The following is a 72089-nucleotide window of genomic DNA, read 5'->3' as shown; positions in this document are numbered from 1 at the left end:
AAGTCAGAGGGGTTTGTTTTGAGGCGAACCGAGTGGAGGGGGGTTGGTTTCACCCCTGTACCCTTTTGGACACGATTTTAGTAACTGAGGGGTGGGGTTCGTCGCAGAAGCCTTAAATAAGTAAGCACCATTGGCTAACCTTTCGAAAGGGTTGTTTCCCCTCACCCCACTTCAAAGGCAAATCAAGACTTTTATCTTTGCAAGTAATGAGTCTAGAAGAGAACTACTAGATGTTTGAGCCAAAGTCTGTTCCAAAGCTCAGAACTGGCCAGAACAAACTCCACCACTGCTACTCTTGAAAGAACCAGATCGTTTTTGCAACGCCGGGAATTTGCTGACATTTTTGGTTCAAGTCAAGCAAGACATTGTCAAAAGAAAGAAAGAAAGAAAGAAAGAAAGAAAGAAACAAAGAAAGAAAGAAAGATGTCATTGTAGCCTTTTTCTCCTACATGTGCAGGATCCACTAACTCATAGATTAGTAAGAACCCTCATAACATTTATTCTGAATCATTGAGCAAGCAGCCTTTTAAGGGGTGTCAGGATAGGAGCATCAGATTTGAGCGGTGAGCCTCCGTAGTGTTGCAAAGGAACTTGGGGTGCCTTTCTTGGCACATGTAGCACAACTCCTAGGTGAGGCAACATGCCATAAAAAGGTAAAAGGTAAAGGACCCCTGGATGGTTAAGTCCAGTCGAAGGCGACTATGGGGTTGTGGCAGCACTCATCTCACTTTCAGGCCGAGGGAGCCTGCGCTTGCCCACAGACAGCTTTCCGGGTCTTGTGGCCAGCATGACTAAACCGCTTCTGGTGCAACAGGACACCGTGACTGTTATGTATTGAAGTTCTCACCCTAGGCCACTAGGGGTGTGTGTATATAGTTCATGCTGCTGCAGTTCTCACTCAGGTCCTCACATGCAAATGAGGGATTGAAAGTGACATTCAGGGATTGGGTAACTACAGAAAGTTGTTACTGTTGCTTGTAAAGGTAAAGGTAAAGGTACCCCTGACCATCAGGTCCAGTTGTGTCCGACTCTGGGGTTGCGGCGCTCATCTCGCTCTATAGGCCGAGGGAGCCGGCGTTTGTTCGCAGACAGCTTCCGGGTCATGTGGCCAGCATGACAAAGCCGCTTCTGGCGAACCAGAGCAGCACACGGAAATGCCGTTTACCTTCCCGCCGGAGCGGGTACCTATTTATCTACTTGCACTTTGATGTGCTTTCGAACTGCTAGGTGGGCAGGAGCTGGGACCGAGCAACGGGAGCTCACCCCGTGGCAGGGATTCGAACCTCCGACCTTCTGATCAGCAAGCCCTAGACTCTGTGGCTTAACCCACAGCGCCACCTGGGTCCCTTTACTGTTGCTTGTAGCTGAGTTCTATATAAGCAGGCTTCTTAGCCCTTCAGTTCAGTTCTGTTCCAGTTTGAGAATAAACAGAGCTGCTTGGAGAATCACTGTGTCGTCTGCTATGTCCACCCACTATTTAATAGTGACAGAAACCAGAGTGCACAGAAACGCAGTTTACCTTCCCGCCGCAGCAGTACCTGTTTAGCTACTTTCACTGGCGTGCTTTCGAACTGCTAGGTTGGCAGGAGCTGGGACAGAGCAACGGGAGCTCACTCCGTTGTAGGGATTCGAACCGCCGACCTTCCGATCAGCAAGCCCAAGAGGCTCAGTGGTTTAGACCACAATATCTATGTTACACAATGCCACTAGTTTCTGCTGGGACAGTGGTTTCGACCACAGCGCCACCTAAGTCCAACCATGATTAGGTGGTGAACACACGACCCGGGATTCTTGTTTGGGGATATTTCACCCACTGTTGTAAAGTGTATGCAATAGTAACTAGGTGAGTGTAGAGTTCATAATTGTAGAAACAGCATCTGCCTTCCAGGTGGCAAAGAACCCATTGATGGTGCTACTCTTAACATGGTTGCTGATAGTGAGAGGCTCTGGGCCTCAATTGTCTTTTATACTGAAGTAAACAGCTGTAAGTCATTTGTGGAACAGACTCCCTTAGAAGTTGGTGGGCTCTCCTTCCCCGGAGGTTTTTAAGCAGAGGTCGGGTGGCCATTTGTCATGGATGCTTTAGTTGAGATTCCTGCATTGCAGGGGGTTAGAATCGACAACCCTCGGGGTCCCTTCCAACTGTGATCCTATGTTTCTAGAAATCCTGGCAAGGTGGATGCTCTGTGAGTGAGGGTTTCCTGTGTCACAGAAACAGGCCAGTGGGTTGCACTCCCTCCGGAAGGACCAGGTACAACTAGGGGCGACTCCCGGATCCAGCCCCATCCTTAGAGGAACAGGGTATCTTAGAATCATAGAATCATAGAGTTGGAAGAGACCACAAGGGCCATCCAGTCCAACCCCCTGCCAAGCAGGAAACACCATCAACGCATTCCTGACAGATGGCTGTCAAGCCTCTGCTTAAAGACCTCCAAAGAAGGAGACTCCACCACACTCCTTGGTAGCAAATTCCACTGCCGAACAGCTCTCACTGTCAGGAAGTTCTTCCTAATGTTTAGGTGGAATCTTCTTTCTTGTAGTTTGAATCCATTGCGCCATGTCTGCTTCTCTGGAGCAGCAGAAAACAACCTTTCACCCTCCTCTATATGACATCCTTTTATATATTTAAACATGGCTATCATATCACCCCTTAACCTTCTCTTCTCCAGGCTAAACATACCCAGCTCCCTAAGCCGTTCCTCATAAGGCATCGTTTCCAGGCCTTTGACCATTTTGCTTGCCCTCTTCTGGACATGTTCCAGCTTGTCAGTATCCTTCTTGAACTGTGGTGTCCAGAACTGGACACAGTATTCCAGGTGAGGTCTGACCAGAGCAGAATATAGTAGTACTATTACTTCCCTTGATCTAGACGCTATACTCCTATTGATGTATCTGTATGGCTAGGAGCACCTTCTTACTGGCTTCAGCTGCTGCAACCACTTTCACTGGGCAGCAGGTCCAGACACTGGATGACTGCAAGGAATTCATGTGTGGGGCTTCCCCCTGGTTGTTCTGCGACCTGCGGCTAGCGCTGAATGCTGCAGCACAATTGCTGACAGGTGTGAGATCCTGCCTGCTTCTTACGCCTCTGCTCAAAGTTTAGGACTGGTTTCCAGGTTCCCACTGGGCCAAGTTCAAAATGTGACACTTAAGAGGCTGAGGACTTGTTTACTTAGGGGATCAACTTGCCCTACACCTGCCTATTTGATCTCATCAAACTGCAGCACTTTCACTTTCACCAGGCCATATAATGCCAGTTCCAACTTTGCGAGGAGCTGTTCCCTTATCATGGCTGTGGAACTCCCTGCCCTTTGACACCGGGCAAGCCTCGTCGTGGTGCTATTTGAGAGACTTAATTTTAAAAATAAATGTAAGCAGGTTACATATACCTGTTCCTTACACATCGGTAGCGGCTTTAAATTTTTTATGCCCGCTGCTAAGGGCATAGATTATTATAGATTTTTTTCTAAGTAAAACAAAAAATGAAAGGGTTAGGAAGACACCGACAAACAAATGACAGAGAGAATGTTATTGCCAGCCCGAGAAACAATGCTCCCATTTAGAAAACTCCAGTGAATAGGGCAAATGCTACAGTTGCTTTTTTTGAAACAAACCAGACCAGGAGCTGATGTGCAGCTTTCACTCGTCTATAGGTTTGCTGTACAGAGGCAGGATGTGTTTTCTGATGCAGAATACTTCCATGCGTCCAAACGTTTAAGTTTCTAACCCTACAGACAGATGGGTTGAGAATATGGAGGCAGTATCTGGCTACGGCTCGTTCCAGGTTTTGTTTTGTTTTGCATATGTCATGTTCCACTTGCCTTTATTTGTTGTTGTTCAGTCGTTCAGTCGTGTCCGACTCTTCGTGACTCCATGGACCAGAGCCCGCCAGGCATGCCTATCCTTCACTGCCTCCCGCAGTTTGGCCAAACTCATGTTAGTAGCTTCGAGAACACTGTCCAACCATCTCATCCTCTGTCGTCCCCTTCTCCTTGTGCCCTCCATCTTTCCCAACATCAGGGTCTTTTCTAGGGAGTCTTCTCTTCTCATGAGGTGGCCAAAGTACTGGAGCCTCAACTTCAGGATCTGTCCTTCTAGTGAGCACTCAGGGCCGATTTCCTTGAGAATGGATAGGTTTGATCTTCTTGCAGTCCATGGGACTCTCAAGAGTCTCCTCCAGCACCATAATTCAAAAGCATCAATTCTTCGGCGATCAGTCTTCTTTATGGTCCAGCTCTCACTTCCGTACATTACTACTGGGAAAACCATAGCTTTAACTATACGGACCTTTGTCTGTATAGCTTTAACTATACGGACCTTGCCTTTATACCCTACCCTTTCTGCAAGGAGCTCAAAGTGTCATGACTGGTCCTCCACTTCCTCATTCAATCCCAACAAAAACCCTATGAGGCTGAGAGTTGGTGGCTGGCTCAAGGCCACCCAGTGAGTTTCATGGATGAGTAGGGATTTGCAGTGGCGGAGCTTCATGCTCCGGCACCGGGGGCGGGAAGCAGGCGGGGGGCGGGGCTGGCACGCATTCTGGGGGGCGGGGGCGCAGCGCGGATGGGGGGCAGCTGAGATGGAACCCTACCAGGATCATGCTGCCCGGGGTGCCCTGCCCCCTATGCCCCGCCCTTCCTACGCCAGTGGGGATTTGAACCCTGGTCTCTCAGGTCCTAATTCAATCCTAACCACCCTGCCACAGAGGCTCTTTTGGTTTTCCTGCATTTAAGCAACGGGGGGTTGACAAGATGGATTTGCAAGGCTCTTTCCAACTCTAAGACACCATTTAAAGAAACGATAGGAGCAAGAGGCACTAACTACAAACATTTTTCTCTTGGGCTGCACTTGCAGAGGGGAGTAACAAGAGGCAAAGAAACAGAGTCTGTGGTTTCCCAGGCAAAATAAACAGAAGATCTCGCATTTTCAGAACCAAAGTCATGTCCGCTGCCTTTCGATAGGGGGCTCTTGGGTGCTTGACCTTGAAAACCTTTCTGGTTGTCATCATTTCTCCAGGAAATGCAAGTGGGTGGGGAGAGGAAACACATGCTTTTGTTTTGGGAGCATCTTTCCCTTGAAAGTTAGATCTTTCCAGCTCACTTTCCTTGTAACCAGTGGGCCTGCTCTTTGGGGGCGAGTTTCTGTGAAACGCTTTTGTCTCAAAGCACTTTGGTTTGAAAACCAGCCGCTGCTTATTTCCTCTAAGGTCTCTGCCAGGTCTTGATTTTGAACCGGATGCACTGCAAATTACGCACTTTCTCTACCGTGGACCTACTTCCAATGCAGCACGGATGAGTCAGCCTTGCTTCCTTACTTTCAGAGGGATGTGTCTGTCGTCCGGTATATTCGTTTTAGATTGTTTGTTGCTCATTAAGAGGCATGTGCAACTAAACCTGAAATAACAGTTCTTCTTGGGAGGGCTGCATTCAGTTCCCATGAACTGAGGTTCTCCACCCCTGACTTAAAGCCACAGCTCTGTTGCTAAAATAACAAGTAGTTAGTGGAGTCAGTCTGGTGTGATAGTTAGATCTGGACTATTGCCCAGGAGACCAGGTTTCAAATCCCCTCTCAGCCATGAAGCTCACTGGGTGACCTTGGGTCAGTGGCTGTCCCTCAGCCAACCTACCTTGCAGGGTTGTTGGGAGGATAAAATTGGAGCGGTGAACCAGGTACAGCACCTTAAGCTCCTTGGAAAGGTGGTATATAAATGTGATAGATAGATAGATAGATGATAGATAGATAGATAGATAGATAGATAGATAGATAGATAGATAGATGGATAGTTTGGCCCTCATACTGAATTAGTCCATGTGTCTCTCCCGCCAGAGGCTCTCCATATGTACCCTTGGGGGTAAAAGGTAAAGGTAAAGGACCCTGACAATTAAGTCCAGTCGTGAACAACTCTGGGGTTGCAGCACTCATCTCACTTTACTTGCCGAGGGAGCCGGTGTTTGTCTGCAGACAGTTTTTCCGGGTCATGTGGCCAGCATGACTAAGCCGCTTCTGGCGAACCAGAGCAGCGCACGGAAACGCCGTTTACCTTCCAGCTGGAGTGGTACCTATTTATCTACTCGCACTTTGATGTGCTTTCAAACTGCTAGGTTGGCAGGAGCTGGGACCGAGCAACGGGAGCTCACCCCGTCGCGGGGATTCGAACTGCCGACCTTCCGATCGGTAAGCCCTAGGCTCAGTAGTTTAGACCACAGTACCACCCGCGTCCCCTCCCTTGGGGGTAGGGGACCGTTGTCCATCACTGGACTGAATGAAGAAACCCGGATGCACGCTGTGTTGTGGAAACTGTCTGAGACACTTTGGTGCTCAACTGGGATCTTTTCGTTTGATTGCAAAACTACAGCAGCCCGAAGATCTTGGGAGCAAGAATCTAGGCTGTTGCAACCTAAAATAACCCAACAGTTGGCTTGTTTTTCAGCCTAGTCCTTGTGGCGATGACATGGCAACTCTACTCCTGCCCAGGAAATGCCATGGTTATATGAACTAAGCGCATGTGTTACGAACAAGCTTGAATGGGGTGGTGCTAAACACTATGCAATAAAGCACTGCTGCTGAAAAATGGTGCAAATACACTGCATGAAAGAGACTAGTCTGGAGCGCATAAAATGATCCTTGCAGCTTTGCAAAAGCAGAGTTCTGTAAACTTGCAGGTCGCCATTCCTTTCCAAATGGGAAACAGTGAATAGGAAGGTACCAGCCATGGAGATGATTTGGACTGCAGACTTGTGCTAGTAAATCACCGTGATTTCCTAATACAGGCATTCGGACTCTGTGCCCCCTACATTCTGAAATGGTCCTCTTTGAGAAGGCTGGGCCATGTGCTTTTCCTAAATGCATGGACAGGCTCCTGTAGGAGCCTTCAAACTGGTAATAGTGAACAAGAAAACTCCTCCTGCCCTCCCATTACTATTAGGAAACAGCTTCAAACAGCTGTGGAAGTCCGGACGTCTGCACAGCCACTTGTTGCCAAAGCCTATTTTTATTCTTGGCTTGGCCTTTTTCGGATACAGTCGACTCTGCATTTAACTTCCTCTCCAGGATAATGAACCAACCCCATTGCTGAACGGTGGCCCCTAGCCTCATTGAACCTAAACAGTGGCAGCTCCGGATCCGTTCCCCAAGTCAGTAGCTGGGAGTCAATGCCACATCCTTGCCTAAAGGGCATACAACGTAATGCAAAGTGGGGGGGGGGGGTAAGAAGGCATTAGTTTCCATTCTGCTCTGCGTTTCTCATCTGCAGCGCTATTTCCATTCCGCTGCAATCCAACTTCCTCCAAAAACTATGTTAAGTGACTCACTGTGCACTATGGCAAAATTGCCTAACTTGTGTAAATAATGTTGTCATTATATTATTCCACCCCATTCATTTGAATGTAAAGGAAACACATATGTGGGGTATTATTATTATTATTATTATTATTATTATTATTATTATTTATCACCTTTATCTTCCCAGGAGCTCGAGGAGAACAACATGGTTCTCCTTCCCATTTCACAACAATACTGTGAGGTAGGGAAGGCAAAGAGATGGCGACTGGCCCAAGGTCACCCAATGAGCTTCATGGCTGAGTCGGGGGGCGGGATTCAAACCCTGGTTTCCCAGGTCACAGTCCAACACTCTAACCATTCTTAGAATTATAGAGTTGGAAGTCCAACCCCCTGCACTGAAAGCAAGAACAACGGGTACTGGTTGTATTTGCTGGGTTGATTTCTGTTTTGGGTATGGGACGGATAAGCGAACCTGCACGATCTCTCCTCCCATTTCCATTTCCATCAGTATTCTCTGACATCACTAGTGAAGAGCAGCACAGGCTCACAGCACACTCTCTGAACCAGGCTGCTTGCCGCCACCCAGGAAGCTGCAATCAGATCAGTTGTCCATCTAGCTCCATATTGTCTTCTCTGACTGGCAGTGACTTTCCAGGGTTTAAGGGAGGAGCTTTAACCAGCACCAGTGTTTTGTTTTGTTTTTCTGGGGTGGGTGCAGGGTTAATGCATACCCCTAAACATTTTGTGAATGTAAGTTTGGCCTCCTTGAGGGACACCAGTGTGGTGTAGTGGTTAAGAGCGGTAGACTCGTAATCTGGTGAACCGGGTTCGCGTCTCCGCTCTTCCACCTGCAGCTGCTGGGTGACCTTGAGCTAGTCACACTTCTTTGAAGTCTCTCAGCCCCACTCACCTCACAGAGTGTTTGTTGTGGGGAAGGAAGGGAAAGGAGAATGTTAGCCGCTTTGAGACTCCTCCGGGTAGTGATAAAGCGGGATATCAAATCCAAACTCTTCTTCTATAAGAGTAGGAAAATGAGAGTACCCCTAAACATTTTTTTAGAAAGAAAAAAAATCACTGCCCAGCACTATCTGGAGACATCAGGGTCTAATCTTAGGACCTTCTGCAGGCAAGGCAGATGTGAACTATGGATCGGCTGGTTAAAATTGACTCACCCTTCATAAAAAAGGCACATGCAAAAGTTTCTCTCGAGTTCCAGCTCATATGCTGAGCCTAAGCACGTTTACTTGGAAACAGATAGGTTGGGCATCCGTAGCGGTGGCCAGAGGAGAAATGACCGCTGGGAGTAGCGGAGAGAGAAGAAACGCCCTGGCGCATCTTCATCAGCACAACCAAATGCCTTCCTCTGCCCCAGCTGCAACAAAACATGTCTCTCCTGTGTCGGTCTCTGTGAGGTTAGCCTGCGGATGGGACAGCTGGTAATCCTGGAGTCCCGCTCCCACCGTGCCATGAAAAAGGGTCCGCTGGCTGGAATCTGAAGGTTAAGCTTGTGAGTTCGTAGTGTTGATGCCTCGGAGGTTTCTGCGAGCGTCTGTGAGTTCCAAAATGTTCCGGAAAATAAGAAGAACTAAACTAAATGGTGGCCAAAAACTAGACGGCTAAATAAAAGGTTTTAAAGTAAAAACGAAAATGAAATAAATACAACGGAGACTGCAGTCTGGTGAAGAAGCCTTCCGCTACCCTGCGTGGTTGGTTTCAGTTTCTCCTTCTATCTGTGCTTGCCACGCAACGATGTTCTTACTCGGCTTGCCTCGCGCTTTCTCCACGCCACAAACAGGGAGCGGCCGCTATTTATTAAAGGGTCAACCAACGTCATAACAAGCATAACAACCAATTACAGTCCTGTTACCGTGCCAAGTTTAGGCGGGAAGAAGACTAACGACCGTTACCTTATTTAAAGTTAGAGCCTTTTTTACCCGCGGAGGGATCCATGCAGTGAACTGCCCGCCGGATCCCTTTTTTACCCTTCCTTCCAAGGCGGAAGGATATTACCAAGAAAACATAAACAAGCGTAAATAAACATAAATAACCAGGTGCAAGGGCACCTACAAAACATATTCCCACAGGTCTCTACAGCCACAGCAGGTGCTCCAACTCTCCAGTGGTTTGACTTCACCCCCAAAGGTGCAATCCTCCATTGTTGCATTTTTCCATACCCTTTTGGAGAGGTGAGCCAAGCGAACCCTAGGGATATCACTGCTAAGGTTCGTTGAGGTGTAAATTTTTGGCTTTCTTTTTTTCAGCTGCTCATTTCCCCAGTCCCCCTCTGTGCCCTGTCCACTATGCCACACTGACTCTTATCAAATGTCCTGACTTTGGCCCAATTCATAGCGATTTCTGCCTGTATTTAAGTGTGCAAAAGAGGAACTCCCTTCCTGTTATGTTTAGAGACCAGATACATTCTGTGCAGAAGAGGTGATTCTATGTGGATTTTTTTATTTAAAAAAGGACAAAGAAGTATGTGTTTGATTTGCTTATCAGGTTCATTCAGGAACTGCTCTCGCTAAGGAAACCTAAATTAAGCACCCTTCGCATTATGGGCTGTGATGGTCCTCGGTTTGACAAGCCTTGTCTAGCAGGGGTGTGTGTGTGTGTGTGTGTGTGTGTGTGTGTGTTCTGGAAATAATCAGGGTGACTCATCCGTACTTGAAAGCCTTGACTTCTTGCCTGCAACCCAGACACTCCTCTAAAGCTGAGGCAACGTGCTGCAAGGCAGTCCTAACATCTTGCGCACAGTGGTGATTCAAAGCCCCATGACTGCCTTTGGAAGCTTTTGGAGGTGGGAACTGGGGCAGTTCACATGAGCCAAACTGCCTCTTCACCCTCGCTGACCTGCAGTGGGCTCAATTACCGTATTTTCCCGTGTATAAGACGATGTTATTTTATTTTAAAATTACGCTAAAAACCAGTGCTGTCAAGTATCCCGTTTTCCCCGGGATTCTCCCTTATTTCAAGCAGTTTCTCGCTGCTCTCCCTTATTTTTTATTTCCCTTAAATTTCCCGTTTTTAATAGAAGCAGCTCCTCCCCTCCTGGCCAGGGACTGGGTGGGAAGACATCGCCTACTTGGAGAGAAAAGCCTCAGCCCTCAAAGCAAGTGGGAGCCGTTTCCCGTGCTTACAGAGGGGTGTATTCCTCCCCCTGCATCAGCCCCTATCCGTTGCCGCTGAGCCCCTCAGCCAGCCAATAGAGTTAGCTGGTGGGCGGAGCCTGGCTGCCTTTGAGCAGCTGCTGCTTCCTGTCCTGTTTTGATGGGATCAGACAAGAAGACGATGGGGCTCCATCGCGCGGAGCACATGGCTGCCCTCCTCTTTGCTGGCTGCCCTCCTCTTTGCTCCACTCCAAGCCCGAGCCCGCTTGGAGTTTACATTGCTGCTCCGCCCACTTTTGCTTCTGGCTCCGCCCACCACTGACATGTGACTGTCCCCAGGATGGGTGAGACTGCTGATTCCTTATTTTCAAATCCAAAACTTGACAGCTATGCTAAAAACGGAGGGTTGTCTTATACACGGATAGTGGAGAGATTTCTGGCAACCCCCCCCCAAAAAAGCTCCGCAACTATGGGCAACCCCCCACCCCGAAAAAGCTCAACAACTATGGGCAATCTCCCCCATTTTCTCAATTTGGAGTCTTATACATGGGGGCATGTTGTACAAAGGAAAATAAGGTATGTCTTTAAAAGAATGGGGTGGGTCGTGGCAGGCAAACTCTCTGCTTGATGAAGGGAATCCAGAGTTACAGCATCCTCGAGATGATGATGATGATGATGATGATGAAGATGATGATGATGATGAAGATGATGATGAAGATGGTGATGAAGATGACGATGATATTTCTAACCCGCCCATCTGGGCATCTTACAGCATTATATAAAACGTAATAAAATATCAAACACTACAAACTTCACAGTACAGGGCTGCCTTCAGATGTCTTCTAAAAGTTATGTAGTTCTTTTTTCCCCTTTCCAATTTTCTTCCCAGTTTTTTCATATACCATTTACTTTCAAATAAAATCAATTTTTGTACATATATACATGGGATTCCCCGAATCCTTAGACCTCCCCCTGTCCCATCATGGTTTCAATTACAAATCTTTTTCCTACTGCATCTTATAATATTTATCCAGATTTTGTTTTTATCCCGTTTTAACCATAAAATTCATACATTACAAGTGTTATATCAGTCCTGTTAACGTTTCCAGATGTTTACAGTGCTCTTTAAGGTAGTCTATAAACTTTCCCCCCATTCTTTACTGTATTTAAATTTCTTGTCTTCTTGGTTCCTGATTCTCCAGGTCAATTTTGCCATTTCAGCATAGCCCATCATCTTGATTATCCATTCTTCTCTGGTTGGGACCTTATAAAAGTTATGTAGTTCTTTATCTCCTTGACAACTGAAGGGAGGGTGTTGCACAGGACGGGCGCCACTACCAAGAAGGCCCTCTGCCCGATTCCCTGTAACCTCACTTCTCGCAGTGAGAGAACCACCAGAAGGCCCTCGGAGCTGGACCTCAGTGTCCGGGCTGAACGATGGGGGTGGAGATGCTCCTTCGGGTATACCGGGCTGAGGCCATTTAGGGCTTTAAAGGTCAACACCAACACTTTGGATTGTGCTCGAAATGTACTGGGAGTCAATGCAGGTCTTTCAAGACCAGTGTTATGTGGTCCCAGCGACCACTCCCAGTTATCAGTTTAGCTGTCTATATAGATAAAGGACAGATCAGTTTAGCTATATAGATAAAGGACAGATCCTGAAGTTGAGGCTCCAGTACTTTGGCCACCTCATGAGAAGAGAAGACTCCCTGGAAAAGACCCTGATGTTGGGAAAGATGGAGGGCACAAGGAGAAGGGGACGACAGAGGATGAGATGGTTGGACAGTCTTCTTGAAGCGACTGGCATGAGTTTGGCCAAACTGCGGGAGGCAGTGAAAGATAGGCGTGCCTGGCGTGCTCTGGTCCATGGGGTCACGAAGAGTCGGACACGACTGAACGACTGAACAACAACAACAACAATAGATAAATAGATAGATATAGCTGTCCAGCCTCTACAATAAGGTGTGGAAAAACCTTTGGTCCTCCAGATATTCCTGAACTACAACTCCTATCAATGCTTGCAACCATGGGCTATGACCAGGCGTGATGGGAGCTGTTTGTTCAGCAACATTTGGAGGGCCAATGGTCCCCCACATCTGATTTAACTGAAAAGGAAGCTTGGTGCAATTGACTACCTTACCCTGAAAGTTCTGTGCTTGCAATTTAATATTGTAATATGCTAGCACTTCAGGGCAGAACAGCAGAGGAGAGCGTGCCATACACAGAGTGAACAGAAAGTTTGATTTACAGGTGGGTAGCCGTGTTGGTCTGCCATAGTCGAAACAAAATAGAAAATTCTTTCCAGTAGCACCTTAGAGACCAACTGAGTTTGTTCTTGGTATGAGCTTTCGTGTGCATGCACACTTCTTCAGATACACTGAAGCAGAAGTCACCAGATCCTTAAATATAGTGAGGGAGTGGGGAGGGGTATTACTCAGAAGGGTGGTGGGAATGGGGGATCAGCTGATAGGTGTGGAAAACCTGTTGACGGCTGCAATTAGTCTTGCAGGGAAAGGCAAGGGGTGAGATGGCTAAAGATAGCTTTGTTATGTATAATGAGATAAGAATCTAATGTCTTTGTTCAGACCAGGTTTCTCCATGGTTTTAAGTTTGGTGATTAGTTGCAATTCAGCCACTTCTCTTTCCAGTCTATTTCTGAAATTTTCATTGGATGCCCTCATTGGGTTATATACTATTATGAGAGAGGGAGAGAAAAGTCTCTCTCTCTCTCTCTCTCTCTCTCTCTCTCTCTCTCTCTCTCTCTCGCTCTCTCCCCCCCCCCCAGGCTGTCCTGCATATTTTTACTCCAGAAAAAGAGCGTGTATATTCGATTGATTGAGGACATGGGATATAGCATCCCCTTTTTGAGGATCCTGGCAGAGGTTGACACAGTCCATTGTTTTGTGAATGTGGCACAGGAAGCCAATGAAATTGTGGGCTCAGCATTCCCAGAATGCAAGCTGTTAATCAGGCTGAAGGGCTGCATGTGAGAGTTTGTTTTTTTTGCACAGGTGCCCCTAATGCAAAGAGCTACAGCGTAGCTTTCAAAGAGGTGCACAGCCAGCACTCCTGAACCATCTGGTAGATATTAGAAGACCCCCTTCCCCCCCCCCCCTGGTCCTCCTCTGCATCACCCAGCAATGGAAGCAGCTGACACCTCCTCCTGCAAACTCTTTCTGAAACTAGTCAGGAGAACCTGCCGGAAGCGGTTTGGCTTCAAAACTCGAGGTGGGAACTTCTACGTGAGCAACTGCAGGTGAGTCTCTGACTCAAGAGCAGAATAGGGCTCTTGCATGCCATGACAGACCTTGAGGGAGGAGTGTTGTTGTTGTTTTCCTGGCAGTTTTGATTCCATAGTGAAATTATTTCGATTCTAGTAATTGAGGTCACCCTCCTCCCTAGGGATCTGCAGTGGGTGTTTGTTAAAAGGGCAATTGATCTGGTGTGTAGATGTCAGCTCCCCCCCAGGCTATGGTGACAGGCTAGGCTCAAGCTAGATGGTTCGAGAGAGGAAATCCTGCATTGTTGTTTTTTAAAAAGAGCAGTTTTAGGAAGGAGTAGGATTTACTTCATGCTGGTGGCACTAGAGAGGGGTTTAAATTTCTCCGCTGCAGACATTTTTATGATGAAATCAAGACACCTGTCTTCCTTATTAGATCCACACCCCACCTTTCCTCCCAAAGGAGCCCAGGATGACAAACAACAAGTTAATTGTTGCTAATTTATCAAATGCATTCATACCACACCTTTCTCCCAAACTGTGGTTCAAGGCAGCCCTGTATAGGGAAGTTTGTAATGTTTTGTTATGTTTTTATATATATGCTGGAAGCCGCCCAGAGTGGCTGGGGTTTCCAGTCAGATGGGCGGGAGGACAAATAATAAAATTATGATTATTAAGTATTGTATAAACAACATGAATGGGACCCAAACAGCGATGAGAATTCCCTCTTCCATTCATGGTGCTGAAAATTTAAAATGTGGTTGGAAACCCCTTGAATTTGCTTTCACGTGAGCGGAGTCAATCCATGGAGTGAATCTTCAGCGTTTTACATTGTCTCCCTGTGGCAACCGTATCAAGAGAAGCCGTGCTGAGTCATAAAGGGTGGCATGTTCTGTAAACAGTATGGTCCCCATAACAGACTCGTGCTTAACCGAGACATGGCTGAGCAAACATCTCATTCAGCTTGCAATATGCTGTCTAGTTAAACACTTGCCAACCGCAGCATCATTATGAATAAATGGAAAACTCCAGAGTTACTTGTGCATAGAAGCTAACTGTGTTGGGTGTGAACGGTGCAACTTTTTTTTTTTCTTTTTAAAGCAAAATATCCTAATGGGGAAGAGTTTCTGTGTTCATCTATTTTTCTGCAATCTGACTTGCCGCTTTGCAGCTCGTGATAGTTACAGAGCGGAAATCAATTTTGCTGAATGTTTTTGGAGACTTGTTCTTTGCAGGGGGAGGTTTCGCGAAATGGGAATCTCAACTTTTCCCACTGCTGCCATCTCCTAGAAAGGAATTGCACTCAAGGATGGGCAATCTGTGGCCCACCAGATGTGGCTGGACTACATCTCCCATAATCCCTGAATATTGACCAGGCTTGCTGAGGCTGATAGGGGTTGTAGTTCAGGAACACACACACGAGACCCACACATTTCCCATCCTTGCATTAGATGTTTGCCTGCTGCAGTGGCACAGACCAGCACAAGGGCTGTCTGTTTGACAAGGATGCACAGCCAATGAATGAAAACAGCTGAGCCTTGCCCTTTGTTTTTTTTCTGGTGAGTGATCTACATGCAGAGCAACCCAGCGCAGGCATTTGTCTCTGTTCGGTTGACAACCCTCAGAAATTTGCTGTTGCAACAACAACAACAACAACAACAATAATAAATTTTTATTTCTACCCTGCCCTTACCGACCCAAAAACCGGGCTCAAGGCAGCTAACAACAAATGTAAAACAATGATTAAAACAACTTAAAAAACAGCATAAAAACAAACATCAATGGGATCACCAGGGCTAACTGGCCAGGTTAGTCATGCTAGGCCAATAGGGAGACCAGGGAGGAATTTTAAACACCCGAAACCAAGACAATATTATTTTTGAGTGTGCCTTGAGCCACCACCTATGTTGTTGTTCTTATAATTCACAGAGCTTTAGGACTGGGGAAGGAGGAGAGGGCATGTAGCTTGCTTTGGGCGAAAAAGGTCTGTTTGTTCAGCCAGGGAAATGAACGCATGGCACCTTACACTCTTCTGCCATGTGATCCTGCCCCTCCGTCGAGTCCACCAGCAGAGGCCTTGCTTTGTGTCCTGCCATCATCAGAGGCCCAACTGACAGTGAGAGCGAACATGGCCTTTTTGACAGTGGCCCCGAAGCTGTGGAATTTCCTCTCCCTGGAGGCAGATAGCAGCAGGCTGGGAGGTGGCGGCGATCTTTTCTGCTACATCGGCAGAACAGCTCCCTATCGGAGGAGTCCGAAAGTTCAGCCAGCTAGCCCAGCCAGTGAAGAGTAGCAATGGCTACTTTCCTGGGTTGTGGGGGGGGGGGAGCCTATTTATTTTGAGACTGACAGTGGGATGCCGGCCCTGATGGGGGATCTAGATACCATGGAACTGACTGGATGCCGAGGAGTGGTGAGAGGCACCAGCTGGGGAACCCAAAGGAAACCCCATGGGGATGAAGGCTCAGAGCCAGTGGATTGGTGATGAGATGATGATTTGTGGAGCAGATGGGGAAGAGGAGGTGTTGGAAGCTGAAGACAACAGGGTTTAGTGAGCAGGAAGAGGCTGTGGCAGAAAGCAGTCCAGAATCGGAGGCAGATGTGGAGGCTGGAGAGGAGGGGTGGTGGTCAAGAGGAAGAGATCAGGAGGCCTTCTGAAGAAGCCAGGGAGTCTTCCCCTCCTGCTGCAACCAGCTGCCCTATCCACATGGTGTCCCAGAACCCAAAGAGGTATGAAGAGGGCAGAGCAAAGGCAGTCAAGATGAAGGAGTCTCTGGAGGATGAGGAGACTTAGAGAGTGACGGGAAGGCGGGATCCTTCAGTCCTCGCAACTGCCTCATTGGGGCAAGACCCACTGGGAAGAGTGGCTGTGATCACTAGGCCTGTGCTGTTTGGGTTTCTTTGAATAAAGAGTTAATTTCACTGAAATTGGGTGTTTCATTGCTGATCTGCTCCTGACACCACCCCTTTGGTTTGCTTCTTGGGCTGTGTGATGAGGACACTCCCCAATATGGGTGATGGGGGGGGGGCTTGCTCCTAGGTGAGAGATATGGGGAGGGACGTGAGTTAACCAGGCTTCCAAGTGAGGGGCAGGATGTTGGGGACCTGTGTGTTCCGTGAGACCACAAAACACGGTTCACACATGCAATGAGTGGGCACTTGCTGATTTTGCTGTTCTATATCGATCAATTGCTTTCTGTTTATTTCTTTTTTCATTTTGTACCAATATGTTGCTGACTGCTTTAGGGGCATTTCGGAGCAAAAAAAAAGGGGGAATACAAATGTCATTGTCAGACACCGACGCATAGCCCATACATTGCAGCCATTCCGATTTAATCTGTAAAAAATGCTTTGCTTAGCTGGGACTCTGGTGATTCTGGACAGAATTCAACTAAGTTGTTGCGTGAACAGAATGAGCTCTGTTTATGCAGTAGGATTTGATACTTATCCCCTGTGAATTTGCCTAACCTTCCAAGTTGGTGGCCATCCCTCTTGTGAGAGGATTCTTAAAGATTTGCGCTATCAGAACCGATAAAATATTTCCAGGAAAAAAATGATTTCCTGCCTACCGTATAATATATATATATAACATTTGATGGTGGTGTTGCCAGCATCTTGCTGGGAGCATTTACTTCCAAGGAACTCTTCAGGGCCCCACTTAGGCACGATTTGCACGGACAACTCTGTTTAAAATCAGAGCACTTAGTGACCACTGCTTCCGTTCTTGCTACCCTGGGGGGGGGGGAAGCCCTCAGTTGGCCAATAGCAGGATATATAAACAGTTTACACAGTCCCCAAAGTAGGAATACTGAAAGGAAAGTATAATATTCTGTTGTCCAGCAAGGAATTGTATATTTTCATACTCCCCCACCACCCCCCGGGCCATACACTTTAATTTTTTTCCTGGCCCCCACTGCTGGTTTTTTGAAATGCTTTTGGGCAAGATATTATCAGTCCCTTTTTACTTATAGCCGGCCTGGGCAGTGGGAGGTGTGGGTGGGTGGGTGTTAGTTGCCTGCTGCCCTCCCCCATCTTAGCCTCGGTTTTGCCCTTGTAAACTTCAGCTATGGGGACATAACTAGCCTCTGCCTGTCATTGGCAGGTCGCTGCGTGACCCAGGTCCCTTCACTGCCTCTCAGCCAAACCTACCTCGCAGGGTGGTTGTGAGCATAAAGTGGAGAGAGCGGAGAACCAGCTGCACAGCTTGGGTAGCTCAGTTGGTTAGGGCGCGGTGCTGAAAATGCCAGGGTTGCAAGTTCGGTCCCTGAGGGACAGCTGCATATTCCTGCATTTCAGGGGGTTGGTCTAGGTCAGGCATAGGCAACCTTCGGCTCTCCAGATGTTTTGGCCTACAACTCCCATGATCCCTAGCTAACAGGACCAGTGGTCAGGGATGATGGGAATTGTAGTCCAAAACATCTGGAGAGCCGAAGGTTGCCTATGCCTGGTCTAGGTGATCCTCAGGATCCCTTCCAACTCTAAAATTCTATGATTCTACGGTTTTAGACCACGCTGCTGCACTCCTTGGAGCAAAGCGTGGTATTCAGTGCAACAGATGAATAAATTAAAATGCCTGTGCTAAAATCCACCATTCACCTGCCACACATGCGGTATCAAAGGAAGAAGAGGTTAAGCTGGGAATTTTAAAATCCTGGAAAGTTTGATGAGCGCTTTCTATTTTTCTTTTGCCTCGCCCGATCCTTGGGCGCGTTTACTCGTAGGCAGCTCCCACTTGAATGCTACGGTGGGGATCTTCCAATAACCTGAATGATAACAATGTGCAGCCCCGATCCTCCTCGCTTTTGGTTCTACTCGAAAGCTAAATCTTCCCCACAGAAGAACTGCTGCTGGTTTCTCAAAATAAGCGCGCGCAGGCGCTGCCTTTTAATTCGCAATCCAATCTGCACGCCCAGTTGCTGTCGTTGTGCTTTTGTTTTGTTTGCACTTTGCAGTACGATCTCTGCCCGCTGACTCTGGAGTAACTCCCGGTTTAATTCAACGGGACGGGCTAAACTTTTGCAAACAAGCGCGCGCAGGCAGGCATCGCCTTTCAAAGCTTGCAAGCCTCTCTCTGCAACGCTTTAGCTGTTGCTTCTTTTGCAATCTCCCTGCCCGGCTCTGTCCTGGGCAAGAAGAGGAGGATTTCTCCTGGGAGGAATCGGGGCTGCTGTGAAATAGGCAAAGCAAGCGAAATCTGCATTTATGCAGATGCCCGCGGGAAAAAAAAGCCGCGCAAAGGGTCCGCGGAAGAGGCGCCGCGCAGCAACAGGTTGAGCCCTGCAGAGAGATTTCGGCGTGGGCGGAGCTAGAACGATAGGCGTGGCTAGGAATAGGAGGAGGAGGAGCCGCGGGGGAGAAAGAGAGACGTGCGTGTGGCCCAGTCTTCCCTCCAGTGGGCGGGAGGAGGGCGTGGCCACGCCCGAGGCGTTGCATTCAAAGGTGGGCGCGAGCGAGGGGCGTGGCGCTCGCGGAGGGGGGCGTGACCCTCGCCCGGAGTTAGCCTATAAAAGCTCGCGCGGCGCCCCTCGCGCGCGCCGATACCTAGAAAGATCGTGAGGCGGTTGGTCGTTAGTTATTCGCGCTCTCTTTATCTCTCGAAGCCGCCGTTTCCTGAGAGACTCCCGTCGACGTTTTTTCTCTCTTTTTATTCGTTTAAGCTTTTTGGTACTTCTCCCTCCCCTCACTTCCTCGCCTTATTGGGGGGGTCCGGTTTCTGGAGCGGATTTTTTGTGAGGAGGCAAGCCCACCCCCCAACACCCCCTACCCAGGTAAGAGGTGAGGCGGCGGCGGAACGTCGGTTTGCGCGTGCGCGTTTGTGGCGTTAACGGTTTCGATGGCAGGGTCGCGAGTTCGAATCCCACCCTGGGCGTGGCAGTTGATTTACGTTGGGGTTTTTTTTGGGGGGGGGGAAGGTGACGGGATACCCACCTGTCACCATCCTCTGTCGGATTCTGTCTAGCGGATTCAGAGCGAAATGTCCCAACGACAGTTGTTTCAAATTGTAGCAGTAGCCCAAAGGGGCCACAATGAATACCTATGATAATGTACAACAAAATGACTTTTTCTTGGTCATCATTTTTATTAAATTTTCCAATTTTACACTTCCAAAATAGCAAAACTTTGAAACGATCCAATGACTTCCTTTCTTCTCTTTCCATGGGTCATTTTACATGTCACATACATGTACCTGCATATTTTTACCGTAACCATTCAAATCAGTTTTCCACTTCTACATCCATCAAAGACTGGATTTATCTTAATGCTGCCAACGTTTTCAGCAGTGTACAGTTATTTTCCACGTGTTCAATAAATGTTTCCCAGTCTTCTTTAAATGTATGCTAAATGGCTTTCTTTTGACATCAAGTGCTAAGAAAAATCTCAAAATTTCTACTTTTAAGTATTTTTAATTATTTACTTGATTTTTTTTGGGGGGGGAGGGGGTAAGCTCCCCCCCACCCCCTGACTACACCCATGAATCCCACCCCAAGAATTTGACTGTTGTTGTTGTTGTTTGTTGTTGTTAATTATATATTTATTTATACTCTGCCTTTGTCCCCCAACAGAGGCTCCAGGCGGTTTACAGATAACTAAGAACTTTTGCTTCTCAATATTTTCTGGGTGGCCTCTGTTATTTTCTCCTATAGATAGAAAACCTACATAAAGGATTCTATACAGGCTTTTGGATACCCATAAGGGATAAAGGAGCATTTTTTTTCTGATAACAAACTATAAAACATAACGTCAGTCACTTGATTCTATGAACGTTTAATAGCTATAAAGCAGAGAAATTGTCACTTAAAACAATTAAACATTAATAGAAATAAAGCTGTCTGTTTGTGATCTATGAAAAAACATGCGGCCACAACAAAAACAACACACCCAACCTTCAGCCTGGCCCTACTCCGCAGGGTTGTCGTGAGGACAATGCGATGGATAGAAGTGGTGGTGCAGCTTTGTGAGGAAAGGTGGGGTTGTAAGGATGATAAGTGAATCTTTCTCCCCAAGATGGGGAAAGGCGAGGTCCTTGGTTAGCTTTCTCTTTGAGGGTGCCTTATAAGTCCTCCTTTCCCCTCCTGTGATTTCCCCCCTCCCACTTTATGTATTTATGTATTTGCTGCTCTACCTGCATCCCCCAGCCTCCAGCTCCCATCCTACTGCTCAAAAGTTGGTCCTGTTTTCTGCTGTTCTAGATCTTCTCTCTTTTCTCTTTCCTTTCATTCCCTGGCCCAACCATCCCAGTGTGAGGGTGACAGGTTTGATGTCTCTTTCAAGTCTTATTGTCACCTCAAATAATGGGCCATTCATTGTTGCTGGGTTTTTTAAGAAAACAAACAAATAAGTCATAAACAGGTAGGAAAAGTCACATAAGTATCAAATAGATGATTGTCGTCCAGCATTATTACTATTTTTAAAGAAAATACACAACGTTATGGATCATCACTGTGCAAAGGCTTCATAATAAACATTAAAGATTGTCAGCAGGGCTATTTGGATGACCAAGAGAGTCTCTGTAACAGCAAACTGAATTCAGCTTCACAAAATCTTCTCTGATGTTGTCTCAGATAACGGAACTTGCTTCTCTTTGGATGGTGGCAAAAGGGGACCCCTTCCCTGCCTTCAGGTATTTTTGTTTGGAGGAGAATAGATCTGTTCCAGTCTTCTTGTATCATTCTCTTCCACTACCCCCCTCCCCCTTATTCATTTTGAAATGGTTTACTTTAATTGTTCATGACAGAAGAAACATCCTGTTGGATTAGACCAATATTTCATCTTATATTTCATCTTCCTGCAGCACCCTGTATCCAACAAATGGTCATTTAGTTGTCTCCAGAAAGCTCATAATGCGTGGCAGAGAGGCAACAGGCCTCCTTTGTTGTTGTTTTCCCTATATCTGGTATTGAGTTATCCTGCCTTTGCACATGAAGGTTCTGCCTGGTCTTCGTGGTTAATGGATCTTTTTCTGAAAAGGCTATTTAGGTTTGGCAGTTTTCAAGTGTATGAGGGTTAAGAAGGAATTGAACCATCTTTCCCCCGCTTTATTAGCAGAGGGGGAAAGAGAAAAGAAGATGAGGAAAGCTAAGATGATGAAGCATTCATAAATCCCTTGTGTTTAGAGGCAGTATAGACTTTAGTTCAATATTCTGGGCATGGATGAGGTGTACTATTTCTTATTTCTAGGAAGGGAGTAGAATGATCTACTAGAGTGGTCTGAAGAGCAAAACAAGTTTGTCACAACCTATGCAGGGGTTAAACACTGGAGTTTTCCTATGAAAGTTTTTGGGGAAGAGTTGGGTTCAAAGTGGATGGGTGGCATCTTCATGGCTCTATTCCATCCACAAAAATACTGCAGTACCATACATCCATTAATAGATATCCTTCCAGGTGCTTGTTCTTTTCGTGGGTATGATGAAATTTTTAAAAATGCACTCCAGATCTTCAATTTCAGAGGTGTAGCTGTTAGTCTGTTATAGCATACATAAAAACAACATGTGGCATACGTTTTCATGGACCTGAGCTCATTTCCTCAGTTGAAGTTAGCTCTAGTCCACAAAAATGTATGCCACAATACATCTGGTAGTCTTCAAAGTGCCATGGGATTTTTTAAATCACAATTTTTTATAGTTCTAATGCCATTCCCTTATAATTATTAGATTCTTAATTATTTTTATTAAATGAGACTGCTTCCCCCCTGCAACATGGCTACCTCTCTAGGGATTTACAAGTGCATGTGGTTTGTTTGTTTTTAATTGATGTGGTGAGGAAAGTGGTTACTGCCTGAAATAGAGTAACGTATTTGTTGATGAAAGCATACATAGACTCCCAAGTGCTAGAAATGGCTGCTTGTCTGATGAATGTTGGCAAGTTTTCATAAAATGGGATGTTTGGGTGACTGGGACTACCATGCGAAGCACATTAAGTTGGAATCAACAAGTAATTTCAAGTCTAAACATGTTCTTTCCTGAGAATTAGTATAACAACCGAATATATATACAGCCACCCATGAGTTTCCAAGGGTAGCAGCTTGGAAAACAGTGATGCCTGGTCTTATTCCTGGCACTGTGAGCATACAGTGGGATGACTAGGCAGATGTACTTGGTTGTAAAATGGAATGTTGTTTTTTTAGAATGGAATCGTATCAGCTAGTGGTGTGGAGTTGGATACAAAGAGAGGAATTGTTTCCCATTTGAGAAAAGGTAAAGAAAATGTCTTGCACTCTGGAGCTCTCCTTCCAGTGGCACTCCAGTTTTATGGAGATCCTTGGTGTAGGGCTCCTCACATTTGCATGTAAAATAGAGAACAAAGATCTGGCATTCTACTGGTTTGGAAAGGATCTCTACAGGAAAGGAAATTCTAGCAGTTTGCGTTTTAACATCAAATGTTCTTCCTTGCAAAACAGTAGAAACAGCTGGAAACGTCTAGAAGTTAGCCAATTGGGCTGGACTTGGAATAGGGAAACAAGTTGTCACTCTGTAGGGAGGTGGCGGCAGACACTGAAATTAGAACTGGCAAGTTGCAAACATTTATAAGCAGAACTGCAAAAAGTTGCAGCACGCTGTTATTTTTTCAATTTCATTGGCTCCTTTGCTGCTGCTGTAGTTTACTAGTGACTGCTTGCTTTAGGAGTTATGCCCAGATTGTCAAATCAAAGAAAAACACAAAAATGAATGCATAATTATAGCACCCCTTAAACTCTGCCAGTGTTACCCTGTCTTCCTGTTTCCCTTTTCTATTGCTGTGTAAAGAAATGCTCCTGTTTCTACTATGGGGTGGCATTCTTAAGCATTGTGAAATCTTTTTAAATAAAAATTCCAAAATGAGGTCCTCCAGTTGCAGTCAGATGCAAAATGGTGGCCAATAGAGTGTGTGGTTAACATAGAATCAAAGAATACAGTGCTCAGCCCAGGGATCCATTTCCGGCAGCAAAACTGAGCTCACAGTCCTGTCACAGAATTTCTCTTCTGGTTTTCCCCACCTCCCAATCTTGCGTAATCTCAGCAGCTGTTGCTTGGTCCTGTACTAGACTTCAATGAGCAAAAGAAATTAAAGCCTGTACTTTTAAACTGCTTTTGCGACTTGAAAGCTTATTGCGGGTTTTTATATTGGTTAATAATAATAATAATAATAATAATTTATTATTTATACCCCGCCCATCTGGCCGGGTCTCCCCAGCCACTCTGGGCGGCCTCCAACAATCAAAATACAATACAGAGTCACAAATTAAAAACTTCCCTAAACAGGGCTGCCTTTAGGTGTTTTCTGAATGTCAGGTAGTTGTTTATTCCCTTGACTTCTGACGGGAGGGCGTTCCACAGGGCGGGCGCCACTACCGAGAAGGCCCTCTGCCTGGTTCCCTGTAGTTTTGCTTCTCGCAGTGAGGGAACCGCCAGAAGGCCCTCGGCACTGGATCTCAGTGTCCGGGCTGAATGATGGGGGTGGAGACGCTCCTTCAGGTATACAGGACCGAGGCCGTTTAGGGCTTTAAAGGTCAACACCAACACTTTGAATTGTGCTCGGAAACGTACTGGGAGCCAATGCAGATCTCTCAGGACCGGTGTTATGTGGTCCCGGCGGCCACTCCCAGTCACCAGTCTAGCTGCCGCATTCTGGATTAATTGCAGTTTCCGGGTCACCTTCAAAGGTAGCCCCACGTAGAGCGCATTGCAGTAGTCCAAGCGGGAGATAACCAGAGCATGCACCACTCTGACAAGACAGTCTGCGGGCAGGTAGGGTCTCAGCCTGCGTACCAGATGGAGCTGGTAGACAGCCGCCCTGGACACAGAATTAACCTGCGCTTCCATGGACAGCTGTGAGTCCAAAATGACTCCCAGGCTGCGCACCTGGTCCTTCAGGGGCACAGTTACCCCATTCAGGACCAGGGAGTCCCCCACACCCGCCCGCCTCCTGTCCCCCAAAAACAGTACTTCTGTCTTGTCAGGATTCAACCTCAATCTGTTAGCCGCCATCCATCCTCCAACAGCCTCCAGGCACTCACACAGGACCTTCACCGCCTTCACTGGTTCTGATTTAAAAGAGAGGTAGAGCTGGGTGTCATCTGCATATTGATGAACACCCAACCCAAACCCCCTGATGATCTCTCCCAGCGGCTTCATATAGATATTAAAAAGCATGGGGGAGAGGACAGAACCCTGAGGCACCCCACAAGTGAGAGCCCAGGGGTCTGAACACTCATCCCCCACCACCACTTTCTGAACACGGCCCAGGAGGAAAGAGCGGAACCACTGTATAACAGTGCCCCCAGCTCCCAACCCCTCTAGCCGGTCCAGAAGGATGTTATGGTCGATGGTGTCAAAGGCCGCTGAGAGATCCAGCAGAACCAGGAAACAGCTCTCACCTTTGTCCCTAGCCCGCCGGAGATCATCAACCAGCGCGACCAAGGCAGTTTCAGTCCCATGATGAGGCCTGAATCCTGATTGGAAGGGATCCAAATGGTCCGCATCTTCCAGGCGTGCTTGGAGTTGTTCAGCAACCACCCGCTCAATCACCTTGCCCAAGAATGGTAAATTTGAGACTGGGCGATAGTTGGCCATATTGGCCGGGTCTAGAGATGTTTTTTTAAGAAGCGGTTTAATGACCGCCTCTTTCAGCGGGTCTGGAAAGATTCCCTCGCAGAGGGAAGCATTCACCACCGCGCAGAGCCCATCGCCCAGCCCTTCCCGGCTAGCTTTTATAAGCCAGGATGGGCAAGGATCTAGGAGACAGGTGGTCGGTTTCACTCGTCCAAGCAGCCTGTCCACATCCTCGGAGGTAACAGATTGGAATTGATCCCATGAAACATGACTAGACAGGGCTCTAGCACTCTCCCGCCCCGGCCCTGCTCCCACGGTGGAGTCTACCTCCTTCTGAATCTGAGCGACTTTATCTGCAAAAAACTTTGCAAAAGCATTGCAGGAGATCTTGGGGTCCCTACCAGACCCCGGTGATAAAGGTGGTTCTGCTAGGTTGCGAACCACCTGGAAGAGTCTCCTGCTGCTGTTTTCTGCAGATGCAATAGAAACAGCGAAGAAGGTCCTCTTCGCTGTCGCCATTGCCACTTGGTAGGCTCGAAGTTGAGCTCTAACCCGTGTCCGGTCTGATTCAGAATGAGTTTTCCGCCACCGGCGCTCTAGCCGTCTCAGCGACTGTTTCATCGCCCTCAGCTCCGGGGAAAACCACGGAGCTGTCCGGGCTCCATGCAATCGGAGAGGACGCTTCGGAGCCAGACAGTCAATAGCCCTGGTTAACTCCGCATTCCAGCGGGCCACCAGGGAATCAACTGAAAGGCCATCAACATGGGATAATGCATCCCCTACCACTCTCTGGAAACCAATTGGATCCATTAAGTAGCGGGGGCGGACCATCTGAATCGGTCCCACCTCCCTGCAGAGGGGAAGGGTCGCAGAGAAGTCCAGCTGCACCAGGAAGTGATCTGACCATGGCACTTCTTTTGTTTCACTTTTACTTAGTGTCAGATCACCAACATCCATAGAGGTAAACACCAGGTCTAAGGCATGTCCGCGGCTATGAGTTGGACCAGACTTATTCAGGGACAGCCCCATGGAGGCCATGCTTTCCACGAAGTCCCGAGCGGCCCCTTGTAAGGTCGTGTCGGCATGGATGTTAAAATCCCCTAAGACAACCAAACTAGGTGTCTCCAGGAGCATATCCGCCACGACCTGAAGCAGCTCGGGCAGGGAATCCTTGGTGCAGCGGGGAGGTCGGTACACCAAAAGGAATCCTGTACTGCCCCTATTGCCCAACTTCCAGAACATGCACTCAGAAAACTGGGTCTTCCCAATAGGACGCCTGGTGCAAACTAATGACTTCCTAAAAATCACTGCAACCCCCCCTCCCCGCCCAGATGGCCTGGGTTGCTGTGCGTAAGAGAAACCTGGTGGACAAGCAGCGGCAAGGACAGGCCCATCTGCTTCATCCAACCAAGTCTCTGTTACACATGCCAGGTCAAATCCTCCATCCACAATCAAGTCGTGGATGGCCGTGGTTTTGTTAATCATTGACCTGGCATTACACAGCAACACTTTCAGGTCATGTGGGTATCCCCTGCTGATTCCAATATCCATCCGGTCAGGACCAGACCTGGAGGCAGGGATAGTCCTCAAACAACGACTAAACCTGCCTCCTCGGTAATGACATGATCTGGTCTTAGCGTGACTCCTCCTCCTGCCCATGATCACTGAGATCGGGTGTCTTTCCAAGACTACCCCCCCTGTGGAACCTGCCCCAGCCATCCTGTTGGCTGAGGCCCAATCCCAGGCAGCCCTACCCCTATCCCCTTAAAAAACAAATAAAGACCATACACTAAATTAACAAAATAATACAAATAAAAAACAGAGAACAACGCTAAAATTAAACTAAACATTTGCCCCACCCCCAACAAAAAATAATAAAATGATATAAGAGTTTGCATATATGATTCATAGGCAGGTAGCAACCAACTCTTATAAAAATCATCCCATATATTAAGATCTTCTTCTGAGGCCTCACTTCATGTGACACCACCTTTAGATCAAGTGGAAGAACAGAATCTGGCTTCATTCTCAAAAATATCCATTATTATGTTTTGCGGGGCCAGTTAAAAACCTTCATTTTTGCTAAGGTGATATTGATTTGATTAACTGGCTGCTCCTTTTGTATGTTAGTGTTGATATGCATTTATCTTTAACCGTTTTAATAGATCCAGTTACAGGTAGGTAGCCGTGTTGGTCTGCCAAAGTCAAAAAAATAAAAATAAAATAATAATAATAATAATAATATTCTTTCCAGTAGCACATTAGAGACCAACTAAGTTTGTTCTCTTGGTATGAGCTTTCGTGTGCATGCACACCAAGAACAAACTTAGTTGGTCTCTAAGGTGCTACTGGAAGGATTTTTTTAAATTTCATTTTAATAGAATAGTTTTTAATAGTGCCAGCCATCATGGAGATCTTCCTTGGGTAAAACAGCAGGGTACAAATATTTTAAAGGCAGTGCCTTGGGATATCTATGCAGGAGCGGTAACCAATCCTGTCAAGCTGACTTGGGGATCACAGCCTGATTGATCCTTTACGAGGCAAAGGGGGTCTGAAGCAGCCAGTAGTGCGTGTTGGGGGGACTTCTGGGTCCTTACCTTGAAGGACTTGTCTGGTACTGAGGAAGTGCCTTGGGGATCTATCCAGCAGCAGTGCAAGTGCAGCCGTAAGTGCACACTTGAGAACTGAGTAATGGGTGCTGTGGAAAAGTCAATACAGTGCTTGGGAGTACTGCATCCATATGCTTTAGGAGGTTTTTTTTAACTTGATTGGTGGAAAAGCGAATTACTGCTCCCTCTACTGGTAGCTCTTATACTGTATAGTTATATAGGAAGAGTGAATGCTGACGCAAGGTCTTGTATTTAAAGGTGAACAAAAGAAAAAGCTTGTGGGCAATGATTAATTACAGTGAGTAAAGATACTTTGTGTGAGTACAATTCTTCCATAGTCAAATGAAGTGCCTATATTGTATGCATCTTTTCTACCCAGTTGGTGAAAAAACATTACAACTATTTCTAATTTTACTTAACACAGAATGTCTACTATAGCAGATAAACCTAGACTCTTCAGCAGGTAAAATAAATTACAATATCAAAATGGTTTGGGGAAACTGGAACCATTATAAAGACATTGCAGGAGTATAGGGTTGAATCCAGACACAGTGAACTCAACAGAACTTAGTTATGGGTAGCGTAAGTCCCACTGATCTCAGTGGGTCTTCTCAAAGTATGACTTAAGCTACTTCCAGGCATGTTATTTTTCAGGTGTAGACTTTTGCAGTAAGGAAATTGATAGGGAAATGCACTGGTAACTGTGAGGTAACAGTTGCTGTATGTGACATCATGTGACCTCACCACAAACAAACCAGAATGAGTGGTGAATAAACAACAGGTGTTGTATAACCTTACCACAAACTTTGTGCAAACAAATTAGGATAACTGATCAATAAATGCGGCATTTGGGAACAGCCTAGCTCTGGATTCAGCTCAGAGCTTCTAATTATTGAGGATTCGCTGCTGAAGATGTTTGGGCTATATTTTCAACTGAATGTTTGCGGGGGGAAATAAAGGTAAAGGAAAGGTAAAATTATGAGAAGTGTGTCAGAAGAAAAGCTGAAGCAAAATGAGGAAAAACAGCAGAAAATGCAGGGAGAAAGATAAGATATCAGGGAAGGCAATCTGTTTAGTTAAAATGGTTAAAGGGTTTGAGTCAAAGGTGGCAAATTACAAACTAAGCTACAGGATTATGAGAAAGTGAGATGCTGTGAAGGATTTTGGACAAAAATGAAAGTTGCATTACAGTAAAGTTAGGGCTGAGCCACAGTTAAAAAGAGATGATGTAGTGAGATTGAAGACGAGTAAATAATGTCATTTTGTAGTTACAAAAGCAAGTAGAAACTTGAGAGGTCTCCTGAAAGTCAAGATTTTATAGAGCATTTTTAGACAGCTTTTCCCCCCCTGGTGTGCTGTTGAAACTGAAAAAGCATTAGGATTCCACAAGTATTCATAGTGAAAGAAAATGCCTAGATATACCATTGACATTTTTCAGCACTAGTGCAGCAGCCTTTTCTGAAAGATGTCATCCAGATGTTTTGGACTACAGGTCCTATCAGCCCTGACCATCAACTGTGTTGGCCAAGCCTGATGGAGTTGTAGATAAGAACATCTGGAAGGTGCCAGGTTAGGAAAGGCTGCGTCAAGGTGAAAGGTCCTTTTAATGGATTGTTTTTAATTAGCCACCGGGAAGATCTGTCTTGAATAGAAAAGCAAAATATAAATACAGAATTGCTAATTGACAAGGAAATATTTCTTTTGAATGCCATGCTTGTGGCCAGCAGCTGTTAGACACAGAATGTTGTACTAAATGGACCATTGTCTAATCCACAAAGGTAGTTCTTGAGCTATGTCTAATCATAATTTATAGGAAAAAAGAGGGTGTTTTTATTTTGCAAGCTTTTGTGCTTGCAAATCTTATAGCAGCAGCATGTTAGCAGAACAGACAGCTGCAGTGTTTTGCACAATGTTTATAGTTTTACCTAAAACTGATCAGGGGCTGATTAAAGGAGACAAGAAAGAACCTTTTAATGGAACCTGTTAGGGGGCAGTCCTAAAGATCCACCAGGATGAGCAAGTTAGGATGTAGCACCTTTCTGGCTGTGTCCCCAGCTGTGGCTCAGCTGAAGATACACCAAAGCAACTTAGCCAGGGGTGCTGAAGCTGTCTGAACTGAGACTTGTGTAAATCTTCAAAAGCAGACATGGTGAGGACAGGACTTGGCAGGGGGAACCTAAGGTGGATCCTAGTTTTGTTCACATGTCCTGGCAAACTAGTAGAATTTGCACCATCAAAAAGGGTAATGCAAGTCAAACTATATTTTAAAGTCTTCTCCCTCTGCTAGGCTTCGGCTGGCTCAGCTGGCAGTAGCTTTGCTCCTGAATGGAGTTTGAATCTGGTTTAACTTTATATAAATTATTTGGATTATGATAATAAATTTAAGAGTTCCAGAAGCAAATATGAAACCAGTTACAAACTCATTGGGCAGCCCTAGGCGAGTCGTTTCTTCCCAATCTCTGGCCCATAGCTACATACGGATAGAATAGTACTGGCTTAACTGCTATGCTGAGGTGTCATAATGTGGGATTCTGCCACTGTAGATGTCATAAACAGCAATTGTGCAGTGGTCATGATTAGCATAGACTCCAATTCTGGGATATACGTGTTTGAAGTTAGAACCTTTGCTATCAAAGTATAATGCAGTCTAGTTTCTGGTTTCTAGAGAAGAAAAGTGCTTTCTTTCACTGACCTTGGAGATGTGAAAGTAAATATAAAATATTACTGTCTGGCAGCCTTAATCTTAGCATATTTATATACTGCATGTAGTAAGCCAAACTTGCTGATAAGCGTATTGTGGCATTTCTGGGATCCCCCATAAGAGGTGCTTGTCTCGCAGTAGTTACCAAGGTTAGTCTCTCTGCAGCTATGATGAGTGCAGCCAGCTGGCACTACCCTCTGACTTGTATAGAGCAGTGAGATTCTCCATTTATATTCTTACTCAAGTACATCTGTACAAGACACATAGGTGAGATAAATTCATCACAGAATCCTACCAGAACACAACACAATACCGTGCAATTAAAACATTTGCTTATATTTACTTAGGAACATAATGTTCAGAAGTGGTCATATTATTCAGAATTCTTGAATTCTGATTTACTGACCTTTCATAATTGCTATTCCAACTCTTACATATGGTTTCATTATTATTCCCGTTTCATCCTCCCTTTCCCTCTGTTTCCTTTGCAACCACAACTCTGCCATTTTCCAAGCAACATTCCTTACCAGTCATTTGCTCTAACTGCCCAATATTCCATCCCACTCCCCTACTGTCAGTCACTCTTCCACTTGCTCTTCTGTCACAGTTTGTAATAGGATGAATTGTTTGTTGGACTGGCTAAGTTTAGGTATGTTAAATGCTGCTGTGTACATCTAGGTCATGTTTACAAAAGTGGGGTATTGAGAAGAGGAGTGATGGGGCTGGGCTTGTAGTAGATAAAGTAAACTCCTGATGTCGTATTGCTGCTAAGAGGATTTTGATGTTTCAGCAGGCAAATGCAAATCTTCTAAAATGGCTGAATTGGAGAGAAAACATTCAGACTGCCAAATGTATTCCCCTGGATTATTTCAGAATGTTTGTCACACAAGATGATTCCTGAACATTGCAGAGCTGGCCAGCTCCATGCAGATGCACTGACCAGTTGAGAAGCACACTGTTTTGCACAGTTGCCATCATGCTGAATGTGCAAAATGGATCTTGATAACTGCCAGGGTGGGTTCATTGTTTAATAAACAAGTAGGATAACAAGTAGCACTTTCTGGAAAGGTTTGCATAAGCTAAGAAGCGCTTAGGATGTTAACTTTTGGTTTGTTGGAAGTTTGCTTATTCAGGCACAAAATCAATATATAAATCTAAATATATAAATTATGGGCAAGAAGATGAATCAGTAGCCTTGCTTTCTTCAGCTGGATTTCCCCCCAGTTGACTCCAGTTGGACTTGCATGTTTTGGAGGGTGAAATGAGAAGTTACGAAAAGCCACATGACTGCCACCAAAACAGTGTATTTCTGCCACTCATGTCTGGCTTTCTTTCTGCTCCTCCATGACATAATCTAATGAAATGTGTGGTGGGATATGATAGCATGGGTTCCCCTGCTCCACATCACTGGTAGACATGGGGGAAGAAATGTGATTTGTTCCCCCCCCCCCCCCGCAGTTTGGAAGATATTGGATACATGGAGACTGTTGTTTAACATCTAACTGAGTTCATTCCAAACACAGTTTCTTTAAGCCAGCATTTCTACAGCAGTTCTTGCACTAATTTGTGTCTACAGTATTTAAAGCTAAGGTAGGAAGCACAAGGACAGTTGTCCCTTGAAAGCTTTGTTTAGCCTAGGCTCACTTGAATGAAGTGCAATATAAAATCACTTATAGAGGGCATATGATAATGTAAAGACTGAACTGGATTTTTTGGGGGGGGTCGTGGTTAATGCTTTCACGTGTTGGATGTATAGTGTTTGTTGTGCATATTTCTGCCATATGCCTGCAAACTGAGGCTTGTTGGAACCAAGCTGAGCACATTATTTTCCAAGTTACAGGGATTAAATTGAATTTTAATACTTGAACTTCAGTTGCTTGCTTGCAAGTAAGATGGAGGAAACCTAAAAAGCATTCAAATATTTTTGCAATTATTCTTGAAGGGATAGCTCACAGAGCAAAGGCAAACTGAGTTAAATCACCTTAGTTCTTGGATATCTTGAAGGCGTTCATTATAGAAGGTCTAAACTGTTGCCAGATAATCTGTTGGTTGCAGCAAAGCAGCTGATATACAGTGGTACCTTGGGTTATAAATACTTCAGGTTACAGACTCTGCTAACCCATTACAGGTAGGTAGCCATGTTGGTCTGCCGTATTCGATATATATATATATATATATATATATATATATATATATATATATATGTAATTCCTTCCAGTAGCACCTTCTTGGTATAAGCTTTTGTGTGCATGTACACGAAAGCTCATACCAAGAACAAACTTAGTTGGTCTCTAAGGTGCTACTGGAAGGATTTTTTTTTTAAAAAAATTGTTTCTGCTAACCCGGAAGTAGTACCTTGGGTTAAGAACTTTACCTTAGGATGAGAACAGAAATTGCGCAGCGGCAGCAGGAGGCCCCATTAGCTAAAGTGGTACCTCAGGTTAAGAACGGTTTCAGGTTAAGAACGAACCTCCGGAACGAATTAAGTTCATAACCAGAGGTACCACTGTACTTAAAATGATAGATAAGACCATTGAGACCAAATGGTGAATCAGACAAAAGGCCTATCTTGTTTACCCACAACCAGATGCCTAAGGGGAAGCTCAGGGACAGGACATGAGGGCAGTAGCATTATTGTGCTGTTCCCCAGCAACTGGTACTTAGAAACATTCTGTCTCTGATCATAGAGGTAGCATATAGTGGCCATGAATTGCATTTATTGCTAGTCTTATCCTCCATAAATTAGTCTAAGCCTCTTAGAGCTATCAGATTAATTGGTGAAAGTTATAGATGTAGGTAGTGAAAGATGGGTAGATGAATGAACATAGAAATTGATATGGGAACAGGAATGGCATGGGTTTTTTTTTTTTGTTCATTGGAATATTCATCAAGAAAAAGAGACTTTGGGTTTACCTTATGTGATTCTATAGATTTGGCATACTTTTCAATTGTATAGGTCAATTATTTCTTGTCTTTATGGATGCACGTTTGCTTGGTTTTATGTTCTGTTTTCTTTCTTTTCCCTCTGTATTTTTTAAAACAACAGCCAATGATGTACAACCTTGAAATAATTGCAATACTGGAAAAAATAGCTTTATAACTTGTTGGGTAGAACTTTATTTGGAGACATGTTTTTTTTAAAGAGATGAAAGTGATTTGAGATATTTTGTTTCTCACAGTATGCACATCTGTTTATTTCCCATTGTTGCCTCTGCTCAGAGATGGTTTTTATTCTTTCAGAGGTGAAAGTGGATGTGTATACATTTCAAGCAGCAATAATAATCTAGCCTTTCTTTCTTTCATTGGGACTACTACTGTTTGGGAAGGAAATAATACTCAATGGGGTGCTGAAAAGCAGAAAAAGCAACTCTTTGTTGGGTGGGTGAGTGGTTCCTTGCAAGCAACCTAAAGAAATATTTGTAATAATTCTGGCCAGTAACAATGTAAAAAATAGTGAAGGCAAGCACAAACTAAAGCTAAGCAAAGTAAAATAAGATGTCCCCTGATATTAGCAGTAACAAAGTCCCAAAGAACATACTTGAACAATAAACTGAAAGAGGTGGAGGGGGTTGGTTCACAAGAAGTGTGATGAAGTTCAAGGTTCTGGGAGATAGTAAAGGTATTTACTCTGGCAAAGCAAAGTTAGCAATGTGGTTTGTGAGTTTTCAGGTTAGGAAATTCTTGTGCATAGTTGTTGGGGGTTTTTTTTAATACTGAACAGAGAACTTGTTTTTAGACTGGGGTATGATAATTGAAAGATTTAAAAAGAAATTTGCAGGTAGAGGATATTTTTGCTCAAGCATACACCTGTTGGTAGCTTGATTATCACTTTTGTGGTGGTGGTCCCAGATAATTACAGAAAGCTTAACTCTTTTAGCTTAGCTGATTTGCTTATGATTATGGTGGTTTTGTTGATTTAGATTGATCCATACATACACAAATGTGCACAGGCTTTTCATAGTGAGCATGTGCAGTTTCTAATGTGGTCCACAAACCAATTGAATATACACAAGGATAAAAATGTAGATAGTGCGGAAAGGTAGCTTACATATACTGAAATGGTCTGCTTTGAGGAAGAATTGTTCTTGGGAATTTTATAGCAAGAAAAGGGGGGAAGTCATCAGTATTACAAGTCAATCTCCATCGGTGATTGGTAACAGTGACTATTTTAATATGGAAAGCAAATATAAAGCGCTGACTATCCAGATAATCAAATATACAAAGTAAAAAATACAAGAACTCTAGATATTTCACAAAGGTAAATGATTATCAGTAGTACCTATAGTCTGCAAAAATTAGCTGATTCTGAGCTGTTTATGACCCTCCCTTTTTGAAATCGGAGTTAGAAATCAAGTTTTTTGATTTCCTTGTATTAATATTTCTAACATATTTCTAATACACAATTGGAGAAAGATTTTAACATGCCTCACAAAATATTTCTCAAATGTTCTGTTAAAAATATGAGAAGGCAATAAAGCAAAGCCACCCGCCTTTTACTTCGGGGTATAATAAAGGATTAATCCAGTTACAATTTGGAAAGCAGATTAGTGCTTGCAGATGAGAGATGTTGAAGTTCTGATTCTAAGGCTTTACTGTTACATAAACTTGGGAATAAGGTCTGTTGAATTCATTGGTACTTTGTTTTTCACATAAACGAGGGAAAATTTGAGTTGGAATTGACTTTAGTTTGGGTTAGGTTGACAACTTTTCAGTTACCCTATCAATTTTCATATCAAAATAGCATTTTTTTCCTTTGCATATTTTATTTACTTCTCTTTCAAGCCCTCTGATGAAAGACTTTTCCGTGTCAATTGTTGTAACTGTTTACTAGCCTATGGCTTCAACTAATTAGTAGTGGCAATGGATGAAAGCTAACAGTCTGATTAAAGAGACATCGATGCCACACTGTGACTCCTTGAAGAAAAGGTTCTTCACATTTGAGTGCCTTATTAAAAATGCATTGCATGTAGAAAACTAGCATGTTAAAGAGAGAAAGAGTAGTCTTGCCTTCTTCTGTTGCCTCTTGCAGCCCTGGGCTAGAATGTTGAAAAGGGGAAAACACTGACTTACCTAGAGTTCATCACCACTGGATTCATTTTGGTGGTGGAATCAAGGAATGACTTCCCTTAGCATTCAATTTGACTTCTCTGTAAAGATAAGCACCTTCAGGAGAAACATGCTAAATTACTGAGTGAGAAGAATGGGGTGTGTGTGGTCTGTTTCGATAAGTAATGATGACAATGCCAGTAAGGATCAGAAGGGAAGCAGTTTTCTTATTTTGCAAAAAAATAATAATCTGTGTTTGCAATAGCTATGGTCTGTCCAGCTGTCCAGCTTTCAGTGGGAAATGTAATTTGTGTGGTTACATATCAAAATGCACATACCCTTCCCTCAATGTGACTGCACACATTTGGAAAAATATAGATGTTCTGATGTAGTTTTTAATAGAAGTATTTTGAAATTCTGTAAAATGTGCATAAAATATGGATCTTTCGATAAATGGTGGTGTATGAATCAAATTAAATAGATAAACTTCTGTGTGAGGGCAGTGAATCTGGATTAGCAGATTTTTGACACTTTCTAATTTGTTCATCCAGGCATTTTCTGGTTACTAATACCAAGCTTTTAGCACAATTGTCGGGCTGTTGTGGATTTATTTTATTTCACAAAATTTATTTATCGCTTGAGGGAATTTACAGCTGCTTCAGAATGCTGATGTACGTGGATGATGTTATATGTGTTGTGTTTTAAACTACAGTACTGTCTTGACTAAGTCACCATAGACTCTTCTATGTAGGGGTGGTATAGAATTCTTGGAAAAAAAATAAAATGAATTTGGTTTCTGTTTGTCTAGAGCAGTTAGATAATAGCCTCTGTAAAAATTGTAGAATATGGGTATAATAAAGATACAGTTGAGAGACTAGAACAAGTAGAGTAGAAGTAGTAAGGGTTACCCATTGTCCCTTATAACTGCTGGAATATGAAGAACCATGTTCCAAAATATATTTATTAAAAATTGTTTCCTGCTATTCCTCCCAGAGGAACCCAAGGTGGCAAACAGCTAAATGTTAAAATGTTAAAATCAAATAAAAACCCATTTAAAACCATTTGAAATCAGCGTTTTTAATTCACTGTTGCCACAGCCAGTATCTCTCACCCATCAAATATCGCTGAAGCCCACTCTGCAGTAACTGGAAGCAGGGCTTTACTGTGGGTGCCCCTGTTTTGTGGGATATCATTCCTGTCCTACCTTGACAGACACCTGCCCTGCCCAGAAACAATTGAAGACATCAGCCACAGGTTTTCCCAACTGCATAAATAGGTCTTTACCATGAGTGTTTACTTCGTATGGTTTCAGTTTTGTTTTAAATGTATTTGCTGTTTTTGTTCTTTGAGCTGTTTCTGATTATCTTCAGTGTACATTGCCAAGGCAGTTTCTTAGAAGGTGATTGATAGATCAGTGACAGGAATAATATGCTTGGGTTAACAGGATGTTGTTAAATTTCAACTGAAGTTCAGTAATGAAGGGGACAGGCTCACCTCTCAAAGGAGGGCATTCCACAAAAAAGTCATCAATACGTTAAATACTTTTCTATATATCCCCTCTCCAATAGGAGCTGTTAAACAAGATGTGACTTGTAAGATTATAGCTCCTCATTCTAATTTATCTACATTGTGGAAACACAATGCATAACCCAAACATAACCCAAACATAAGCCAGAAAAAGGTTGATTCGATTGGGTCACTTTCAACTGTTGAAACTCTGTTGTACTTAATTACAAAATGAACTCTACTACTAGGTTCACTAAGTATAAGCCACTAAATTGATCAAGGGTTAAAATGTAATTCATAATAGGTCTTAGAAGTCAACTACAGTCGTACCTCGGGTTACGTCCGCTTTGGGTTATGTTTTTTCAGGTTACATGCTCCCGTAACCCGGAAGTGTTTTTGCCGCGTGCGCGGTCCACACATGCGCAGAAGCGTTCTGCGCAGTTTGCACATGCGCAGAAGCAGGCTGCGCATGTGCAAAGCGCGATATCGCCATTCGGGTTACGTACTTTTCGGGTTGCAAACGGCACCCCGGAACCAATTAAGTACGTAACCCGAGGTACCCCTGTATTATGAAATGTTCATAACAAAAACCAGAATGGCATATGTATACTCCTGATCTTTTAGGTTTTAATTGTAATATGCCTATAGATCGTATCTTAGTTGACACAAGTGATAACCAGAGAACCAGCTTGAAAGCAAGAAACTTGGAGAGAGTTTGGGGACTGAAGCTGAGGGTGTGTGTTGGCTGCCTTAAATACCCCAGAGCTCAGGGTCCTACAAATGCTGGGAAGAATTATATTCACAGATGGCAACCTCCGCTCTTGTCTCTGTGCTATATGTTGTTAAGCCATGAGAGGAGGGAGGCTCTACAGATGGAGGTGAGAACTACATCAGTGGTATAGTTGGCTCTTGGAAGACCCAGGCTGTGGAGTTACAATGCGTAGTCATGCTTTTTGAGGTCGCACAGTGACTTTGTTTTCTCCTTCCCAGTCTGGTACGTGATCCATTTGAAGGGGAATTTGCTACACAATTAAGGGTCATTAATTCTAACAAGAGTGACAGTGTTGAGCTTTAATCCTTAACTAGATTGGCCACAATTGCATTAATGAGACTGAGGTTGATGGGAACCTATTATGACTGCATAAGCAGGCTATTCTATTTAGAAGACCTTATGACCTATAAAGTAGCAAAAGGTGGAGAGGGGGCCCCAGTAGAGAACCTTGTTAAAATTCATCTGTAAATTTTCTAGCATGAATAACTACAGATATAAAGCACGTTTTGTATTTTGGCCTCTTGAACAGAGGCATTTTTCTCAAAGTACATATAATGCAAGTTTTCTAATTATGCAGTTACATTTCTCCCAGCACCTCATTCTTCTAGCTGTATCTGTGTGCAGTGGATAGATAAAATACTGTAATACGCTTCCCACTGTGGCATCCATTAGAAGAGACAAGATATAATGATTAATTGACATATCTTAATGGGCAGGGGTCCTACTTTGGAGCTGAAGTTTTCAAATTCATCCTTGAATGACCTCCAACGATTTAAGGAAAAAAACCATCTTGAGCTTCCTATGCATTTGTACTCTTATTGACTCCATGGAAATGTAACATTTCCTTGTCAACTTGCTCACGAGAGCAAAACTTTGCTTTTTGTTCTCAATGCATCAGTGGTAGCTGGTGCCCATTACGATTGGAAGAGCAGAAGGCAGGGAGACCAAAATTGGGTGGAGCCAGAGCCAATAAACTTTGTCTCCAGCTTCCTACCTGCTGAGTTCTACAAGGGCAACACAGAATAAAGAGGATGGTGCTGACAGCCAGATCCACCGCCTGGACTGGTTGCAAGTAAGAAGGCAGCCAGGTGGGGGCTGGCTGAGGTTGGTGAGAACCAGTGCCCATTTCCCCTAATGAACCAGCTTCCACTGCGGTGCATTGTAGAAAGACACACACCTTCCCATGTTCCCAGGCTGTTAAGCCTGATTCACTCAAGTAGTTCAAAGAACACAGAGTAGTTTGTCCATGTGCTCTTAACTCCCTCTAGAGGTTGAATCTTGATAGGGAGCCTTTGATGTTCGACAGAACACAAACTGCCATTTTCCTCATTATAAGCGGCACTTGATTTAATCTAAACCAATTTTTTAAAAATATTTTTATTAAAGATTTTCTTGAGTTACAAAGGTAGTGCAGTGTCTCTCTTGTATTTTTCCATATAACATTTTTACAAATCAGTTTTTGTTGTTGAGACGTTAGGAAGAAAAGAGGAGAGAGGTGGGTGGGGCGGGGAGATAGGTGGGGTGGGGTGACGATGTTTCTTTTTTACTTGATATGAGTAGGGTTTGGTGCCAGTGTTATTTATGTAGGTTCTCTTGTTTGCTTGTGCTCCTTTGGCGGTGAGAGAGGTCGGGGTCGGTGTGAGGTGTGATTGTCTAAACCAATTTTTGCAACTGACTTTCTCTTTGTGGCACATCCTTCACAGTTTCTTTAAATAATCGACAACCAAGGATTTCATTTAATCTATTTTTCTTTTGCAAGTTAACACTCATTGATTGTGTAGAAATATGTAATCCCTTTTCAAAAGAAACCAGAAGCCATATAAAAAGTGTGACTGTTAAAAGCTAGTTCTTAATGCTTCAGTTCTTAATCATACGTTGGAAAATTGCATTCCTGTTTAAAGGACATCCAGGCCTTTGTAGCCGACCCAAAGCTACTGTGTCTAAACTTTGTTGTGTGTTACGCAGGCTGCAGGCTTGTTCCTTTAGCCAGCTCCTGCTGGAAAACTGCAGGAACTTATTATTCAGCTTCCCCACCTGTGGTTTCCTTCATTATTTTATGCACTTTACTTGAAACAAATAGACTGGCATGTTCCTTTCGGTGTACTAATAAAAAAACTAATAGTCCATAGTGTTCCTAATACTTTCTCTTAATCTGGTTTCTGTTAATTCAAGCATTCTGGTTTCAAGATTCAACATAAGATTGATTAATAGTATGAGTATATTCCTGGATATTAAAATACAGAATTTCAGTGTAATCTTGTAACTTTAGATGAAACAAACTGATAAATTTTCATTGCCTCACATAGTCTATGTGCCACATGCCATACTTTTTTTAATATTTGCAGTGTTCTGTGTGTCTTTGCACTTTTCACTCTTGAGAAATTTCATAAAATTGTAGAAATCTATTTTCGTATGTAGTAAATATTAGTTGTAATCAGGACTGTTGTTCTTGACATTTTTAGGTACCAGCTACTGACAATGTCGGCAGACGGCCCTGACGCTCACATTACGGAGGTGAAACCATTAGTGGAGAGAGAAGAGGTAAGCTAAACCTGATGATGATGGACCACTGACTCCCCCATGAATTTGTCCTAAGGCAGAGGCTATCTTTTGAAGCCCTTCTTCAGATGCCCCTGCCTTCTGAGGTTAGGTACATGGCCACCAGAAAAAGGTCCACCATAGCCCACATGCCCCTCAATCTTATTTCTTCTGCCACCAAATAAAGAATGTATTATTTGCCCAAGAATTTTATAACGTAAATTAGGCCCATTTTTAACGTTTGTGTTATCCTGCCTTTTAAAAATTACTTCACTTTCCATTCTTCTGCCACCCTGGGAATAATAGTACCAAAGGACTGGGTTTACATGAGTGAAACAGAATAAAGTATCACTTCACATGACTTAACAGGGCCCCTTTGCTTTAGAAGTGCTAGCAGCTGAATTTTCATGTTGGCACTCTTTCCAGGACCATTGACTAGGAGCCCACCTGTCAGTCCATGTGCTCCACAGGCCACTGCTCTGGGCCGCCAACATCTCCTTGCCAAGGGCACAAGGGACAGGGGTTTGCCAATACAGCTCATTGCAAGGGAGCCTAGGTACCCTACTGGTGATAGTAGTGTTGGTGTTGGGAGAGCACAAGATCACTCTGGATCAGCCAGTTGTCCTTTTCCTGTAAAGCATAATGCTCTAAAGCATCCTTTCCCAACTTGTTGCCCCTAGATTTTGGGCAAAGGAGACCACACACTCCATTTCAAATTTAATGCTAATATGACCTCTGTGATTTGTTTATCCACTGGGAGGAAGGGAGGAGCAAAGCAGAAATTCTATGACTGTGTGCACTAACCATGGCTCATGACTAATGTTACACTGAATACTACTTTTCACTTGGAGTTCCAAGTTTCACAAACCCTAGTTCTAAAAAGTAGAACTTCTGATAAGACAAAATTAAACAGCAGTAGGGAACATGCAGCCTGTGGGTTTAATTAGTCCTGGCACTGGTTCCAGTTTGGCCCACATGGATGTTTTGCACAAACCACGGCCACCTGCCCTTCATCTGACAGTCTATATGACTTCAGGTGTGGGGCCTGTACAGACATGGATGCAAATGAATGATTAGGCACTTAATGTGAACTACCAGTTATTCCTTTGCAAGTTGAGCTTTCTGTCATTGCTGATCAGTGCTGAGAGGAAGCATCCCTGGGATCAGCTGCACACAGGGAGTTCCCCAGTAGGACTTGTTTGCTCCGTGTTGAAACAGTTTGCATTCAAACTGCTTCCAAAATGGAGCTCCCCCCAACACAGAGTAAATGCAGCAAGCTTCTTAAAAGGTATGTTCCAAGCGCCAGTTGGCAGAAGAGTGTGCCTTCAAAGTAGCTTGTCCACTTTCAAACCACTTCCCAAAACAAAGCTCCATTTTGAGAAGCAGATTGAAATAGAAAAAAACCTTTGAAGAAGGCAGGCTTTGAAGTGCACCTTCAAAGGAGGTCACTGTAACTGTTGATCAACTGATCAGCAGTCACAGTGAGCCCTTTTGAATTTGGCAGGTGCCATTTACCTGGCATCTTGATCTCAAGTCCAGTGGCTGATATATGGGCTGTCCACCCACCTGTTAAAGTTGACGCGGGAAGAGTGGGGGAATTAGGGATCCATCCCACCGGCCAGAAACAGTTCCCCATCCCTGATCTTCTGGCATCATCATATAGAATCCTAGAGTTGGAAGAGACCCCAAGGGCCATCCAGTCCAACCCCCTGCCAAGCAGAAAACACCATCAAAGCATTCCTGACAGATGGCTGTCAAGCCGCTGCTTAAAGACCTCCAAAGAAGGAGACTCCACCACACTCCTTGGCAGCAAATTCCACTGCCGAACAGCTCTTACTGTCAGGAAGTTCTTCCTAATGTTTATGTGGAATCTTCTTTCTTGTAGTTTGAATCCATTGCCCCTAATAATGATCTCTGTTCTCTTGAGTGCTGGTCCTTATGCACCATCAACACAGAAGAGAAATGTTATCAGCAGGATTGTGGGGGGTGGGGAAGCCTCAAAGTTTGCAGAATACACACACACACACACACACACACACATATATATATATATATATATATATATATATATTAGTAAAAACATTTGCTGCATGGGGATTCCAACAGAAAGCAGCCCAGTGAGCACTGAGCATGCTCAGTGGTAATGGAATGCTGGATGACTGATGGAAGGGAGGGGGTGGAATACCAAAGAAGGGGAGAATGCATTGGAGTGTCCTGGAAAAGGGGGGTGGAGAGAGCCAGCCAGCCATGAGCAGGAGAATTCCACAATTTGTTTGCATTTTAAAATTGAAATCAAACCACCTGGATTCTTTCCCCCTGACCTTCTTCTGTATGATGGTTTTCTAGGCAATCACACATCTCCTACCTGACTTTGATGTTCAGGTAAGCAGAGCTTCAATTTAGTAAAAACCTATTTCAGAACTCTACGGCATACATATAATCAACTTGTAGATTCTTAACTATACTTTTTATTTATGCCCTGCTTAGCAAAACTAAAAATACTCCATGATTATATTACTAAACCTTCATAAATCTTTTTGAAACCATGTTATACTGTTCTGCTCCTTTTGGAACGGTTTTATGTTTTATAATTGTAATGGTTTTGTTTGTTTTCATAATTGTATCTTTTATTGTTGTAACCTGCTCTGGGTTCTTATGGTGAAGGCCAGACAGAAAATCAAATGAAAATATCAATTTATGGAAAAATGCTATTGCAGCAGCATGAGTAGAGAAATTGCTTCAGGTACCCTAGTAGTTAGTTTTCTAGCATGTTATCTCTGTTTCATCTTATTTTTTTTTCTGCCACACACATTTCTCATACTGGTTTCTAAAAACTTACAAATAGAAACAGCAAAGGGTGGTGGCTTGAGAACCAGTTGGTTGAATTGTTAATTGATTTGTATTAAATGTGTCAATGTTTGTACTGAAGAAAATAAATGTTTGCCTGATCTTTACTCGGTCAGCTTTAGGTTAAAGATTTGCTAGGCTTCAAATTACCCTATAGTTGGGTAAACTACCGATTCCAAGTAGAAACAAATAATACATGATTATACATGTTGTCTAAGCATCAGAGCAGTCATGTATATTTGTACATTACTGATCTGGGAGCACCTGTAGATAGGATATAATGCAATATGATATGAGGCAAGCCCACAGCAAGGAATCACCCAGAGATTCGGAAGCCTCTGAATGCTTGTGTGACACTCACAGGAGTCTATACAGAAGTTATTTCTTGCAGTGTAGTAGTCCAGCCTACAATCTGAGACTTGTGCTTTAAACCTTAGATCTTCTGCTACCACACAACTACAAGTGGTGAAGAGGAGTCAAGCAATCAGTTAAAGTAGCATGGCTCTTGGCCATTCTTTAATGACCAGCAGTTGAACTCTTCATAGTGTTGTGTGTTTAGTAAGCCAAACCTTTCTTGTACTGTAACAAGATGAGTGCGTTCTGTTCTATTGAAATAGCTGTATTGATCTATCCACATGGCGACGGTGCAATGGGGGTGGGAGGAAGAGAAATTCCTGTAGTTAAATACCTAGAAAAAAATTGCACAACATTCCTGAATTTTAAAATCAGCAAGCAAGCAGGGCACATAAATGGGCAACTAATGTCTACCCTGTGTTATGCCCTAAGCATAGAAAAATATTAAAATTGTTAGATAAAGGAACTTGGAAGACTGTGTGCTCATGCCATGCTAATAAAGCTTGTGATGTACTTTTTTCCTGCCCAAACTAGGCTTGTTTGACCAGTTCCATAACAAGGCCTATCTGCATCTAGATGGTAATAGGCTTGCAGGATTGAATTCTATCTGTATGAAAGCATTCCCCCCGTCTTTAAAACAGAAAAAAGAAGCATATTTGGAGGGAAAGGATTCTAGACTAGCCTTCTCACTAATATCTAGTGTTTTCCTGGAAGGATTGTCTTCCATCTTTTTTTGAAGGAAAGACCCCCCCCTCCTCCTCCCGTAGGGAGCATTCAGTTATTCAGTACAGCCTAGAGGTAGATTAAGTTCATTGACAAATAGACTTGAGTTGTGGTAGATTTGTATCAGATACGTAAATATAGAAAGTGGTTATTATCAATGGGATGTCTTTGAAGTGTTAAGATCTACTTTGGTTGGAATGGGGTGGAGTTGCTGCTTGGTTGCAGGAGGAGGGCTGGCTGTAACTTTTGAAACAGTGAATCTACACTTTTTTGGTACCCATGCATTAGTAATGCAAAAGTCCAGTTAACATAACAGTAAATAGGTGAGAATTTTCCTGTACCTTGTGAGAACAGTGTTTGTTCCACAGAATACAGGTATGTAGGTGCTTCTGTTAAATCATACATAGCTACTAAATTAAAAATAGATCCTTCTGTAGCCCTATCCACACCACGACCGTGTGCTATATGAGACAGACCTGACTGTTTTGATTATAGGATTATATCTGAAACTCCCTGGTTGTAACATGGTGTGTTGATTCTTGGCTTTGTGCCACACATGCACAACACTGGCAAGTCTTAAAGGAGCATGCTACAAACTGAGAGGGGGTATGTGGTATCACATTTCAAACAAATATAGGTAATAACTGTTTGCAGGCTAGCTTAGGCATCTTCTTTGAGTCTCTTGCTATTGTTGGTTCTTGTTCTGCTGACTCCTGCTGAATTTAATTGGTTCATGGTTGTGAAGTGTTGCATGCCTAAATTGACAGCTGCCTACTTTGTTGAGCCAGTTTTGACTCAAAAGGTTGACTGTTACAATGTTGTTGTTGTTGTTGTTGTTGTTGTTCAGTCGTTCAGTCGTGTCCGACTCTTCGTGACCCCATGGACCAGAGCACGCCAGGCACGCCTATCCTTCACTGCCTCTCGCAGTTTGGCCAAACTCTTGTTAGTAGCTTCAAGAACACTGTCCAACCATCTCATCCTCTGTCGTCCCCTTCTCCTTGTGCCCTCCATCTTTCCCAACACCAGGGTCTTTTCCAGGGAGTCTTCTCTTCTCATGAGGTGGCCAAAGTACTGGAGCCTCAACTTCAGGATTTGTCCTTCTAGTGAGCACTCAGGGCCGAACTTTGTTTAAAACAAAATGAGGAATGTGCAGAGCCCCCTTGAGAAACACAGCTAGTACAGCTCGCTGCCTACAAGTAGCTTAGTGGCTATCTGATTTCTTGCCAAATAAAAGTAGTTACCCTCCACAAGTGCCACAGCTCTTTGTGTATTCCTGCCGTTAATGTGGTTGTTCATTTGGAATTGACATACAAATGTTTCCTCTAATGAAGACAGTTGCCAAAGTGTAACTGCTCCAGTCCAGTTCAAGCTGTGATGGCACCTCTTGGGTGTGTTTGACTAATGCTCACGTGCAATTGTTTAGTCTAGTGAGCAGGAAACTGCCTCTTTAAAAGCAAGAGATAACCTGACCAGATGGCACATTTGTTTTTATCCTTCTATCGGATTAGTGTACCTTGGTTTCCCCCCCCCCCCCCGCCCCCAAGATAGTGTTTTAATACAAATCGGTCAGTAAAGAGCCTCTTACTACAACACTGACGTTGATTAGGGGATGCTGCCATCTGTTTTCAGTGTGCTACATCTTTATTGAAAAAAAAATCTTCCCTGAAATCAGACAAGCAGGTCAGTTGTGATATGAAGCTTGGAGCTTTGTTGTTCGGAAGAAGGCTTTGATTTGGCTGTACTTTGTGCTTGTCATGAATTCTTTTTGCAAATGTGCTCCTGCATGGGAAAGTTTTCAATCCAATTAACAATCTGGGGACATGGTCTTAAAATAAACTGGAATTATGGTATTTGTGAGGAGGCAGGAGTTACAATCTATAGCTATGGGAGCCGCGTATTCTACAACAGAAATAAAAAAGTAGTGTGTCCGTGACTGCAGCTAAAACAAACAAAAAGCCACTTTACACCATAATAATGTTTGTTGTACTATTTAATGCATTAATTTAGTTGGTTTATAGAGGACTTCATTTTTCTCTTTCTTTTTACAAATCCCAACAAGAATTCTGTATAAGAAGCACAATACAAATTCCATATTCAAAACCAATGTTTGTAACAATATTTTACATACTTTAAACTAAGTACCATAAAACAAATTGTATACAGACATCAAGAAACATAAAATGCAACATAATTACAGTCCCAACATAAAGATCTCATAAATAGTTCAAGAAATCCATACAGTCACTTAACTCATTCCACCTGCACAAAACCAAAGCACACAGTCCCCATTTATTCACGTCAATAAAACACTCAAAACAGTCAACTAACCATTAACCACATACAGAAAAATAGATCCACTAAATAAAAACAATCCAATAGCAGCAGAAAAAAGCAAACACTTTACCATCTCTCACCTGGAACTATAATAAGAGACATCCTCACACCTAGGGAGATTGAGTCCTTTCCAACCAGCAGGCAACTCACCTTGTGGGGAGTCAGTTAAAGCAGCAGCACACCTGATGCTCATCACCTCATAGGAGCTTTTGAGTCTCAGAAGAATAATCAGTCTGCATTAAAGAACAATGCCCAAGATCAAACGAGTCAAAACGGGTGAGTGTGCCTTCATGGTGGCCCCAAAGAAGAAAGCCCCTACCCTGTATGAAAGGGAGGTGTATACATCCACATCCTTTGAGAAATTCACTGGAGCACAAATTGGTTTTGGCTCTGTGACACATGTCTGTTTTTAAAAAGATGTATTGCTTCCTTTTTCACTTCACTCTTGCATCACAGCAGACATCATTGTAGCATATACTGCTAATGACTATGGATTGCATTACATGATATGGCTCTCCTGCAGAGGACGCTTGAGCATTTCTTCAGGGCTGCTCTTCCACGTTGCTCTTGCATAGCAGCTTTGTGTGATTCTCTGCACACCACTGCATTACTTGATGGTGTTATAAAAATGAGATTGTGAATGATGCAGCTCATTGTAAGTTGTTCTTAACTTTGGACCTTCATTAAAAGGCTCCCACATGCACCTAAAGGGCCATTGCATGCATCTTTCCTGCCCAATAGTTGTAGTATTTGTACATGTCTCAGTGGAGTAGGGTAGCAGTCACCGCTTCCCTGTGCCTCAGCTGAGCAAGCCACCATGCCGTGCAGGCTCCTGTGAGCTGGGGGATGACGGCACTTTGTTAAGTAGCAGGGCTTGTTTAGCTGATGCGCTGGGAAGCGGCGACTGCTGCTGCGCTACCTCACAAATCAGCTATTATAATGGCAGTGAGGCTGAGCAGCTCAACAAAGCCCAGCTGCCACTTTGGTTCACGAAGAGATCATCCGTGGAGCCCAATCAGGTCCTCTTTGGGCTGTGGGATGAGTCTCCTCATGAGCCACTAGGACTTTCCAGGGTGCTCCCCATTTTATGTGATTTCACATATGCACGTGAGGGACCCGGATCGGAACCCCTGTGTATGTAGGGAGTCACCGGTATATAAAATATCTCAAAGTGGTAACAGTAGTGATACATTTCCCCCGAACAATCCAGTTTACACCTGGGGTTTTAGAGTGTTGCAGCAGTTTGTGATCTTCAGTAATTCCAGAGATTAATTAAAAAAAAAACCTTCCAAGTGGAATTTGCATCAGATCATTCTACCATAAGAACTGTATTTATGAGAAGCAGGTCCTTCACACTGATTTCACCACAAGGGTCAGATAGTGTTCTATACTGCTCTCTCCTCCCATATGACCCAAGTGATTTTCAGCTTACTTTTTGACACTTCTAAACACTTACTCATTTACACTCTTGACTGCGTGCTCTTCCTTGTACCCTCGGAGCACTAAACCAGTGTGAGTTTTAAGACCTTAATCTTCCCCCGTGCCCCACCTTGGCCTTTCATGAAACTGGGTGACATTGACAGAACAGAAGGCTTTCCTAAGTAGGATCTTTCAGCTGGGTCAAAAATAATCTGGCACATTGTGCTCACCCAGTGGCAAGGCTCTCCATGCAGATGGATTTCCTCTTCGAGATACTGTATGGCATTAGCACGACTCTACTGCTACACATAAACCAAGGGCTATTCCAGACAGTAAAACCCAGTATTGCCTTGCCCCTTCCCTGCCCCCACTGTGGATGTCTGACCTGTATGGTATGGGCACTTGCGGTTAAACCGGTCTTAAATCCTACTTAAGAATGACGTCCTTCTGAACTAGTTTGTGTTGGTTTTTCTGATGGGGCATTATGGGAGTTGTGGGCTTAGGCAGAGCAACAGCTTGGCTATATAACCCAGCTTACCATAGGGTCCAAGTAAAACCTGATCCTTATTTCTCTCTGGACTCCTTGAGATTAATATCAAACTGCACTGTCTAAAAATGGTGCTGGATGTGGAAGATACTGCCTATTTATTACATAATGCTGTAAGTACTTCCAGTGGGAAAAAGTAAAGTAAAAACTAAAATGTATAGTTCTTCTTTAAAGACAGATATGGTTGTTCAGTATGTGCATACTGTAGTGCTTTATATGTGATAAAACTTTGGAGTAAAATGAACCATCCTTTTATGGTCTGTTAGTTTCTTGATGTTATGGAATCCTAGATGCAGAGAGGTGCACTCTTGAGTTATGTGACCTTGAGTGAGCTTTCTGGTCCTAAGGTTTATATGCAGCAAGGAAAAGATGCTTGGTAAACAAATTGTATCCTACATTTTGTAATGTCAGCCTTTCAGAATTCTAAATTGTGGGAGGTTTTGATTGTCAAACAATTGCATAATGGGCACTTTTCTGTCTACATATAAGAGCATGTTGTGGAGTGGAAGGTATTTGTATATGTCTGTTTTAAATTTTCATAGCAAGTAAAATTACTAAGTTGCTGTAATTTGTAGGGTGAGGTCAGACTTACTTCTAGCAGTTCTTATACTAATACCAGACAGTAATTGTAGCAAATAGATTACTAGAGAGTAGCAGTAGATTTGCCAGGGGTGATTATTCTTGTATGAAGATATCTGTCCAATATGTATATACAGTTTTACCACAGGAGGGTATCAGTCAACAGTGTAGGTAGCAGCTTTCTAAGTGTGTACATAATAATTTCAGACAACCGTTTTAAAAACTATTATTGGTTGCAGGACTGGCAGTGGACAAGAATACTTCTTGTTTATTTTTTTTTTGTAGATCCTACAACAAGTCATATGTATCCTAAAGCAAATACAGCTAATGGGCAAATATTTTTATTTTTATTTTCAACCTTTCTACCAGGTCCAGTTTGCTTCAGCAAGATTGCTATATCATATCATATCATATCATATCATATCATATGCCTTTAGAGCCATAACCTTGGTAGAACAAGCAATATAATTGCTGAATATTTTTAGCATAACCAAGTCCTGATAGTGTTCCACTGTGATTATGTTCACAGGGTTCATTTCCCTAGTTTAATTTAGATTGTAGAATTAAGTACTCAAATCACGGTATCAGTTTTGAGTTGCTAGCACACAGTATTCTTTTTAGCATGTGTGTAGCGAACTGCGGGCAATTGATGTGTAAACAATTCCTGTGAAGGAATTGTGCACCGTTTGAAAGTGCAGGTTGGTAGCCAATCAGCAGAAAGTGAAGCATTTACTACTGGAAATTCTGGTAGTAGTAAATAGATCCATTCAACACCAGTCAAAAGTGGTGCTAGGTGATGGTTAAATAAGGTACCCTTTTGTTGCTGCCTACTAATGGTCCCTCTCTCCCCTACAGGAACAAGATATTGAGACAGTACATGGCTCTGTCCATGTTACCATGTGTGGGACTCCTCGAGGAAATAGGCCTGCCATTCTAACATACCATGACATTGGACTCAATCGTAAGTGTGATAATGTGTCGGCAAGGTGGGGCACGCCTTCGCTGCTCTCATAGCAAGTGTGCACAAACAGCTGCTTCTCTTGTGACAAAGTGCATTAATTCTAGCTTATTTCCTCTTATCCATACTGATCCATGGGACTGCATAATAATTAAACACTCTTTTAAACAGGTCCAACTTCTACATGCACCAAAGCATTTCCTGGACATACTGCAGTGGGTGGCAGTTTGTAGGTGACACGTCCACGAAAATCCAGACATATGTCAGCAGTGCTGTGTTTCCTACTGTATATTTGTTTAATATGGTCCTTAGCACTTTGTTTAGGACCATATATAATAAATATAAATGAGGCATGAACTGAAATAGACAGTGGTAAAACCTTTATGAAAACCGTCTCTTAGAACTTGTGCTATACAAACACATAGAACTACCGGTAGAGCAGTGGCCCATGGGTAACATTGATTTGAAAGGCCTCTTTTTAATTGGTGCCTATCAAGCAAGCTTACTTCTCTCTCTCTTTTTTAAAAAAAGAATAACTTGTCTAAGTGAACTCCTTGTTTTGAGATTTGGGGGATGGAGGTCTCAAGTTGCAAGGTGTGGAGGACTGACAACTGCTGTTCTCTCATTGATGTTTCTACCTTCTCTTCTTGCTCTGCGCTTCTTCCTTGCAGACAAAACTTGCTTCAACCCCCTCTTCAATTTTGAAGACATGCAAGAAATCACACAACATTTTGCAGTCTGCCATGTGGATGCGCCTGGACAGCAAGATGGGGCAGCCTCTTTTCCACCTGGGTAAGTTCTGCAAACTTACTGAACAGTAATATGAAATCCAGTCTAAAAGAGAAAAGGAAACAAAATTCAATCTTCCGTTTAAAGCCCACTAAAAGAAACCCTCTAACACAGTAACAAAAAAATACTGGAGTTGGCCCCAGCTGGACATTTCCAGAGAAGGGAATTTTATCACCGGGGCTTCACTACAGAGATGGCTTTGTCCCCAGTAGCCACATGCTTAAACTCTGAATATGGGAGGTACCCTGAGCAGACCCTTGGAGGGTGATTTTAAAGAGCAGACAGATTTCATAAATCATTCTTAGGGATAAACTTTAGGTGACATGAATACTTTATTGAATATTGACAGAATGAACAAATAAGACTGTAGGTATGTTTGGAGGGTGAGGGGGGGAAGGGCACAGAGGAAGTAAAAACTGTTGGTAGTGGAGATACATCTTTGTCTATAATTGCTCCTTATGGTGCCGAAAGTATATGGTCTTGCATCCCTTCTTGTTGCAAATGCCAGCCTTTTCTTTCTTTTCTTCCTGGAGTAACATGCTTCATGGTGAGAGTTGCCATATGAAATAACTTGGGAGTTTTGAACCAGTCCAGAATAACATGCTTTTCAGGGCTGCTTCACATATTGCGGTAGCAAGCAAACATATTCCATTCCAGCTCCCTGCCACTGCTGAAATGTATCTGCCTGGAAACATAACTTGCTGTGTGCATGCTGCAGTTTTATGAGTGAATAATGTTCTGTCCACAAAGTTCTTGCATGTGTGCTTCCCATCTGCTGTGCTTGGCCACGTGTCTATATATGTAATGTCACAAAGGCTAACCCCAGCTCTTCTAGAATGAGGGAATGGAACTATTGCTGTAGAGTCAACCTCAGTTCCAAAACATGGAAATAATTTTAATATATTATTAATATTAATGTATGAATTGAGCTAGTTAAACCTGATATTTTGCTTCTGAAGAACATTCGTCTTGCAGATTATAGCCCCAGTGGAGGTAAACTGGTATAGTTTGTTCTCTAGCACCAAACTTTTGTTGAAGGAGTTCCGGTGCTTTGTTCTTACATTGCCTGTTTAGAAGTAGAAATCCTATCCTTCAACTGAGCCTGGACTAAATTGTGTCTTCAATCATCACTGTTGCAGATACATGTACCCTTCAATGGATCAATTGGCTGAAATGCTTCCTGGAATTCTGAAACAGTTTGGGTAAGTAGCATCACTCGGGGTTTTAAGTGCAGATTGAGAGAAGCAAATTTCCCATTGCATGACAGTATTCCAAGGCTGCCTGAGTTTACCACTTGGTGGACTCTGTCATGCTTATTTCTACCTTGTTGAGTTCTGCGGAGCTTATTTGAAGTGAAGTGGCTCTGGAATCAATTGTCTGTCGAACTTTTCTGTAGTCTGGCTCTACAGGGAACCCACATCACTGTGGCTACAGCAGAAGTGCCAACTTGGCCCCATGACCGTGAGTGCCAGTGTCCATGGGTGCCATGCAATGTGTAAGGCCCTGGCACTGAAATTTGTGGGTGCCCAGCCCCATGAGTAAATAAGAGTTCACTTTGCTTACCTACTGCTTTTTTCCACTGACATTGTTTGGCACACTGCCACTGTGAAATGTTTTGCTTCTCCTTTACTCTTGGATTCTATCTGGTCTAGTCAAGAGACACTACAGATTCTGAGGCTTGCCTTGTGGACATTTTTAGTAATCTAGTAGTTAAATTGAATTATGCATTGTTGGAAACTCTGCTGACTTGGTTTTGGCATAGCTTATTATCACTTAAATAGTGAAAAACAAATGGTCATATCTCTGTGGTTAGTCACCAAGACAAATGCTAAGCAAACCAAATATAACTTTCCATACTGCTAATTGCCCTCATGTGAAACTGGTTATGTCTTGTAGGACAGAATTGTGAAGCACAGGCAATGGATTAACCTAATCTGAATTACTTACGCTAACACGTGTAGGCAACTTCTTTCCAACCCTGTGTATATTTATGTGCACCATGCCTATTTGGGTGCTTGGCATAAGGGTTATACAGTATTGAAGTTGTATTCTGATAAGATACAAGTTCCTTAGTCCCAGAGATGGAGAGATGGCCTGTTCTGGGCAGGGTTGCACTCTCCCAGAATGGGCTTGTCTGTAGCTTGGGGGATACTCTTGGATCCAACTTTGCTGCTGGAGGGTCCGTATGCTAGAAGTGCCTTTTCTGAGCTATGGCTGGTGCACCAGCTACATCCCCTTTTGCACAGAGATGACTTGGCCACTGCAGTCTTGTGCTCTGGTAGCTTCCACATTGGATTATTTCTTGGAAATGTCAAGTGCAGCAGCAATTCATTGACCTGGGTTCCATTTAGGACTTGCACAACCTCTGTTTTAACCCAGCTGCACTGGTTGCTGGGCCAGTTCAAGGTGCTCACATAGGCCCCACCTCCTTCCCTATGGGTCACCTTAGAGGTTCAGAGGGTGGCAGCACAAGAGAGCACATTGTGTGGCAGCTCTTAAACTCTGGAATTACCTCCCCATAGGGGTGTATCTGGGCACCTTCATTATGTAGCTTATGTTGGATGTTGAAGACGCAACTCTTCTTGGGACCGTTGATACACAATATGTACAGTGGTACCTCAGGTTACAGATGCTTCAGGTTACAGACTCTGCTAACCCAGAAACAGTACCTTGGGTTAAGAACTTTGCTTCAGGATGAGAACAGAAATTGGGCAGTGGCGGCAGCAGGAGGCCCCATTAACTAAAGTGGTGCTTCAGGTTAAGAACGGTTTCAGGTTAAGAACGGACCTCCGGAACAAATTAAGTACGTAACCAGAGGCACCACTGTATTAGGAGCCACTTATTCTCCTGAATGTAATCTGTTTTGTCTGGTTTTAATATTGTGTATTCAATTGTTGAAACCCTACCTGGGACCTCATGGCAAACTCTCGAGTAAGAATAGTAATTAGTAACAGTAATACTGTGGCTGATATGCTGCATGAGGACAGGCCAGTGCTGCCTTGTTTTAACATGTCTGAACAGACATGGAGCTGCTATTCAGTGTAGCTTAATGTAAAATAGGTATGTTTGGAAATAGGGGTGGGGGAGTTTATTGCTGTTAGAAATCAGACCCTTTTTTAAAAGCAGCCTTTAAAACATTATTCATAACTTCTTTATGTAGGTTGAAAAGTGTGATTGGAATGGGAACTGGAGCTGGTGCCTACATCTTAACCAGATTTGCTGTAAGTTGTTTACTTGTTTCTATGGCAGGTAGGGGTTTAAAATCTCGATGCTATTGCCTGCCAATTACCAGAGTCTATGCAATATGCTTTCAATGGTTTTACAGCTTCTGTCATGCTGAATGAAAACTGGCTAGTGCATGGCTTGGTTTTTTTTTTAAAAAAATCAAGCTTCCTTGCATTTTTTGGTATATTAACATCTGGGTAACAAAAGCACAGGCAACAAATACTTTACTTTCTTCATTATTTATCCAAACCACAAGCTAAACTACTGTTCAAATTTTGCACATGGCCCCACTGAAAATATTGCTCTGATACCTGCTAGTCCAGGATTAATTGGCAGATGATCTGTCTTAGTTTGCTCCTAGATACTTACATTAAATCTAGTTCTCTCCACTTGAACACACTGACTGAAAACAGGTTAAATTACCTTTACAAAGACAAATTTCACTTTTCACAGGCCTTCAGATTGAAGAGGGCTCTGTGTTCCCCCACAAATTGTTTTAAGTTGATTTCCTAAAAGCAAAATCTTCCCTGTTTATTGCTACTTCAGTGCATCTGCATGTTTGTTCACATGACTCTTCAATTTGCAGCTTAATCATCCTGATATGGTGGAAGGACTCGTTCTTATTAATGTCAACCCATGTGCTGAAGGATGGATGGACTGGGCAGCAACTAAGGTAAGATACTGCATCTTTTAAATTTAATTTTAAAACATGTTAATTCTTTTTTTTTATAAAATACCAAATGCTTGTCATTGGAAAGATTTTGCACCAGCACCCAAGCATACCCCTGAGCCCAATACAAATATGTAATCTCCCCTTCATTGACTGATTGGAAAAATCCATGTTGATTGGCATCCTTTTCGAGGTCGCTTTGATACAACTGTACATTAGTTCCAGATTGTACATTGCATGATGGAGTTAGTATCGACACTCCACCCCTGCCCCTTAGCTAGTGATGAAATTTACTTCGAACACCAGGATTTTTATACATTGAATTGCATCAACAAATGGTTAAACTGGTGTGATTTGTGTTGTAGATTCTGAGCAAATCATTTTTTTCTTAAAGTTGATTGATCCTTCCAACTCATGGCAATATGGGAGGCATAGTGACCCACAAAACACATAAGACTTAAAAACCTTAAAATACTATAGGTCTAATAAATGAATGGTTAACACAGTACTCAAAGTAATGATTTCTCTTGCATGGTATGAATTGGATATGTAATTTAACTATGACATGTTTTTGTGTGTGATGAGGTTGACTGTCAGCCACTGGAATATGCAAGACCACTATGTAATACAGTGTGAACTATCCTAATGTGTATTTTTCTGAATTCTGTAGATTTCTGGATGGGCTCATGCACTGCCAGATATGGTCATCTCACATCTTTTTAGTAAGGTAAGTGTGTTTTATAACATTCAAATTTTGAAGACTCCTCCTGTTGCCTTTCTCATGTAGGGAAAAGTTACTGGCAACTGACATGCTGCAGCATATTGACAGTATTTTGAATTCTGATACTTAAGGACATGGGCATGTATATCTGTTTACATTTTAGTAGGCTTTATTATGCTAATCCCTTGGGCAGAATTCCTCGCCCCTCACTTCATGAAGACTTCTGCTTTCAAATGGTGACAGGCTTTAACTTGGGCACTTTGCTCCTTGTGGGTTCTGATGTTGAAATTTAAGAGCGCTACATTAAACCTGGAAGATTTAGACACCAGGCAGTTTGTGTAACTGAAATGTGGCAATACTGGCAGGAGTTCAACTGCTATTTTAGTGTTATTGTTCTAAAACGTCTATTGAAAAATAGCCCACTGTAGCATGTTGCTGTTTATCTTTCAGAGACAGAGCTCCATGTTGCATACTTTACTGTCAAGTATTTTACTGTCTGGAGGGGATGGGGGTTATGGATGAATAGGGAGCACTTGGAGAAGAACATACTAGCTGTTATAAAAAGCTGGTATTGATCTCACCAAATATAATGAGAGCTTTTCTTGAATTTAGGAAGAGATTCACAACCATCAGGATTTGATGCATACTTACCGCCAACACATCATCAATGATATGAATCAAAACAATCTGCATCTCTTTGTCAACTCATACAACAGGTAATCTGCTTTTGGGGATCATCTGGATTACCTGGGATAACAATCTGCACCCATTTGAGTCCAATCAGCCACAGAATGCCTTGAAGTCTTCTAGAATTGGCGATTAAGAACGTTGGGCCCTCCAGATTTTGTTAAAGTGGCTATAGCTCAGTAGCAGAGGTTCCAGATTCAATCCCACCATCTCCAGGTTAGCCTGGGAGAGACCCCTTTCTGAAACTCTGGAGAGCCACTGCCAGTCAGCATAGACAATGCTGAGCTAAATGGACCAATAGTCTGATTGTGTATAAGGCAGCTTCCTATGTCCCTGGATCAGTGGCATGCTAATGGGGTCAGATTGGAATCATAGGTCAGCAATGTCTGGAGGGTCAAAGATCGTTTTTGAAGACCGCTGCTAGCACAACCTTCATTCTAAACATGAGCTTTGTCTGAATTACTTGCTGTGGCGGTATCCGACATACTTACAGGTGAAACTCAAAAAAATAGAATATTGTGGAAAAGTCCATTTATGTACGCAATTGTTTTCATTAGCTACTGGAGTTTAATATATGAGATAGACTCATGACGTGCAAAGCGAGATATGTCAAGCCTTTGTTTGTTATAATTGTTATGATTATGGCGTACAGCTGATGAGAACCCCAAAGTTGAAATTGTTAATTTGGGGTTCTCATCAGCTGTACGCCATAATCATCACAATTATAACAAATAAAGGCTTGACATATCTCGCTTTGCATGTCATGAGTCTATCTCATATATTAGTTTCACCTTTTAAGTTGAATTACTGAAAGAAATGAACCTTTCCACGATATTCTAATTTTTCGAGTTTCACCTGTAGGTCTCTTTGAAGAACTGAAGGCTCAAATAGAGCCCAACTCTGACAAGCATCCATGGACCACATGCCTTAGGGACTCCATGTGGCCCTCAAATTGCATGTTATCAACTCTGAATTATGATGGCTTCTCCTTGCCTTTTTATAGGAACAGTGCTTAGAAGTTAAATGAAAGCCTTCTGCTTACTTGTCTCTTGCTCATTTTTTTTTCCAGCCGAAGAGATCTAGACATTGAGCGGCCTATACCTGGAACAACTGTTGTAACTCTACAGTAAGGATTTTTCATATTCCATTTTAATTCTGTTAGTTGTAGTCATCTGGTTGTGACTAATCTCTGAAATGAATCTGTATCGATAAAACTGGTGTGTCAAACTGATTGTATAATTCTCATGGTTGCCATTTTTTTGCCACTAAATTGATAGCAAGAATTTCAGTGGCAGAATCAAAAGGCACAATGCCCTAGACATGCCAGACGTAATTGTAGTATCATCTGCAAAGGGCTCTTTATGACTGTGTCTTGTCCTCCTTTTCATACCCAATCAAGCTCCTCCTTCCCCAGCTATTTCTTCTATACCCTTTCAAGTATTAATCTGAACAAACATAAGGAAGGGAATATGTTAATGGTGACACCACTTTGCACTTTAATCTCATTTTTGAAGAGTGTGCCGTGGGCATGTCTTAATCTCTTACCTTGTTGATGTCTCAACAAACTGAAGCTTACGGGACTTAACCGCTTAGAGATGTATGTGGTTTATTCCTGGGCTGTCCCAGTTACTTAGGTACGCAGCAGTGAGCCGTGACTTGAGAAACAAGTGTCATGATATGGCAAGTTGTGCAAAACTTTTATCGTGAAAGCTTAGCTGTAAATGGGTAAGAAACTAAAAATTTGCTTAAGGCTTGAGAAGCAAAATAGAATCTTAGCTACTGTGGTTTAGTGACAGCTACCAGTAAGGGTAACATCAGATGCCCACAAGCCTCCTTGTTGGAATGTAGATCAGGCATAGACAAACTCGGCCCTCCAGCTAACAGGACCAGTGGTCAGGGATGATGGGAGTTGTAGTCCCAAAACATCTGGAGGGGCGAGTTTGGCTTTGCCTGGTGTAGACAGTTTCATCGCGGCTGCCTTACTGTTTTCTGCTTTGATATACATCTCGCTAAGGGATGTTTGTCTAGTTATTTTTCACCCTTCTCATAGTTCCATGTCCTCTCTTCCCGCTCGTTGTTACTTTGGGGCTGAGGTTTCTTTCTTTGTTTGGGTTATGTATTTTTGCTATTGTGAAGTATTTTGGTACTGCAGGAAATTGGATCCAGAGTGTTGGAGATTATTTGTTTGAGCTATATGCTGGCTCCAGCTTCAGATAGTTCTGTGCATTCCTCTTAGTGACAAAACAAAATAAAATAAAAAAAATCTTTCCAGTAGCACCTTAGAGACCAACTAAGTTTGTTCTTGGTATGAGCTTTCAGAAGTGTGCATGCACACGAAAGCTCATACCAAGAACAAACTTAGTTGGTCTCTAAGGTGCTACTGGAAAGAATTTCTTATTTTGTTTTGTTTTGACTATGGCAGACCAACACAGCTACCCACCTGTAACTGGAACTCTTGGTGACAGTTAACTCACCAACATATATCTTGAGATTCTGTGGTTTATACAGAAGCTGCCTGATTCTTCAGTAATTTGTTACAAGTAATTTTGTTTTAGAAATCTTGTATATTGAGAGTGAATTATATAGCAATGGCTGCAATTTCAGTTATTTCCTTTCAGGTGCCCTTCACTGTTGGTGGTTGGAGACAGCTCTCCTGCAGTTGATGCTGTGGTACGTACAGATTAGCTTTAGAAGTGTGTCACAATAATCCATTGCTGGGAATCCATTACATTGATCGCACTGTACTACTACCAATCAATTTTTGAATTATTCAATCTTTTATCTCTCCTAATGTTCAAAGTGATTTATAGTGCTGTTCTCAGCAAATCTGTAAGGTGGCCCATACTTCCAATTTGCAGATGGGACAATAAAGTCTGGAAAATGACAGCTTATCCAGGGTTCCTTTAAGCACGCATGCACGCGCATGCACACACACACACGGAAAGGTTAAACCCCAAGCACCGTAGTCCCAAATGGTGTTGGTGTGTCCCTGCTCCTTATACAGTGGTGCCCCGCTAGACGAAAATAATTCGTTCTGCGAAAATTTTCGTCTAGCGGGTTTTTCGTCTTGCGGAGCGGCAATGACAGCCGCGCTCCGCAAAACGGAAAAAAAAAGACGAAAATTTTTCGTCTTGCGAGGCAGCCCCATAGACTTTTTCGTCTTGCGGGGCAGCCTTCCGCTAGACGAATGCCTTCGTCTAGCAAGTTTTTCGTCTTGCGAGGCATTCGTCTAGCGGGGCACCACTGTAGTTCTGGTTTTAATACAACTACCAGTGCTACAACTAGCATCACATGTAGCTTGGTCCTTAATTCTATGGTTTGCAGGCTTAACCACATTGTGGATGCTCCCTTCTATCTGCAATATTACTGCTTTGAGGTTGTGGGATGCCTTTGAGGGTCTTTGCTTCCTGAGACATGTTGAAGTCAGAGCCATAAGTGCTGTGTTGCAGACGTTTTTGCTGCTAAGCTTAAAAGTAAAGCTCACTCTTTCCCTCTCCCTTTTCCAAACAGGTTGACTGCAATGCTAAACTTGACCCAACAAAGACCACACTCTTAAAGGTAATAAACATAAGCACTTTTCTGCAGAATCAGAGGAGTTTGTGTTTTCTAGAGTATTTGAGCACAGTGACTGCTGCTTGTAGGCAAGTGTCTTGCTTAGACAGGGGATGTTGTAGATAACAGCTGTAAAAAAAAAAAAATCACTGTCTCTAGGGGAGAAAGTTGCAGCAGCATTAAGGCTCCACCCCCTTGCTCTACTATAGACAGAATGGCTGGGTATATTTTTGTACATGCATCAGGACTGTAAGCATTGTTAGACATCATAAGATGATAATGCTGCCAGTACTACATTCAGAAACTCATTCCATAATGTGTTGTAATGCTGCCAGTAGTTACCGGTAGTTTCAGGAGGTCATACAAAGAACTCCAGCAGTTCATCTCCTCCCATTGTTGCCCCCTGGCTGGTGAGAAGATATATCTGTACCATGCCAAAGATGGTGAAAATAGCTTAAGTCCTTGGCCTCTGATGGAGTTTTCCCAGTGTTTGACAGTTTGGTCATTTGAATGTCCTGTATAGTACAGTGGTGCCTCGCAAGACGAAATTAATTCGTTCTGTTAGTTCTGTCGCATTCGTCTAGCAAGGTACCACTGTATAGCACTGTTGTTGTGTAATTCAAACCATTTAATCAACAGCAGGGGTGGGGAGCCTGTGGCCCTCCAGAAGTTGTTGGTCTTGAAACTCCCATCAGTTGCAACCCGCATGACCAATGGGTCAGGTGATAGGAGTTGTAGTTGAACATCTGAGAGATCAGATATTAGATACCCCTGTTTTAAAGCCTTTCTGCTTCTAAAGACTGCCCAGTGCCCAGTGTCTATATCAGTATTGTCAAATCAAAAAGTCTGAACTGGGAAGAAGAAGAAGAGTTTGGATTTGATATCCCGCTTTTCACTACCCGAAGGAGTCTCAAAGCGGCTAACATTCTCCTTTCCCTTCCTCCCCCACAACAAACACTCTGTGGGGTGAGTGGGGCTGAGAGACTTCAGAGAAGTGTGACTAGCCCAAGGTCACCCAGCAGCTGCATGTGGAGGAGTGGAGACACGAACCCGGTTCCCCAGATAACGAGTCTACCGCTCTTAACCACTACACCACACTGGCTCTCTGGGAGATTGGTAACCCTAGCTGCCTCTTTCATCATATGTAATATCATTAGTTTTTGTTGTTCTGTCGTTCAGTCGTGTCCGACTCTTCGTGACCCCATGGACCAGAGCACGCCAGGCACGCCTATCCTTCACTGCCTCTCGCAGTTTGGCCAAACTCATGTTAGTAGCTTCGAGAACACTGTCCAACCATCTTATCCTCTGTCATCCCCTTCTCCTTGTGCCCTCCGTCTTTCCCAACATCAGGGTCTTTTCTAGGGAGTCTTCTCTTCTCATGAGGTGGCCAAACTACTGGAGCCTCAACTTCAGGATCTATCCTTCTAGTGAGCACTCAGGGCTGATTTCTTTAAGAATGGATAGGTTTGATCTTCTTGCAGTCCATGGGACTCTCAAGAGTCTCCTCCAGCACCATAATTCAAAAGCATCAATTCTTCGGTGATCAGCCTTCTTTATGGTCCAGCTCTCACTTCCGTACATCATTAGTTTACCCGAAGATATTGATTTTTATTTGCAAGCAAATCAGCTTTTACCCGCATTGGCGTTTCCTTTTTGGACCTGTGGCAAGGAACTGAGAAATGGTGGTCTCCACTAGATGCTTCCATCCTCTTTTTATGAGAATGAATAAGTGTGCTGAATTTCAGTTACTCCAGGATTGGACACGTTGTAAATTTAGTCTGTCTCCAGGTTATGTCTGCGTTCTGGTTACTATTAGGGAAAAGTGGCACACGACACTGCCTTGTGTGAGGTAGTTTAGTTGCATGAGGTCATTTTGTGTCTAGCTGCTCACTGAGGAATTTGTTTGTTATCATTGAATGTGCATATCCTTCACTTTCAGCACATTCCCATGTTCCCATCTAATCCAGAAATAAGTAAAAACAACATGTACACTCTAAAACAGTCTGTTAAGCAGGTTAAGCAGTAATGTGCAGAATCTGCTTCTGGACAAGGTGAATTACTTCCTCACCAGAAGCAAGGTGGTCTTGTGCACGATGAGCCCTGACCTCTTGGTTTCCATGGGATTGCACAGCTGAGTTGCAGTTCCCTTGTTAGTCAAAGCTGAGCATCTCATTCTTGATGAAGAGCAAGTTTATTGGTCAACAACATTCAGAGGATGATCCCCTCCCTGAGGTTACAGATTAATGTTATGCTCCCAGAACAGCCAAGAGATTTAACATGCTTGTCACTAATCTACTAAAGGATACTGTGACATCTGTACCACAGTGAAACACTGTTCTAATTGTAAAGGCCTTAAAAAACAAACAAACACAGTCTGGCCGATTCTAATTTGGTATGTCTTTGCAAAAGGCCTAAACTTTTCCTGTGTGCAAGCTCTGGCATCTGCACTTCTCATGCCCTTTCCATCGACATCTTGCACAAGCATTATCCCAAGAAGGTTATTGCAACCTCCTCAAAACAGAAGCACGTTGCCCCCAAATGAAATCGGAAATTGTGCTTTTCTTATGTGAAACTCCTTTTCACACATGTCAATACAAAAGTATGAGTCTTAGGCAGGGTGGACTTGATTTAAATCAGTTTTTTACAGAAAGGTTCAGCCTTGCTGGCAATCCTCTTAATATTTACAACCAGAGGAAGGTTTCATTTTTGGAATAATAAATTTTCAGAGTAGTTTTTACAGTTACATCACAAATGACTGATTTGGTTATACTATCAGAAATACATAGACAGATAATTATGAAATTATTGTTTATATTTGGACAACTTTTCTGCTGTACTTTAGTGGCAGGAGGAAAATAATCATTTCCTTAATAACAATTTACTTAACTAAAACAATTACATTATAGCATATGTATCCATGTTTGTTAAACGATGTGGTTAATTTACAAAAAAAAATTAGACTGAGTTTTAGCACACATGAAAAACTTCAAACAAATCCTTATTTCCTGATGAATAGCCTTTGGACTATAATGTCACTTAAACAGAAAACTATATTTAGGAAGATTTTTTCCTCCAAAAGCATTTTATTTTAAAAATCCGATTTAAATTAAAAAAAATATCGATTTTTTAAAAATTCATTTTTATCCACCCTGGTCTTAGGTGCTACTGGGGGGGGGGGGGGTTGGAGGGAATTTGTGAGTAGATTGTAGATCTGGCATAACAAAATAGGATTCTTTAATGAGTAACTCCTCAACACAAAAAGAACCCGCACTTAGACATATATTTTAATCTTACTCTTAGGTGAAAGATATAGATCTCTGCCATAATATAGATAGATAAAAGCTTTATTCGCATAGCCAACAGCCATAGCAACAACAGACACGCAGTATACAAATAAAAAGAACAATGGATAAAAAGAACAAACATGTATCTATGATATCGTTCAGATAGTGTCCCTTAATCTCATTGCACCCTCGATGAATCTGGCAACTTTTGTCGTTATCAGTTCATTTTGATCTGATAAAAGAAAGAACAGTGTGGCCGCAGGTGGGCGGCCTGGGATTCTGCCATAATATACTCCATTGTCAGCTCTATCAAAAACCCAAAAAGAGATTTTTGGAACAGATGTTGGCACTGCTACTGGGATAGAACCCTGAAGTGAAAATAGGTTGGCTATTATCTGACTGTGATCTGCTTTTCATATACGAAACAGCCCTATTTGCTAAAGCTGCTAAAAGTATCATGCTAGCTATATAAAGACAATGCTGTAGACAGTGCAGGTGATAAATTAATTTGACTTATTGTAAATGGATGTATATCTCTGGATTTCTTTTAACAGGTTTTAATTGACGTGTTGGATCTGTAATTGAATGTGTAATGGCTTTTAGTCAAACACAATAAATAAATAAATGATTGATTGATACCTTTATTCATTTTTGCAGATGGCTGACTGTGGTGGTCTTCCTCAGGTTTCTCAGGTAAGATCTTACTGAAGAGAATGCATGCTGGGGTGAGGAAGTCCAGACTTTTTGAAGGTGTGGGGAACACGATGACAGGAGTGAAATCGCACTCTGCTTTGAATTAAAACCTAGTATTACTGGTTTGGCCTTGAGTACTATAGCTTTGCAGTGATGGGTTTCTTAGAGACTCTGTTACAGAATGCCAAACTCTGTTTGCAACCGCTTTCTAAAATGCTTCCATGGTAGCCCTGCCCTCCAAATGGTAGTCCCCAGCCTCTCAATAAAAGGTCACCATAGTTGCATTGCACTTCTCTCTACGATGATGCAACGCACATCAAAACCTCCAGTCTTCTTGCTCAGTTATGTGTACCCACTAGCAGGAGTTTTAACAAACACACACTTTTTAAAGAAAATTGGCCTAGCAGTGATAACATGCCATAGCAGCATTTTCAAATTTCCATGGCTTACTGTTACTGGAAGACGAGTCCAAAACTGAAAACAGTTTGCCATTGGTAACTTGCAACTTTATTAAAAAATGTGGTATTTTCTTTTAACAGCCTGCAAAGCTCGCTGAAGCTTTCAAGTACTTCATACAGGGCATGGGATACAGTAAGTACACGTTTGTTTCGAAATAAATGTGCGGTGTCCTCTTAAGCTGCCATACTAAACGGATCTCTCCTGTTGGCGAAAGTTATGTTCTAGAATTGTTGGGTTTTAAAATGTACAAGTTTGGGTGAATCGGTATTCGACTACCTTAAAGGGATATCAACTTTGTCCCAAATTGGAGCAGCGCATTAGGCATGTTCAGGTGTTTATGGTGAATACATTTGGGGAGACGGCATGTACACAAGCTGCACCGCTCCCATCCCTACATGTGCCTGCTTGGCTTAGACCTTCTGATATCAGATGCCTATGAGTGTCTAGATGCCAGCCGCCCATGGTTGTGCTACTGGATCTTGCACTGCTTGAGGAACCCATCCTGGAATCTGTAACTTCAGATGTGTGCCAGTTCCTGAGCCACTGTCAGGGCCCCAACGGAGGCTTTGGAGGGGGACCAAACCAGTACCCACATCTTGCTCCAACACACGCAGCCGTCAGTGCTCTCGATAAACAACTACCTGACATTTAGAAAATACCTGAAGGCAGCCCTGTTTAGGAAAGTTTTTAATCTGTGATATTTTAATGTATTTTAATATTTATTGGAAGCTGCCCAGATAGGCTGGGGAGACCCAGCCAGATGGGCGGAGTACAAAAAAATTATTATTATTATTATTATTAAGCGGAAGGGTCTGAAGGGGAGTTCTAAGTACGTTGTGGTCAACACACTTTGAATCTGCCTCATGATTGTCCTATTCAGAACTCCCAGTCTTGCTTCTTGATTTAGATTTACTTTTTGATTTACTCTGTGAAGTAGGTGAGACTGAGAGACAGTGACTGGCTCCAGGTCACCCAGCAAGCTTCATGGCTGAGTTGTACTCAGTAGTCCAGCACCTTAACTACTACATCACACTGCCTCACATATGCGTCACAGAAATGCAGCCCAGTGCCACTTTTGACCTCAGCACTGTGGTCTACTGTCCTTAGGCTTTCAAACCTCCCTTCTTAATCCACTTCCTGCCGCAATCCATTTTTGTTCCTAAGCACTTGGGCCAATTTCCCCTCAAATCTTCCTTCAGGTTCTTGTTCCTTGACTTGGCTGTGTGTTTTCCTTAAACTCTTTCATGCAAGCACATCTTCCTTCCCCGGTGTATCTTATTAATGGTCTATATATATTCTGTATCTTTCTCCCACCCTTTGGGTTAGAAGCACTTCCATATGTAATTTTCTGTCTTGTGTGTGTTGCCTAGTCTGGTCACTGATCTTCATAATTTGCATTAACCAATACAGGAGGACTTTTTTTAAAAAAATTCACCTGTCACTTGCATGTCCTTTGCAGTGCCTTCTGCAAGCATGACCAGACTGATGAGATCCCGCACAGCATCTGGTTCCAGTGTCTCCTCCCTTGAAGGGGGCAGGAGCAGGTCCCACACTGGCGAAGGAAACCGCAGCAGAGCCCACACTGGCGAGGGTGCCAGGAGCAGGTCCCACACTGGCGATAACGTCCGGAGTCGTGCTCACACTGACACTCACATTGAGCTCACTCCCAACTCTGCAAACAACACTGAACAACCCAGCCCCAAGTCGATGGAAGTTTCTTGTTAAATGAAAGGGGCTTGAATTGGAAGTGAGACCTAACCACCATCTACTGTGTATCTTGATACTTAACCTAAAGTGTTTTCTGTAACACATGACTCTGTCCCCCACCTAGAGTTCAGCAGGGACCAATAAAGCAGGCATCTCAAGTTTCTCTGTTCCCTTAACAGAGGTTGCTGCTATTCTGTTCTCCAACTAATTCTAGATTGCTTTAAAACTTGTCCAGTGGTGAAGCTAACAGCATTTGATCACCAAGATTGCAACCTAAGCTACCTAGGATCTTGTTCAGAAACAAAGCCTTTGAAGATGATCCATCTCTTGCCCCCCATCTCCCTTTTTTACACTGTTAAAAAAAGCCCTTTCCCAGTGTGTCTTTAAATAATTTGCTTTGGGGGAAACAATGCATGACTGGAGACTTTTAGAAAAAGTCTGAAAGTCAGGTGTAAGTTGGATTTACTCAAATCTGTACATATTAATCGAATGAGATTTTGTGTCTGGCCTTGTGAGTAGTGTTCAAGGCCTGTTTTCCTACATGAGAATATATATATATATATATATATATATATATATATATATATATATATATATAATAGGGAATGTATTGCAGTTTCAGGCAAACAAAATCTTAAGCCTTCATGCTATTTAGTGGCAGTCTTTCTCCTTTTAGAACTAAAACTGCTTGAGCAAGTAAAGGGCAAGGTTAAAATTATTGTCAAAAGCATACCAGCACTTGGTCTTACGTTTTGGACCTCAAAAGGATGTTTGGAGATGACAAAATCAGTTGGCCTTGTGGCTACTTAGGGTAATGTGTGTGGTGGTTGGGGGACCAGCAGTAAATTATCTTAGAAGGTGGAAAAGTAGAGTAATGATTATAAAGTGCTCTATAGTCAACTGCCAGGTTGGTCAGCCCCTACCATTTCAGGATTAAGACCTAGTGCTGGATGAATACTTTCCACACTGTTCAGGAGCGAGAGATGCAAGACTGCAATGGAGATTTTGATGACTGTGAATGTAGAGGTGTATTGATTCTGCAGCCTGTCCTGATGTCTGCAGAGCTCTATTTTGGGGAGCAGTGTGCAACGCAACAGATTTCCAGCATAGAATGGTTGTTGTTGTTTTTTTACAGATTATTTTTCACTGGCTTTCTGTTTGCTACTTCACAATTTGTAATATGGCTCATGATTTTTGGGTGTCAAGCATTTAAAACATCAAGCATCTCTACACCTGAATATCTTTGGCATTTCAAAGAGAACTAAGCTCTAGTTTAGGCAAATCACCTATTTTCAAAATGACAGCTGCAGAGTTTCTTGGGTGGTTGGCGAAGAGGAGGAACAGACGGTAATTGAGAGGCAAAACTTGTCTATTTCAGAAAAGTTTATTAATGAATTATTTGTATTTATTTCAAAAATAAATTTGTAACTTTGCAGTGGTTTTGCATCTATTTTGTGTCCTGAAAATGGTGGTGGTCTTTGAGATAAGGATTAAAAAAAACCACAATGAGTTTGACTCTCCCACTTCAGTTGGCCCTGAGCAACAGAAAGTCCATCTCAGGTGTTTGAAAATGCACCTCACTACTTGCATGGATGACTTAAACTGCCTTGAGTTCATTCTCTTATGGATCATCAATGGGTTAAACATCAGGAAGCAGAAGATGAGGATAAATGGAACATTTTCACATTGGGGAGAAATTAGTTCTGTACAGGAGCTGGATAGTACTTTTACTCTTAAAATGATCTGGAATGGGTGAGTCATGACATAGGTATGTTTGCCAATAACAACAAATTATTCAAGATCCAGAGTAGTCAGAACCATCCAAACTGGGAAACAAAATTGTGTTGCCTGATTAATATAAAGCGTGTTGATGTTGAGAATTTCATATTCATATTCATAATGCTGATGGTGTGATATTTGCTGTTTCTGGCCAGGAAAGGCAACATGACTGTTTGATGGACAGCTTGCTGTAAATGTCAATTTAGTTGGCAGCAGTGTAAAAGAAGAGAAAAAGCATGACCCTAATTTCCTTCATAAAAAATGGCTGCAGTTCTGGTTGACCCATCTCAAAGAGGATAGAACACCGGAAAGGGTGTAGAAAAGACCAATAAAATGACTTGTGAAATGCAAAGCCTAACGCATTTGGACTAGTTAGCTTTTGCTTTTTTAAAAGAATGGTTACGAAAGCAGGTTATATAAATGAATTGTACAGGCTGAGCAAATAGATTTCTCTCTGTCCCCAGCCCATGTTACTATAATGCTGGGTCACTCAACGAAGGAAATTGGTGGTAATTTCAAAACAAAGTACTAGTTGACAAAGCACATTTTTGGAATTTACTGCATACCCTGAGAAGTGATGATGGCCACTAGTTTGGCAGATTGATATAGCTATACCTATGGCTGTTGGCCACGATGCTAAACAGAATGCCCATATTCAGAGTCAGATACTGGCGGTCAGATGTTGGAAATAAGTTTGTGAGCTTTGGATCCAGAAGTATCCAATTGACTGGTTGGAGACAAGATACTGAATGATACACAGTCTGCGTTGACAGGCGCTGGTTCTCCAAGGTGTTGGGTAGTTGTTGTTCCCACCTACCTGCCAATGGGACCTTTTCCTAGTATAGCATGTGTTCTGCTCTGGAACACTTTCCCCACAACCACTCTTCACCTCTTGTAGGTTAGGATGACCAGGCCCAAAACAACCTCCAAACTCGCCAGACCTTACATGAACACGGGTGTGCACCTTTTTCAGTGACACAGGAAAATCAGTGTGTGTGTGCATAATTTGGGTGGGTCCGGCTATGTTGAAGGCAGCATGTGCAACCATTAACTGGGAAGAAGACAACCTTGAGAATCGCGACTGATTTCATTTATGAATAATTTCCTAGGTGACATCTTAAAGTGATTTACAATAGGGTTGGTCGTAGGAAGCTGTCCTATATAGAGCCAGGCCACGGGTGAATCTAGCTCAGATTTGTCTACAGCAGCCTTTCTCGGACGTTGCATCATTCCTAGCCAGCATGACGAGTGGTCGGGGAAGAGAGTTGTAGTTCAAGAACATCTGGGAACCCAAACTTGAGAACCTATGGCCTTCTAGCTGTTGGTCTCCCAACTAGCAGCACCCCAGCCAGCATGACCAATGGCCAGTGAATATTGGAATGGGAGTCCAGCAGTAGCTGGCGGGGCTCAGGTCCCCCAGCCCTAGTCTACACTGAGAAAAGTCCTTATCAGCCCAATCTGGGGGTGCCAGAGAATAAATATGGGACAATCCACATTCAGATCGCCTTATCTAGCACTGTTGCTGGCACCTGACTGTCTCAAGAAACAATGGAGTTCGCCTCCGGGGTGAAGTTAAACACTGTTAGCAGTACCTAAGTGACCTCCTTCAGGATGCAAGCCTGGGCATCATAATAATTTTATACCGTGCCCATCTGGCTGGCTTTCCCCACTCTGGGCTGCTTGCAGCATATATAAAAACATAATAAAATGTTTAAAACCTCCCGATACAGGGCTGCCTTCAGGTGTCTTCTAAAAGTTGTGTAGTCCTTTTATCTCCTTGACTTCTAAGGAAGGGTGTTCCACAGGGAGGGTGCCGCTACCAAGAAGGCCCTTTGCCTGTAACTTCGCTTCCCGCAGTGAGGGAACCAGCAGAAGACCCTTGGAGCTGGACCTCTGTGTCTGGGCTGAGCGATAGGGGTGGAGACATTCCTTCAGGTATACCGGGCCTTCAGGTTTACAGAAGGTCCTGGGCTGCCCTGACGACAAGACCCCTCTCTCAACCTCCCTGATTTGGTCCAAAGGAAAGCAGAGCAATGGATTTGGCACCAGCTCAGCTGCAGCAGTTGCCAGAATGAGACATGCAAGGTTCCATGCAACCATCTTGAGGATCGACTCTGGATTTGTGTAGGGTTTACTCCTTGGCCATTTTTTTCTCACAAAGATATTCTGCAAGGCAGCAGAGGTTTAGCGTCAAGGAGAAGGGTATTTTCTTTCTCCTAGATGGGCTACCTTCCCAGGTTGGCGAGCCCCATCTGTCTCACTTCCTTCTACTGTATGTGCAGAAACTGCCTTCTTGATCATTGGTCTCATCCGCACAATCTGCTGGAGCCTGTCTTTGCATGCAGGGGAAGTCCCTAACTCACAGAGGGTTGGAGACCAATCAGATGTCCTCAGCTGCTTTAGCCATCCAGTCAAAGCTGTTTCCTGGAGTGTGGCATGCCGACAGATCAACACACATCCAACCTATGCATGGATACATTAATTTATAAAGGCCTGGAGCTTTCAAGAACCTTAATTTTGAATTTATTCCGGACAGGGCAGGAGAGTTTTCCTTTCTCCATCAGTTCCATTTCTAAAAATCTACCTGTTTGATGAAGCCCACCTCTTTGTAACAGAACTCTACTGCTTTGGGGACAGCTCAGGTACAGAAGAGAAGCAGGTTCACACGTGCCATCTCTGCTTAGAACAAGCCGCCACAACGTGACGCTTTTCCCAGGCGTACATTATGCTATTTCTGAGCCTTGTCCCAGATACAGATAATTGTTCCGTCTACGGGGGACATGGGCCCGGTTAGTTCTGTAAGCAGCTTAGCTTTAAGATGGGGGCAGGATGCAATCAAATCCTCCTTGAGATAACTGGGCACACACCTGCTGCTGTGAAAAGCCCTTGGCAAAGCAGTGTGACATGAACACCGAAACCTTGGCAGACCCACATTTGACACAGACCAAATCCAATTCCTGCCCGGGCAAAGGAGGCCAGTCTGTGCGGCTCGTGCCTGGAAGTGCCCAGCAGGAGGTTACGATTGGGGTCAGCCTCTGCCGAAGGGCACCTTTGGATTCGATGATAAATGAATCGACCTGCTGTGTTTGGGGCAGAAAGCTGTGGGGAGCCACAGTCGCTTTCAACAACCCCCCATTGCTGGATCAGTCAGACTCAGGGCAGTGCAGGTGGGGGAGATCCAGAGTTTATACAGTCGTACCTTGGATCCCGAATGCCTTGCGAGTCAAATGTTTTGGCTCCCGAACACCGTAAACCCAGAAGTGAGTGTTGCGGTTTACGAACGTTCTTTGGAACCCGAACGTCCAGCACAACATCCACGGCTTCCAATGGGCTGCAGGAGTTTCCTGCAGCCCATTGGAAGCCGTGCCTTGGTTTCCAAACGTTTTGGAAGTCGGACTGACTTCCGGAATGGATTCCATTTGACTTCTGAGGTACCACTATATAAGCAAAGGTTGTAGACAATGGATTTTAAGAGAGTGGAAAGTGCTTTAAGACAGGATTCCCTTCCTTACCACCAGCCCTGGATTTAGGGCAGTGTAGGTGGAGAAGATCTGTTGTTAAGAAGATCCATTTGGGGGTGCCAAATTTTGGGCTCCCTCGGGGCACCATATTACCAAATTTTCAGAAGGCCGGATATCATGGTGCAGTGAATGTGAGATTGTGTTTAGTGTGCCTGAGTTGTTGTTTGTTTGTTTGTTTGTTTGTTTTTTTAAGAAAGCAATGTAAGATCAAGATTAAGGTCACGACATGTGGGATTGCAGGAGACGGCTAACCTTTCTCTCCCAAGCTGCTATTTGCTATGCGAAAGACGCTAGCATTGGTGCCAGCAACAGCTTTCCCCCTTGGGTGACTTGTTATTGGAGGAGAGTTTTCATTGGCAGGGCGATGCAGCAAAAAATGGGCGAATCCACACCACTTTCTCACCCTCATTAATCCCGTCGCTGCAACTGAAATCCAGAAACATGCAACCACATTGTTGTTGTTGTTGTTCAGTCGTTCAGTCGTGTCCATCTCTTCGTGACCCCATGGACCAGAGCACTCCAGGCACCCCTATCCTCCACTGCCTCTCACAGTTTGGCCAAACTCATGTTAGTATCTTCGAGAACACTGTCCAACCATCTCATCCTCTGCCGTCCCCTTCTCCTTGTGCCCTCCATCTTTCCCAACATCAGGGTCTTTTCCAGGGAGTCTTCTCTTCTCATGAGGTGGCCAAAGTATTGGAGCCTCAGCTTCAGGATCTGCCCTTCCAGTGAGCACTCAGGGCTGATTTCTTTAAGGATGGGTAAGTTTGATCTTTTTGCAGTCCATGGGACTCTCAAGAGTCTCCTCCAGCACCATAATTCAAAAGCATCAATTCTTCAGCGATCAGCCTTCTTTATGGTACAGCTCTCACTTCCGTACATTACTACTGGGAAAACCATAGCTTTAACTATACGGACCTTTGTCGGCAGGGT

At 43.4% G+C, this 72089-nt stretch overlaps 1 protein-coding gene across 3 annotated transcripts; it reads left to right on the top strand.

Moving 5' to 3' along the window:
* The first annotated feature begins 13634 nt into the window (after window positions 1-13634).
* On the top strand, window positions 13635-67293 carry NDRG1 (N-myc downstream regulated 1). 3 transcript variants are annotated; one of them, XM_033155887.1, is made up of 16 exons: window positions 13635-13644; window positions 40233-40311; window positions 42655-42690; window positions 49967-50072; window positions 50741-50861; window positions 51998-52060; window positions 54019-54079; window positions 54670-54756; window positions 55424-55480; window positions 56087-56190; window positions 57231-57287; window positions 58780-58831; window positions 59672-59719; window positions 63655-63690; window positions 64230-64281; window positions 65609-67293. In XM_033155887.1, exons 2-16 carry the CDS (start codon window positions 40249-40251, stop codon window positions 65872-65874), a joined length of 1209 nt encoding a protein of 402 aa, XP_033011778.1. In that variant the 5' UTR covers window positions 13635-13644; window positions 40233-40248; the 3' UTR covers window positions 65875-67293. The 3 variants fall into 3 exon arrangements, with proteins under 3 accessions (XP_033011778.1, XP_033011777.1, XP_033011776.1); XM_033155886.1 differs by lacking the exon at window positions 13635-13644 and adding an exon at window positions 19297-19376; XM_033155885.1 differs by lacking the exon at window positions 13635-13644 and adding an exon at window positions 21561-21585.
* Window positions 67294-72089: the final 4796 nt, after the last annotated feature.

This window comes from Lacerta agilis, chromosome 7, assembly GCF_009819535.1.
Source record: "Lacerta agilis isolate rLacAgi1 chromosome 7, rLacAgi1.pri, whole genome shotgun sequence".
Classification (NCBI taxonomy): Eukaryota; Metazoa; Chordata; class Lepidosauria; order Squamata; family Lacertidae; genus Lacerta; species Lacerta agilis.
This window is presented reverse-complemented; position numbering and strand designations above follow the sequence as displayed.

Bases quoted from the DNA above. Each gene is read 5' to 3' on its own strand.
- NDRG1 (XM_033155887.1), top strand. From the start codon at position 40,249: ATGTCGGCAGACGGCCCTGACGCTCACATTACGGAGGTGAAACCATTA. The intron at 50,073-50,740 runs GTAAGTGTGATA...TCTTCCTTGCAG, and splicing joins CCATGACATTGGACTCAATC to ACAAAACTTGCTTCAACCCC. The intron at 58,832-59,671 runs GTACGTACAGAT...TTTTCCAAACAG, and splicing joins CTCCTGCAGTTGATGCTGTG to GTTGACTGCAATGCTAAACT.